This window comes from Castor canadensis, chromosome 14 (genome assembly GCF_047511655.1).
Source record: "Castor canadensis chromosome 14, mCasCan1.hap1v2, whole genome shotgun sequence".
NCBI lineage: Eukaryota > Metazoa > Chordata > Mammalia > Rodentia > Castoridae > Castor > Castor canadensis.
This window is the reverse complement of record NC_133399.1, coordinates 48,110,441-48,182,529: the sequence shown is the minus strand read 5'-3', so window position 1 is coordinate 48,182,529 and position 72,089 is coordinate 48,110,441. Positions and strand designations below refer to the sequence as shown.

The window sequence follows — 72,089 nt, the reverse complement described above, 5'->3', positions numbered from 1 at the left end:
TTTCATAAATCTACAAGTCTTTTTATGTTCCTTACTCTTCATCTTCAAAAATCTGAATGATGCTGAAATTAAGCAATCTCAATATTTATGTAAATATCACATCAAATTTTCATCTCCAGACCTTCACACTAATCTAACCTGGAGACAACACAAGTAAATAGAAGAAATCAAGTAATTCTAAAATGAGGTAAAAGAAAGTTACATTTTTCTGATGGTCCACTGTGTTCTACCTAGTTTTTGTAATGCAATATGACATTTTGAAATAGTAACTACATTTATTTTGCTTTGCTTTTAAGGTGAGGTGAGTTGGGGGGAGCTGGAAACTAAAGAACATGTAAGCACAGTTGTCATGGTGGAGGATCTATGAGGAAAAGACCTGTGTTTCACATTCCAAACTTGAGCCCCAGAAAGAAAGGGTGCATCTATTATTAACCATGTCAAAAAAAACCATGCTGAGATTGGGGAGAGTCACAGAGTAATTTGGTAACCCAAAAAGTGCACTTTGGAAATGAAGCTTCATTATTTCCTGCTTTTCTTCATAATTTCCCAGTTTTGTAGTATCCTACTCCTTGGCCCCTGGTAACATCTCAGTAAATATCTGTTAAGTAGATGACTAAGGTCTTCATTTTAGACACTATGAAAGAGATTAGATCTTGATAAGTAATATAGAAAGCAGAGGTTAATCTTGATAACTTTTTCTAGGTGTGCTGCACTTGCATGAGTATGTCATGGAGCCAGAGCAACCTGGCTTTGTAACCCTGATAGGCATGTCACATGAGAACTCTACCCCAGGGCACAGAGAAAACAGTGAGGGCAGAAGTAGAGCAGAATCATGTTACTTTAGGTTTATACCACTTCTTCAACTCCAGATACAATTAAGTGTGCATGATTGATGACTATCTCACCATCAAACAGCATATCTCAACTTGCCCACTAATTAATGGAATCATCCTGAGAGAACCCAGAGAAAAAGGAGTGACACACATACAATATGTAGCACAGTAGGAGGCACTGGCTATAAGTGGAAAATAACTTGTATTGCTGCCAAATGCCAGTGGAGAATAAATGCCTGATTATGAATAACATAAGGCAATGGGCCGTGCTTTCCATTTTGGATTTGAACTAATTTGATCCACAAAGCCCTCAAGCAGGGCATTTCTATTATCATGTCCTCATCACGTGAGTTTGGTCTATGGACATATAGGGTAAAAATGTGCCAAAACCCCCCTAATGGCTTAAATGAACCATTTGCATCAAACCAGGGCATCATGCATGGTAGGCTAGTGCTATACACTGAGCTACATCTCCAGCCCTTTATCACATTTCCACAATATCTACGTATGCCATCCTGAAATTATGTCCTCAACCCATGGTTATGGCCTCCTGAAGGGTGTGTTCACTCTGATGGTTTGAGAAACACAGTGTGGGAATATTTTTGTCTGTCTGTGATCTTGCATTTCCAATGGATTTGAAGTCTCTGGGGACTTGTTTTCTATCGGACTTATGGCAAACCAGGAAGGAAAAGCCATAGAGAAAGCCAATGGAAGTTTGAAGCAAAGCCATATTCTTTTAACAGGTAACTTATAGTGGCTTTGTCTGACATAAATTTTCCTTTTTTGATGGGGACTTATTTCTTACCTCTAATGAATATCCAGTATCCTGCAAGCAGCAACTAGAGATGAATATATGCACCTTAGCTAAGAAAAAAAAATTAAAGAACTATTCATTGTCTTGAGCCAATGGTTTAGAAACACACTTACCAACATGGATTAATCCTAAGAAAAGTCTTGCTTCAGGACTAATTAGATAAACAATGAAGCAAAGTTTACAGAGGCATCAATTAAAATATCCATACACAATAATAACTACCCTGCCAAGAGTATAGTCTAATAAAAATACATGTTAAATACACAGAAATGATTGTTTTTATATAGGGAGAGGATAATGGGGGATTGCTACAAAATCAAATTAGTGAAATGAAAAAGAGAAGAAAACTGAGCAAGGGATGAAAGGAGGGGGAAAAGGGAGGGAAGAAGAGCGATTAAAGATTAAACACATTCCTTGCTTATAGTTCAATGATTACAACACATTATGAATTTTGAAAAGTGTTTGTCTCAGTCCACACATCTGATACCTAAGGGAAAAACTCAATAGAATACAATTTGTTTTAATGAAGAGAAAGACCCAGGGTAGCAAGGAAATAATAAGTAGGTGGGGAGTGGGTATGGCCTCAAAGAGGTAGACAGTATTCTGCTCACATAGGCTGTGATAACAAATTTGAATTTTATTTTCTAATTCTAATTCTACTGTGATCCACTCATTATTTTATATGTGGAAAAATATTATTAGGCTTAGCCTAGATTGTAACACTCTGGTGCTGTGTAAAAAATAGGCTGCAGAGAACAAAGGTAAAAAATGAAAGGACAACCAAGAACCATTCATTTCCCTAAGGAGATTAACACTGACACCAGCATTGTTGGACATGGGGAGAAGTGGGTGAAAGTGATACTGTTACAAACAGACCAACACATGTCCATCACACCCCATCATTTTCTCTTTAAATTCCAAAGATCTTGTAATGACATCCTTGGCACCTCAGAGTTTTAATTATATCTACCACTCTTCCCTAGCTCTTCTGAAATATCATCCTTTCCAAATACAATCCTTGTAAATAGTATTCTTTCTGAAATATTATCTGCTTCCTCTCTTATCTTCAGGCCTTTTCCCAAGTTGCTCTTGAGATGGGGGGAAAGCCTCCCTCCTCTTTTGACTGTGATCTCTCAGATTTAGCTAAAAATGCCTTCCTCTGCAAATTCCTCATAAACTGTCCTTACACCATGAACACTTTAGTTCAATGTTAGAATGTGATTTCCATTATAATAATGCTTTTCTATTGATGTGATTTTGTTGTGTATATTACTTACTTGTGTGATAAGTAGATTATACAATAAGCAAATATAACAACTTTATATAATCACTGTATAATAGAACACTTAAATTGTGGAAGTTATTAAACAAATATTTAATTTTTGTTATAAAAATTAATAAGCAAAGATTATTTTTGCTTTAAACTTACATATCTCCTTTGGATTTTTTTCCTATAAACAGAACAATGGCAATGCATAAATATGTTTGTACATTTATGTGATGCTTTCTATAAAAATTAAGATATGTTAACATGCTAAGAGGTACAATGATATACTTAATCATTTATTTATTCATTAAGAATAATATCTCTCTACCCACAGCTATGCATGCGGTTCTGCCAAATATGCAAGGAAAATTCTATTTCATTAATTTTGGCCCACATTTTTATTATTTCTCTCCTTCTGCTTGTTTTGGGTTTCATTTGTTCTTCTTTTTCTAGGAGTTTGAGATGTAGCATTAGGTTATTTATTTGAGATCTTTCTGTCCTTTTAATATATGCACTCATGGTTATAAACTTTCCTCTGAGGAATGTCTTTGCTGTGCCCATAGGTTCTGAAAGACTGTGTTTGCATTCTCATTGAATTCCAGGAACTTTTTGACTTCCTTTCTTATTTCTTCTATGACCCACTGATCATTGATCAATGTGTTGTTCAGCCTCAAATTATTTGTGTAATTTTTTTCTGCTGCATTTGATGTTGAGTTCTAGCTTTATTTCATTGTGATCAGATACAATACAGGAGGTTATTTCAATTTTCTTATATTCATTTAGACTTGCTTTGTGCCCTAAGCCAAGGCAATACTTAGTAAAAAGGCCAAAACCACATGTTCTTCCACATATGCAGATTATAGACCTAAAACAAATACAGCAATATTTTAAACATGGGTCACACACTAAGGGTAGACTACACATAGGAGGGATAAGGAAATGGAAGGAAACCTAAAACTTTAATGTAGTTGACATGCTCACTGTATGAAAGTGAATATAATAATCTTAAACCAGCAGAAGCCACTATGGAAGGGGACTAGGAAGTAGTGAAGAGGTCTGGTAGAGATGATCCAATTTGAGTTGTAATACATATGTGCATGGAAACAATACAAGAGATCTCCCTGTATAGCTATCTTTATCTCAAACTAGCAAAAATGCTATGATTTTCTTTATATCTTTTTTTTCCAAAAAATTTGAGAACAAGAGGGCACAATAGGTTCTGCCCAGAGGTGAGAAGGGAGGGCGAAGTGGCCAAATAATGTATACACATGTAAGTAAATGTAAAAATGATAAAATAAAATTTTTAAAAGGTTAAAATTTCTATTGTAGTGGGACAGCATTTCTGAGAGTCAAGAAGACACACAAGTTCTAATAAACCTCATACTGACCTTACAATAATGATAAATCCATGTCCTAATTACCACAAAAAAAGTTACAGTCAAAAGAGAAACCATGGCTAGTGAAGTGGCTCAAGTGTTAGAGTACCTGCCTAATAACTATGAGGCCCTGAGTTCAAACGCCAGTACTGCCTACAACAACAACAAAAAATTGAGACAAGAAGGAAACCACACTAATCCTTATTCATTGACTTATCTACTACCATATACCTCATTTTATCATAAAACTTAACAAAATGAGTGCTGAGCTATTAGAGCAGCTCAAGCTGTTACAGTAGATATACATGGAGGTTGAGAATTCATTCAGGAAGTTGTTATTCCTCACTCACATAAATTCCAGCTGGTTGTGAGTGTGATCAGGATGGCATCAGGCATCCTGATGCAGACTGGACCAGAGTGAGATGCTCTGATGTTGTCCAGCCACTAGGTGGGGGATAAGAGTAGCTGAAGGATGCCATGGGAGGTTCTGTGAGTCAGACCTGGTGATTAACCTCCTGTTAACCTGGTGACAAAAAGGTTCACAGGCCTGATAGATTCTCCACTTGTTGACACAGATATTCTTTGAGAATCATGGAAATAAAAGTAACAATAGCAAAATGTAGATAAAGGATTTAGTAAATACAAAATGTTAAGATCAATTTGCACTTTTACTCAACTTGTAAAAAAAAAAGCACTTCAACAAGTTAAATATGATCAACCAAAAAAAGCAAATTCTGTTCAAATAGATGTGAAAAAAGCATAAGGGAATTGATACAATAAATTTTGTGAAGGAAATAAATTCAAAATGTTTCTCTAATTTCATATTCAAGGTATTAAAAATATGGTTTAGTAGGTTTCCATTTTGCTATTTTGTTACAATTATGACAGATCTGATAGCACTCAACCCAAAACTTAAGTAAATTGTGAGTCCTTAGCATATTTAGAATGCTAACTGCATTATATCTATATTTCCACTTCATCTATCTGATGATAGGGTAATATTATATCAAAAAAGAAACAGAAAGGGTGAGATGATAACTGCTACAATAAATCATGACAGAGTGTTACAGGGCAGACTCTTCTGGGTTAAACTATTGAGATGTCATTTGGAGATGCTCTGCTGTGTTTGTTTATTTCTGTGTTCCATTTTGAATAACATTTATTAACTTGTCTCCCACTTGACTGAGTCTTTCCTCTTCTGTATCCAGTGTGCTCTATGGGCAATGGATGCTTCATTCTGTTAGAAATTTTCACATTTCTATTTGTTTTTGTTTGTTTATTTATGTATTTTGCAGTTCTGGAGCTTGAACTCAGGGCCTTGGGCTTGCTAGGTGGGTGCTCTACCACTTGAGCCACTCAGCCAGCCCTATTTTGCATTGGGTATTTTTTGGGAAAGGGTCTCAGGAACTATTTGACTGGGGCTGGCTCAAACCATGATCTTCCTGTTCTTTGCCACTTTAGTAGCTAAGATTATAGGCATGATCCACTGGTGCCCACCTCTATTTGCTTTTAAAAATAAAGCTCTGCTAAAGTGATCTATTTATTCATGCAGAGTCTACATTCCCCACAATCCCCTTAGTTGTTTGAAGTATTGTTCATATAATTCCAAATTCTCTGTTGTCTCTGTTTTTTTAATTGACTATTTCCACTCATGCCCACAGGTGTACATCTTTTCTATATTTTGCATACATTATTTCTATTTCATATGCCAAATTGTATGTGGAAGGATTGTACAGATAGAAGTAATGAAATTTATATCAGGATGTCAGACAATGGGTACCTATAATTGGGTGAGTTTAGTCTGTCACTGAGAAGTGTCTAGGCATTGTTTCAGTTTTACATTTAAATTAATCACCTGCTTCAAATATTTGAAGGATGTGATTACTTTTCCTGCAGCAGAGCTTGAGTTCTGAGCACCTGTGAGGTTACGGAGAACTTTATAACTTACAACTCAATCACCAGCTTTCTAAACTCTTGGGATATTTATTTCTATTTTGTATTTTGTTTTCATAATTTGTGTAGCTGTGTGTTCTTGAGCTCGGCAATCGTGCCTCTGGCTCTTACCACTCACCAGATAGTCCTGACTCCAGCCTTTGGAGGTCTACTGCAGGTGAGCCAATGGATGTCCAGGATATCTTACAGGGATTCATTTCTCTGAGTAGTTCATCCCTAACTCAGCCATTGGGTTCTCACTAAAGCACATGTGTGAAGTCCTGTGGTCCTTTAGAGAGCTTACTTAACTTTTCAGCAAGCCATTGATCCACACTTGGGGAAGACTGTACAAGCTAAGAGCCTCTAGTTCAATCTTTCTACCCTGACCCAGTCTTTGATTTGCTTTCTTGTGTACTTGTCAGCCCATGCAAAAGTATTGGAGGACAAAATTGGATGCAACCTATGACTAAGGCTATACAGGACAATTTGTTATTTGGGCATGCATAATTATAAAAAAAATTCAATTTAAATAAGACATTAGTTTTGTCTGATGCTTTTTTTCCCTAGAATCATGCTAACACAGATGAAAGCAATCATGACCTCATCACAAGGAAGGCATTGTAACTATTGTGAGATCAGTGTGGAAGATCTTAGGACTCTGAGCACTTTCATGGTTTTGTAAAACTATGACTTCATAGTGCAGCTGTAGTTTTGGACTCATGGCCCAAACACCTGGGATTCACAGGCCAAGTCCAGCTCCTTGCCCGTATATGACAGATAAAGAGGCATGGTTGAAGTCAGATAAAGATTTATTACATGCCTTGGGACATGCAATGGGAAGAGGAAGAGTAAGCACTCAACCCATCTTTAGTCATTTTCAGGGTATAGACATGAGCTACAGGTTTAAGTAGAATAAAGAACTGGAGACAGTGGACAAAATGTGTGCATAGTTAAATAGTTACAGGAAAGATGTGGTCCAATTGGTCATTATCTCAATACTTGTTCTGGAAGAGGTTCCAGAGTTGTTATCTGGAGAGTGGTCCATTCTGAGAAGGCTCTACTGTTTGGGGGGAGTTTGGGTTCCTTGTCATGAAGACATTATCACTTTTGTCTTTCCTAGGATCCAAGTTGATTGCAAAATGACTGCAGAGACAATGGTTTAGAGCAAAGACGAACACAAAATGAAGGAGAAATTCCATGCTTTTCTCATGCCTTTCATTAATTTGTGGGCCTAAGTAAGGAGTCTATGCTTTTCAACAAAAGCAGTGCAAGCACCTCTTAGGATAGCTTATCCTACTTATTGTCTACCTGAATTAAAGTGGAAGTATATATAAGATTTTTAGAGTTTACTTATTCACCATTTATATTTTAAACTAGTTGAAGAATATCTATGGACACAAATAAAAGATCTCAGTAAGAAATTTGCTTAATTAAGTGAACTTGAGATAGGAATTTAGCTAAATGGGCCATAAGAATGAAAATTAGTAATTTTAGAAGTATAGATAAAACACATAAATTTATAGATATCAACAATTTACCCTTTTGCCTATAAGCTACAAAACTGAGCTTTTACATGTGTCTTCAAAGTGGCTACTAATTCTCTTATTTTTGAAATATCTGAAAATATTTCATATTTTCATTTGATAATGGAATTTGAAATTGCTAATTGTCATGCCAAATATGCTTGCATCATAAGCTGAATATTTAAAGTACAGACTACTAAAGTTTGTAAATCCAAATAAGCAACTTTCTAGTTTGAAACAACTGTACAATTTTTTTAAATTAACTTTGAAATATTATTGTCTTCATGTCTTGTGCCAAGAATCAAATCTCCTATTCCATCTTTTCCTAATACTACTGTCCAAACATGAACACACACACTGTAATTTAAAGAAGATGGTGATAATTATCCTAAGTCCTTAGGTTCAAAATCACTGAATAGCACCCTTTTAAGATTGTCATAGGAATGCCAGCCTTAAGATTATTTAAAATAATACATATACAAATTTATATTCTTACTTTCCAGCACAGACATAAAGAGGAGACTCCTCAATTTAGGGACAGTAAATGAAGCTTAAGTCACACCAAGTGGCTTCAGTATTCCCCAGGACATTTTGTTTATTCATTTGCAGAATGAGATACAGTCAATATGTCAGCATCAACTTAAAAGTGATTTAATACAGTTTTTGTGGGGAAAATGCCAAGGACATGAAGCCACTCTTGTGTCACATCCCCTTGTCATTTGAGCAGAATAAATCCTACTTAGATAGAGTTGCAATTTGCCCCAACATATTTTTTACTCCACCAAAAACCGATAGAAGACAAAGTTGCTAAAATCTTCAGCCACCAAGTTTTGTTTCAAAAAAAAAATGACCGAGGTTATCATATCCTCATTACTGCTTAGAATTAATGCATCAAAAGAAAATTCAAGGACTGGGTGCAAAGATGGCAGATGAGAATTGTGTAGGCAGATGGTGGAGTAGAGACATCCAGGACTTTCCTGAGTCTCCATGAGTGTGAAACAAAACATCAGGTGCATGACTGTGATAAGTGAGTGATATATAGTGACTTAGAAGTGCAACAGTAAAGACTAGCTAGGTAGAGATGAGGAGAAATCCAGAAATATTGAGCTTTAGACTTGTAAAGTACTCGGCCTTAAAATCAGGTGCTAGTCAAAAAGGTGTGTTTGGGGGTGCCCCTCAGTGGGGCTTTAAGCTAAAGAGAAAAGAAAACTTTAGTGATAGCCATAGACACAGAATACAGCACCCTACAAAAATATAGTTTAAGATGGAATATCTGTGACCCATGCAACAGATACCAGAGAAGGGTCCCCCTGAACTTCCTTGCTTGCACACTGGTGTGGTAGTAGGGAATCATCTTAAGAGACGTGTTGTGGTCAAACCTCCTGACAGAAACCCCTGCATATTTATATGGTCAATCCCTACAGGTCCCCCTCTCCACTGGCTAAGTGAGCAACCACACCAAGAATGAGTGTGTCCCAAGGAATTGCTTGTGACTTGGACACAGAACTGGGAACACAGGTGTACTTGGAGGGAAATTTGTGTTAAGTTGAGGCAGTAAGCAGAGAGTGCTTACACCTGGGGAACGCAGCATAGGAAAAGGAGCTGTGTGTTAATGTATGGAGTGTGGGAAGATGGAGAGTCAGGGCATTCAGGTTCACTCTGTCTATGCCTTGCTCCTCAAGCACAGATTGCTTTGGTCAGACTAATTTCTGCACTCTCAGAGGCCCAGAAACACTTGGTGGAAACATAGCCTGCTAGAGCATTTCACAAACCCATGCCTGCACTGGCTTAACACCTCTACTGTGAGAGGACATGCAACTGGGTGGACCACTGGATCAGCTGGCAGGAGCAGCTTGAGGGTGATTCCTGCACCTTGAAGGGCCTGTAAGTAGAAAATGTTGGCAGGAATTCTGCTTAGGAGGTGTCATAGTGGCATGCACCCCAGCAGGAGAGGCAGTGCAGGCTCAGCTTGAAAAAAACTTTCAAGTATAAAGTGTTTGGTCTTCAAACAGAAATGGACTCAAAACCCCTTCATCCTTATAGCAAATTAACTGAAAAAAGAAAAAGAGAAAACCATGAAGTCTGTTGATCTTGTAACTCCTCAGCACGGAATAAATTTTAATGGTCTTTTTTTCATTTTGTTTATAATCGTCTTGATTCTTCAGTATTTGTTTGTGTTTTCCCTCACTATTATTTCTTATATCTTTGTCTCATGTACTGTTCCTCTCTGTTCTCTATTGCTTCCCTCTTTTTTCCTTTTTCCACTGTACTTGTTTTTATTGCTTAGTTATTAGTACCTTTAGCTTTAATAGTATTTAAGCTCCCAGTTTATCCTATAAGTGTTCTAACTCCTTTCTTTTCTATCTTTATTTGGGGCATAGTTGATATTTCCAATTGTTTTGTATGTTTTTATTACAGTTAAATACCTGGTTTGTTTTGAATTGTTGTTAGTGTGGTCTGCTTTGTCTTCTGAATAGTAGTAGAGACTGAAATCTTAAAAGAAGCAACCCACAAAGAAGACCGCACACACAAAACAAGAAGAGATATTGAGATCAATACATACAAAAATCTTAATGTACAAACACAAGAGAATATGAAAAGTAGACAAAATTATTCCTCCCAAAGTTCATAATTCCTCAATAACTGAATCTAAAGGTATTGAGGTGGTTGAAATGCTGGATGAACAATAGAAAAATCTTCTTTAAAAAATGATCAATGATCTCAAAGATGACTGAAATAGCAGATGAGTGAAATCTGGAAATCAATTTAAGACATAGATGAGAAATTCACCAACTTGCATGAGAAATTCAAACAAGAGATAGAAATACTTGGAAAATAATGGAAATCTTGGAAATGAAAACGCTCAATGAATCTAATAAAAAATTGAGTGAAAATTATTACCAGTAGACTGGATCACAGAGAAGACAGAATGTCAGGAATTGTAGACACAGTCAAAAAATTATGACTTTCAGTTAGCAATAAAGAAAAAGAAAACACATTCATGACACAATGTTCAAGAACTCAAGGACACAATCAAAAGACCAAACCTAAGAATCCTTTTGGTACAAGAAGGAGCTAAGATACAAAGTAGAGACAAAGAAAACCTACATAGATACTGGCTTACCCACGTTTTTCACTGCAAGCTTTCACAATAGCCACATTATGGAATCAGCCTAGGTGCCCATCAACAAATGAGTGAATAAATAGATTTGGTATTATGCACAATGGAATTTTATTCAGCTGTAAAGAGAAATGAAATTATGTCATTTACAGGAAAGTGGATGGAACTGGAGAGCATCATATTAAGTGTGATATGTCATTTTCAGACAGACAATTATTTCACATCTTCTCACGTGTAGAATTTAGAATAATAAAAAGGATATGAAAGTACAAAGGGGACTATTAGATATGGAAAGGCAAATGATAATAGAGGAATTATGTATGATCAAAGTACATGATATGCATGTATGGAAATGCCAGAACAAAATCAATTACCTTGTACAAACAATATGTGCTAATAAAAACAATTTGTGGTTTCATGTATTTATTTATTTTTAAGTGAAGATGACTGACAGAAATATTAAAAATCTTAATGATGACCTTAGAAGCTAAAAACTAAAATCGCGGGAAAAAAAGATGTAGCAAAAAGCTTACTTTTCTCATAATTCTCAAAAAGGTAACATGGGATGACAAAATCAAGTTTATAGACATCATAAATAGTCATTTAAAAAAATTAGGAAAAGAAACAAAGGGATGCATTCCGGATAAAAAATTTAAAGTTCTTTATCTTCACTTCCAAAACAACATCATTTACATTGTTTAAGTGTTTGTTTGATCCATGTTATTTGTGGGAAAAACTCTTGCTGACTTTGCTGAAGAAGAGGATAGAGAATAACAAGGATGAAAAAATTGAAGAGGTATATGGGAAATACCTGACAGTCTCTTTTACAGGTGCCCAGGTCAACTATGAAAATAGATAATAAGGTACTGATTAAACTGCCATGAAAAGAAAACCCAAACTTAAACTGATTTCCATAATAAATAGACAAGGTTTTTCCATTGGTTACTCTGTTTTAACCTGTGCATAACATGATGAATTGCTCAACACAAACTCTTCTTACAGGACTACAGATAGGTGAGGGTGGTTTATTGTCTCATATGACTCTGGCCAAGAAAAGCAGATCAATCTATTGGGCCTCAAACTCTTGCTTGGTAACAACTGGGTATTAGCCTTTATGTGGCTGACAAATATTTTTGAAATCAGCTTGTCCAGGAATGGTATATTTATTGAAGTTTGAAATACATCTTCTACCAGTGCTATTCCCCTGTTCAGGAAGATCACTTTTGAAATCTTGGTCAGTAAGTAAACAAGAGGTCCTGGAAGGAATGCTTAATTTGTTTAATAACCAAGCATACATACTTTAATAGCTTGAAGTGCAGGTCACATTTACACTAAACAAAGGAAGTCTCTGTGTTCTCATAGATGAACCAAGGAGGAGCATTCAGGAAGTTCCATTCACTGTCATGGCAAATGTTAAGTGTTGCATAGAACTGAACATGGCCAGCGTCTTATTGTCGTAAGACAGGTACCTAGGCATGGATGAATGCACTCAAAATTCAGGTGCTACAATTTGATAGTATTAAGATAAGGGCACTTTAAGAGATGATTAGGACATGTTGATTCCCTTGTGAGTGAGAATAAGTGCATTAAAAATGGCTTGACAGAGGGAATTATGTCCTCCTGATACTTCTTTCTGCCATGTGAGAATGAACTCCTTGCCTCTAAAGAACCTAGAATTCATGTACCATTCTAAAAGCAGGCACTTCACCCTCACCAGTCAATGAACCTGCTAGTGCCCTAATCTTTAGATTTGACAGACTCTAAAACTGTGAAATTTTTCTATTCTTTGTAGATTACCCAGTCTGTTGTATTTGTAGTAGAAAATGAACTAATGGCAAAAGAGATCAAGAATTGGCTAACCAGGACCAGCTTCTCTTTTCCCAAACATCTTCCAATGTCTAGGAAGCTTGAATATTTTTCTCAGAGTCTAAGACACAGTCAATTGTTAATAGCCCATTTTATTAGCAAGTACCAGCTGGTAGAAAGAACAGGCATGGTTGATGAAAAAAAATGTGGCATGAGTGACAGTTCTCCCTTACTACATTTGAGGACACCTAGCATCTCAATAGACAAGCAAATGCAGTTCCTGTGTTAAGAGTTCATAAAACAAATCAAAGACAGTCTATTCTACAAAATTCTTCATGTTCCAAGGGTATATCTTTAGTGTACAGCCTATACCTTGCTTTTGGTATTTTCTGGTGTTGCCCCCCTTCCTCTTTTTCTTTTTCTGGAAAATGAGGAGCATCTTCTTCTGAAATTGTGTTTGGGACTAGTGCATGCCTTTTCTGATCACCTTGGGAAGGACATAAGCCTTATCTGGTTGTCAATATTCCCTTGAGTTCAATAAGGTCTTATAATGATTAAGTTGTACCCACATCAAAATTTGCAATTCAGAAGAGTGCTCTCATGAACAGGTGTCTAAACTCTGAAGCAAAATATCATCTATGACAGAGTAATGGTAACATATACATTTGAATTTAATTGGAAAATAAACAATAACAGCTCTTCCAGCTAGGTCAGCACTCCTCCTCTGTTTGGGCTACAAACCATGGTACCCTGTGAGTATAGATGGGACCTGGGGGAAAAACATAGGAGAGCATTTTAGGGTTGGTCTCTACAAACATCTCACTGACCCCAATTCTTAAGCCAAGAAAATTGGGAACAAATGTGCCTTGGTGAAGGACAGTTGCTTTCAGCCTACATTAAGTTTTACTCAAGGTATCTATCCAGAATTACCCTGGCTCAGACCTCTTTATAATAGGAGGAACAGGGATGATGGAGTGGCTCAAGTGGTAGAGCACCTGACTAGCAAGAGTCCCTTAGTTCAAATTCCAGTACCACCATATATATATAAAATGGGAGGAATATCAGAGAAGCAGCGTGCTTATTTGGTCCTGCTGGGATTAGTCATCCATCACTGCAGAAAGCACATGTCATTCAGGTTTACCATCCACCAATCAAGTGTCTCACATCATAATTTCATCAGTAGTGCTGGTTTAATTGTCTATTTGGTAGAATCCACTTCTTCTTGGATATCACTTTCTATAGCCTCTACTAGCAGCATGCATTTCCTTCCAGCCATCTATATTCCTTTTCAGGAGTTCCTTGAAACCTGAATTCCTTGAAACTTCAAGGAGGCAGTGTCTGCAGACATATGTTCTATCGCCATCTACAGAAAGTGAATAACTATGGAGATTTAAGATAGTGTTTGTTTTGCTCAGAGTAACTATTTACTCTTTTACCTTTTTTGTTTGTTTGCTTTACTTATAGTAATTGTCAGGTGAGATCTGTTTGTACAACAATTACTAAGAGAAAGGAGAAACAATATCCAAGTAGTCTAAAATGAGTCCTCTGGACAATAGACGTTAGGGAAAACTCATTGAAGCATAAGCAGTTGCAAGTGTGTAGGTTTTACAAATTCCCATAGAATTCTATGGCAATGCAGGAAGGTTTTGAGCTCTGAGTGCTACTTTGGTTGTTGGAGCTTTAAAACATACAAGATTGCAAAATAACCAGTTATCCCCCTTGGAGTCCAAGCTTTCTGATTGCAGCAATATGAAATGGGTGGGCTTTATTCTTTATGGATATTCTACCTCCTTGAAATTCCATTGATTGAATACTAATACTTCTCCTGGACAGAGCAAACACTGAGAGCTAAGTCTTGAAGCTGAGTGTCCAGAGTAGCCTCCGCAAATTAGAGCTGACTTTTATGAAACACAAGAGGCTACTCACTTTTTGAAGGGGAATATATGGGAATCTGTTTTGGACAATTGCAACTTACCTTTCACATTGCAATGACAATCCTCTGTTTTGAAATTGTCTTCCATTATTGATTAAATCAACACCTTTCACTTTCTCTGGGAAAACCTCCCTCTTGGAACACGCTTTTGTCAAATATCCTGAGCTAGTCTCCTTTACTTGACTCAAAGCATGGCTTTTATCAATGTTCTGCTGAGTTTTTTTCTCCTGAAATTTTGTTTAAATTCCACAATATTTTGAGTCTGAGAGGTTAAAGTCAATCTTAAACATTTCTTTCACATTATTTGAATTTGAAATAGAATCTGTGTACTCAAGTACATATGTACACACAGTCACAATTTTTACATTCAAATTACTTTTATGAAGACTAAGTCTAATAGGAGATGTTGGTACCTATAATAACTACCATGATAGAATGGTCATTAAATGTAAATAAGTGGTATTTATTATTTGAAAGAAGACACATTGTTTCTATTGCACCTGAATTACAGTTTCTCATTTCTTCATCTATACAGAGGCTGCAAAACACCATGAATTTCAATACTGTGAGAAAAAATCATGTCTAAAAGTCCTACCATTAATATTGGCTCTTCATTGAGTCAGAATCATTTTCAGCAAATCTCTTCATCTACTTCCCTGAACCTATGTTGATCTGTTTTGCTTGTAGAACAAAACACCATGACACTAATTCTTCCTCCTTTAACACGTTATTTCTTGATCAGTGCTTAGATATGATATTCTATCTACCAGAAATATTTTTTCACAACACATGACTCCTTCTCATAAAACCACAAGTATTAACAGCCTCTCCAGGAAAAAGTTTGCTACTGTCTTTCACAAAGTAGCCCTGCTTCACTATATATTTCCATTTCTTCATAATAACCAACAATTTATAAAGATAGTAGATATTTGCTTTATGGACCTTTCTAATTGTAAATGAAGAATATGACTTTTAAAGCAGAGATCAACTTTGAGTCCTAATGCACAATTTAAGTAGGGAATGACTGGGAAACCATTTTTCCATCAAGGAATAGGTAGGAAAAGGACAAAATTAAGGGTTTCCAAAAAGTAAAAAATAATTGTTGTGTTTTCTGCAAAGTTTGTCAATAAAGTAAGGCACAAATATAAGAAATGAATTCAAAGGACAATCAATGTACATGAAGATTTTTGTTTTGTAATATGGGAACATCAAGCAAATGATGGTCCAAGAGAAGAGGCTGTGAACTTGAGTGAGTTCTACTGAGTGGTTACTATGTGCAGAGTACTGAACGGTTCAATTGCTTTATCTGCATTCCAGATGTAACCTACTCATTTCTCTAGTAACTCTGTGAGGCAGCTGATGCCCAACTTCAGACAGAAAAACAGAGTATCCAAGGTCACAAAGCTAGCAGATGATACAGCTAGATAGTGAACACAGGTGCCTGTCACAATTGCTTTAACCAATCAATATTCCATGTTGCTTCTCAAAAGATATTAGGGTAATGAGCCAAGAACCTAGCTGAGATTGGAGAGAATGAGATGAAAAGAACGGTATTAAAAGAGACTAATATTCACAAATACACTTATTTCTGAAAACTGGAGGGAAGGCAGCATCTACAAAACATTTTATTTAGTTCCAACCCCATATCAATGAAGTTTTGAAAATAATGTAATAATTAAAAGAAAAAATGCCAGATCACAGAGACTCCTTTTCCTTTGTCTCAAACAAGAAGAAGTGAATTATTAATGGCATAGAGAAATGTTTCTGTGGGCCATTCTTATGTATGATGGGGCAACAGGAGCAAGCTTCAAGTATGAGTGAGAGACAAGGACACTGTGCTGAGAGAGTGTAAGGTGATCTTTAGGAGAGGTAGGACTGATGGAATTAGTTTGCAGGCTTGCTACCCGAAGAAAGTGATGTGCAACCTTCATAGTTTAACCTATTCCATTTTAATTTACACAATGAAAAGAAGTCAATTTTTTAAAAAACTTATGAGAAGATGGTTTTTATTGAGAATATCAAATGAAAAACAGAATTTGTAGCACTGTTTTATATATACTCCAAGGTATTAGGGCTGTCTAACTTGGTTGTTCCTCAGAATGGAAACCATTGGCAATAAATGAAATGGCAGTATCAAGAATAATACAATAATCAACTGTTACTGATTATAAATTTTCATTTAAACGTTTTTTTCTTGAAAAACCAAGAATGTTGATTAAGAGTTAAAACATTATGGAAAATGAGAAGAGAGGCCTCTCACCAGTACCACTTGCTTCCTTGAATACAGCTTAGATTTGCACAGTGCCCTCAGCAATTCATTGCCTCTGTATCCACTTCTATCAGTGCATGTCTGGTTAAGAGAAAAATGTAAAACTATAATATATGTGCTGGTTAAAAAATCATTACTTTTTGTTATTTAAAAACTTTGGAAACTAGAAGTTCAAAATACCTTCAATGAAAATAATTTTGCAGACTAATATTCTTAGCAGCAAAACACCTACTCCTGGTGCATTGTTGAGGTTAAACTCATAATATTTATATAAAACTTTGATTACAATGCCAATGGTTTTCTTTTTTCAAACAGTTGGTGAGTGCTGCACAGTACCATTCTTTGACAATTTCTTCCTAGAATGCTTGACACTTACTTTGACAGCCTTTTTGCAGCCAAGGTTAGATAATCACAAATAAAATGTCTGAGACTTAAATTACACAACAAATTATAAGTTGGGTTACTTTAACAGCTACATTTCTACTTTCATGTCACTAAAAATTATGCAGTACCCTAGGGAAATAATTACTATTCAGAAAGCTAAATATCATCAAGCTACCAATGGAGCTATTAGTAATGGCAGAATGGCTGACCTGAATCTCACTGGCTCTCGTTCTCACTTTGTCCTTTATTTTAGATAATCATGGCAAGAAATGAATTAGAATGAAAATAGAGAATGAAGAAGAAAAATAAGATGTCTGAATAGTTACAGAACTGAGTATAACGAAAATTTTGTTTAGGTTTTCCTGCCTCTTTGAGATATTAGGGAACCTAGAAGGATCAATCCTTATGTTTGCAACCTGCTTAGCTCAGTAACCTTCATATTAGACTTGTGAATTCTCTACCCTAATTCCTGATGTCATTGCCTGATTGTGTCCATTATTCTTCTGAGATTAATTGATTTATCTATATGTCCTATTTGTGCAGGTAGTACCACTCCTCTTTCCAGAAAAACAGTCAAATCACATTTGGTTTTGTGATGAGATATTTAAATATGGAAGACTAAATGAAAAAACAGGAGAAAGAAAGGTTTCAAAATTTGGAGTGTGGAATGATTTTCCATTTTACTTGCTGAGTCCAATTTTCTTCACCTGAGATGCTATCTCAACCCAAGAAAGCTCAGTATCCTAATGTAACACCTTAGGACTAATCTGTTATAAGTAGTAGGGAGTAGTAGAAAGAAAATATATGACTCATATTCATCTTTATCTTCCACTTACTTCAAGCCTAGAGGTCTATTCACCCTATCCACTATTTTTCCTAAAAATTAACTTTTGTTTCTAAAAATTTTATTTAAAAAACTACTTAAAATTGTTATGAGGAGTTTCTTGTGAATTGACCCCATGCCTTTGATAAATTGAGATGTGTTAGTCACTTTTCTTGAGTCTCACTTCTGTCATTTAGCTTCATGCATATGTAATATATTCCAACTTGATATAGTTTGCTTCGCATCGTAAGAAACATTCATAGATAAATGAGTAGCAGTGAAATGTGTAGGGTCAGATATATGATACTTGTTCCATTGTTTAATTTTGTGTAGCATAAATCATCAGCTGAGAGCATAAGTTCTCAGCCATTATTCCTTCTTCCTCTCAGCTATAACCATCCTGTGTCTCTGTCTCTTATGGAATGGACAGTAGGCTCTTCAGATAAAGTCTAGCTTTCACAGGGCCCCTCCCCAGAGTTTTATGGTCACATCTACTATGCAGCTTATACATTCTGCCAGATTGGTTCATGTTCATATTTTATTCTCTAGAAATCAACCAAAAGAGAGCAAACTCCATTGTGTAGACTGGAAGCCTGACTCATCCACTTGCTGTGTTACCCTATATAATGTGTTTACAGCTTTTTAAATCTCAATACCACTACCCCAAAACCAACAATATATATTTTACTGCGGCAAAGACAAATTCTAACCTCAGCAATTTCTAATAGCCCATTAATTCTTTTTTTCTGAAATCTATTCCATATGTATGTGATCTTCTTGACAATGAGGGCTAGTTACACAAGTCTTATGGTGACTTCTTTCTTATAAGGAAAAAATTATATGTATAAATATGGATATGTTTCTATATAAATATATCAATATTCATTTATATAAACATAGGCATATATTTATGTGTAAATAAATGTATATATGCATATACACATGATTATTCATTAGAATTTCAAATTTGTCTTGCACAAGATTTCTAATAAGAAGGTAGATCTGTTTATCATAATCCTTACTTACTCAGTGGTATATATGTGGACTTCAGCTCACCATGATAAGCTCATGCTTCCAGCTTCCATTATCACCTCAACCATGTGCTGTCACTGAGTGAGAGAACAGAAAATAAATCACAAATTTGGGCAAGATGGGAGAATCATGTGTCTTTATAGCTTTCCAAGAACAGTGTATATTATCTACCCCTGAAATGATTTGATCTAAGCAGGCCACTTTTGTCATTTTTGCAAATTTCGTGGATGACTGAACAATATCCACTATAATCTGCTTATATGGATATGGTTTCTTATTCATGTTAACAAAGGTGTTTAAGCTGAATAATACATTGGGTTCTATTAAAGTTTCCAAACTGAAATGCTGTTACCAGTTACTTGAGGTGTATCGTTGAAGGGTATCTTTCCTTGTCCCTTTCTTTCTCTGCTTCCCCATGGCTGTCAGGTCAGTGTCCTCCTCTGCTACATGCTCTTTCTTTCTTCCTTGCCTCAGTTCCAAAGCAATGGATCCTGCTGTCCTTGGACTGAAGCCTCTGAAACTGTGAGGTCAACATATGTCCTTCATCCTATATGTCATTATTCTCAGCTATTTTGTCACAGAAATAAGAACTGATAAAGAGAATTATTGTGTTGATCTCAAACAATGCATAATTCCTAAGGCAGAACCATTCATGAGCTCATTCAATTTGTAGTACTTTGACAAAATCTGAGATTATATAGTAACCACTACCTGAAATCTTCTCTGGTTCTTAAAAATACCATAGCTTCTTTTCCTCCAAAAATTTTTCAGTTTTGCTTGAGAGACAGCCACACATTAGCATTTTGCTCTTCATGAAATTCCATCTTGGCAGGTAAGGCACATGAATAAACCCACTCAAATGCACTTAGAATAATCAACAGTTAAAAGGACCCTCTTAAACACACTTTCTACTTCCTCCCCCACTTTTGCTTCATTGCACTTCCTTAACTAAATAACAACTTTGGAAAAAAGCAATGTTCTGTCTTTCCTACATCTGTGCCCATGAAGCTGAGTATGCCTGAAAAGAAATTTAAGACAAAAGCTGTGTTTCCTATTTAACTGTGTAACTTGAATACCAATAGAATCATTGCCACTGTTTATCTCTCAAATCCTTTCACCCTCCCACTCACCTGCTTGTCTACCACATTCTTTTACAATCTTCTAAATCCGTCAATACCCCACAATTACTCTTAATGGTTTATCTTGCTCCCTACTTGTACAAGAATAATTGAAGCAATTACAGGAACACCTCCATTAAGTACAATACCAAACTCTCCACCTACCTGCCTTTTCCTCCTTCCCTTAATTTTTTTGTGCTACTATAACAGAATACCACAGACTTTGTTATTTATAAACCATTGTGACCTATTTCTCATGGTTCTTGGACGCTGTGTAGTCCAAAATAAAATGGCAATGGCCAATTTATTCTGTTGTCCCATTACAGAGGGAAGAATCCTTGTGACCCTTGACCCTTGTGCATTGAGATAGAGAGAACAAACATACAAAGAGTGTAAGCCAAATTTGTTTTATAAAGAAATGGCTTCCATGATAAAGACATTAATTCCCTATAAGAGCAAAGCTCCCATTACCAAATCACCTCTTAAAGGTTCTGCCAGTTGATGCTGTTATAAGGTATATTAAATTTCTACCCAAGTTTCAGAGGTGACATTCAAACTGTAGCACTCACTGTATTGTGACCTGTCTTGTTCCTATGTATGTGCAACATTCTTACTTGTGTATAAGTTCCTTCCTATCTTGCCAACTCAAGACAATGCTCAACTTCTCCTTTTTCTACCTTCCTCATTTTCCCTTTTCTATTTAATCATATCAATCAGCACATAGTACTTCATATTCTCCTTGTTTATGAGAAATGATGCTTTTTTTCATTATTCCAGTTGTTTATGCCTTTATTTGCTCTCACTTTCAGCAAAACTCCTAACGAATGACCTGTCTCAAACTTTCTTCTTACTTCTTACTTAAATCTTTTTTCAATATTTTATTAAGCTTTTCTGCAGTCTTTTATACAACTATGAATGAAGAAATCTCAGATTTTATCATCTTTGAGTTATAAGTGAGTAGCATTTAATGTAGTGAACATCCTATAACCCCAGAAATGTACTTGATTTTCAGGGAATTACTGTTGGTTGGCATTCTAATCCTCTCTTCATCTCACAGTCCTATAAATTATTGAAAATAATCTGAAGGCAACCAACACCCTCTATGCTCAGTGAGCAATGCCAACTGAGTGAGCTGATAACAGAAGCCCAGAAGAATAACTTTGGTTCACACTAAATTCTTATACATCACTTTGGCTTATTTATCTTCTTCTCCTAAAGGTTTTAATGTTAGAGGGCTAGGCCTCTATACTTCTCTATCTGCAGTCACTGCTGGAGATTTCACCCAGATACTTACCTTGACAGGCTGTACTATAGGGAACTTCAGATTTGATATTCCACTTGAAGATCTAGAAGACATTTCAAACTCCGCATGTCAAACTGACATATCTCTCTCCAATCCTCACAATCTTCTATATCTAAAATAATGACAACTATATTCTTATAGACCAAATGCTTACAATCCTACTTAACTCCTCTTTCCTATAGTCTTCTTTTATCCATCAGGGAATCCATTGGTTCTATAAAGGAAATCTAGTATCTGATCCCTTCATCCTATTGAAACAAATACTCCCCTGGTCTGACTCACCCTTACCTCTGGTCTAGTTATTTCAGAGACTTCCTACTATTTCCTCTTTTTCTATCTTTGTCTCCATAGACCCTATGCTTAATAGATCATCTATTAATAACTAATTTAGATCTTATTGATAACTTAGATAATTAATAATTTAGAGTGATCCCATTACTAGCTAACCTAGATCATATGACTTTCTATCCACATTCTGCCAGTGAATCTGTATTTTTCATGGAACTGAATCCAGACGTTTCACAGTGATATAAAAGAATCTACACAATCTAGTCCCTTATGAGCTATGTCTTTTTTCATTCTAGTGCAGCCATTATGGCCTCTTTGATGTTCTTTTAATGCTCCAACCATTCTGTTGACAGATAATATTTGCATTGGATGTTCCCATAGACAAGAGCATCTCTCCTCCATATTATATACATATGACTATTTGTAATTCTTCATTTCTCAAATATTGCCTTCTCAATGTGTCTTACTCTATATAAATCTATGAAATGTCCTTCTTGCATTTTTGCCTCTATTTTATTTTCCCAAAAATATTTATCTCAATTTAATTTAATTTCTAATTTTCTTACTGAAGAATTTTGCTTATTTCCTGTCTCCTCCCAGTAGAATATAAGCTCCATGTACACAAGAATCTTTGCCAGTTTTATTCTACAATATATTCGCAACACATAAAGGAATGACTGATATTATTAAATGTTCAATACTATATCTTGAATTGTTTAGTTAATTAATTATAGCACTACCTCTTTTTCATTTTAGAGCACATTGTAATTTCTTAAAACACAAGGTTTCATAATTAGATCTGCAATGCAATTTCAAGAGACAGTTTACTTTTGAAGGATTATTCTCTCTAACAGTGACATATAACAAAGAATACAATAGACTTCCTACTGGAGCATCTAATTCCAAGCTTTTGTGCTATTGTGAGACTGAAGCTAGTGGAAATCATGGGGGAAATGGATTGTTGACTCACTGTAGGGACAATGACACTGTATGAGCATCTTATGCTAAGGGACATAAGCAACCTAACTTATAACACATGTCAATTTTATGTTCTCATATATTTAGACTAAGTTGCTACAAATAATTGACTTCCCAACCTGGATAAGATATTTACTCCTCCCAGTTTCAAAAGAGTGCCATGTTTATTATCTCATGACTCTTTTTTATGTGCTGTCTGGCAGACCCAGGCATAAAGTTCTGTCTTTCTCTTCCAGGAAGTAAAGTCATGTTGAAGATAGGACTGTGCTGAAGATGCAGGGTGTAGTTACGATTGAGAAGGTATGGTGAACATTCATGTAGCATTTCATCTCCCACATAGTCCTTCTGTTCTCCCTCACCACCAATTTTTCAAAAGCTTTTCTTCCCATCATCTCTGTCAATCCCAAGTACTACTAGGGTTTAGTTTACACCTACAGTCTACATTCATATCACGTCAGAAATCATCTTCTGAATAAGCATAATTGGATATTGACAAACCCAGCTATATTTTTCAAAACACAAAAATTCATCAATTAAGAGAAAAATATTGTTTTCATTTATGTGGTGGTTGTTCTAGCCCAGGGCCACATGTGTATTAGAAAAGCACTCTACCACTGAGCTACATCCCCCAACCATTCGGATAATATTATAGAGAAATATTTAGCTATGCATTATTTATTTCTTATGTTGAAATTCTCTACTGCAGTACTGGTGCCCCAGTCTGAGCCACAGTATGCATTCTAGTACCTCAACTAATAACTTCAAATCCACATAATAAGTTAATTGATCAATATCCCCCAATAAATAAATAGATCATTTATTCTAGACCATGAACCATATACTCAAGGATTAGAAAACATTTTATCACTTATTTATTTGTTGACTTATTTTTGAGAATGTTTCTGGCTATGTAGCCCAAGGTGGCTTTGAACTCACAGTATAGCTATGCTTTTTATCTCTTCATCTTCCTGCTTCAGCTTCCAGAGCAATCCAATCAGGGGCATGTGCCACCAAATCTGGCTCCTTTCTTCATTTTTAAGGGCAACAGTGTGAACGTCTTTCCCAGTAGAAGACTGAAATGACCCTTCGGTTTCTCATAAATGGTAAGCCACCTTTTTGGATGATGTTAGGTAACAAATTCGTACAGCACAGGACCACTTACATAATCCACGTCTATAAGCCTTGTGTAGACTAAATGCTGACTAAGTCAGTTCATCAATGACTTTCTGAATATTTTTCATTTTTATTCACATATGGTAAAACGCATTTCAGTAACAAGCTGCATCCTCTGAGGCATTTTTTATAGTTTAATTATTCATATGTGCATACAAGGCTTGGATCATTTCTCCCCCCCTGCCCCCACCCCCTCCCTTACCACCAACTCCGCCCCCTCCGTCTCCCCCCCCAATACCCGGCAGAAACTATTTTGCCCTTATCTCTAATTTTGTTGAAGAGAGAGTATAAGCAATAATAGGAAGGAACAAGGGTTTTTGCTGGTTGAGATAGGGATAGCTATACAGGGAGCTGACTCACATTAATTTCCTGTGCGTGTGCGTTACCTTCTAGGTTAATTCTTTTTGATCTAACCTTTTCTCTAGTTCCTGGTCCCCTTTTCCTGTTGGCCTCTGAGGCATTTTTAAATAATTGCTCTCTCAAGGGTTTCATGCAAAGCAAAAAAGAAAGAAAGAAAGAAAGAAGTGTGTTGATTTGACACTTTAATAATCAATAATGAGGTTTAGGACTAAAAAGAAATCAATTGGCTGTACTTTTTATCTACACTGCCATTAACTTAATAACATGTGACATTTTTATTAACCTAAGAGTCTCACTTGTTTATTATTCTCCAGAATGACTGCTTTCTGATTACTGGTGATTTGTCCTCTATATTTACATGAGTAGGCACACTGTCTCACAGCGTTTCCTCACAAGTGAACTTAAGAATTTATCCTTTATGCTCCTTGTTGGAAAAAGTAAGACAAGAACTTAAAACCTACTAAAAGCATCTGAAGATGATAAATATCTCTTTATTCCTTGGCCAGTTCCTCGAGAGATTCTGAATTATTTCGTCTTTAACTACGTAATGCACACATTTCAGGTAGCTCTTGGTCCTGCACGCTCAGCAGTGCGTCCTGCACGGGCGGAGCCGGGTGAGCCGGTGGGTGCGCAGGCTGGCACAGGCTGCAGCGGGCGCATGGGTCGGCGGGGCAGAGCGCAGGCTGCTTGGAACCGCTGACTGATCGCGCCACCTGCACCGGAAGCAGTGATGCTAGGCAGCTCAGCGCTGAGGCCTGTGTCCCGCGAGCTGGGCTTGGCACTGCTAGCTAACATTGCAGCAGACCGAGCACCAAGAACACCAGGACATCAACCTGGAGAAGGCAGCGCCCACCCAGCAGCCGCGGACCCAGGCAGCTCTGGCGGTACTGAAGACTGGGAACGCGCGGGTCCCCCGCCGCTGCAGAGGCCAAGACGCGATGGGTTGCACCTCTGAAGGATTTTCCGGTAACTGATGAGCATGCGGCTACTGTTCATCCTTGTACAGCAAACAGTAAACAGCCTCCATTCACCATTCATCTGGATGAAGCAGAAGAACAGACTCAAAAGAGGCCGGCTGAATCTAACCCAACAGAGCTTGAGGATGTCCTAGCTTTTAATGCAGCTCTTGCTTTACCAGGAACAAGAAAACCCCTGGTACCTTTTGATTATCCTATGCATGGTAGTTTAGAGCCACCACAAACTATAATACGTCAATTGTATTAGAAGATGAAAAGCCAGTGAGTGTTAATGAAGTTCCAGACTACCATGAAGATATTCACACACACCTTGGGAAATGAAGATTAAATGTAAACCTAAAGTGGGTTCTGTGAAGAAGCAGCCAGACATCACTAACAGTTTGAGGGCTATCCTTATGGACTGGATGGTTGAAATGGGAGAAGAATATAAACTACAGAATGAGACCCTGCACTTGACTGTGAATTACGTTGATGGATTCCTCTCTTCAATGTCTGTGTTGAGAGGAAAGCTTCAGCTTGTGGGCACTGCTGCTATGCTGCTAGCTTCAAGTTTGAATTAATATACCCCCCAGAAGTAGCAGAGTTTGTGTACATTACAGATGACACCTATACTAAGAAACAAGTTCTAAGGATGGAGCATCTGGTTTTGAAAGTCTTTGCTTTTGACTTAGTTTCACCAACAGTAAGCCAGTTTCTTACCCAATACTTTCTGCATCAGCAGCCTGCAAACTGCAAAGTTGAAAGTTTAGCAATGTTTATGGGAGAATTAAATTTGATAGATGCTGACCCATACCTCAAATATTTACCATCATTTATTGCTGGAGTAGCCTTTCATTTAGTACTCTACACAGTCACAGGACAAAGTTGACCTGAATCATTAGTGAGAAAGACTGGATACACCTTGGAAAATCTTAAGCCTCTTCTGGTGGACCTTCACCAGACCTACCTCAAAGCACCACACCGTGCACAACCATCAATAGAAGTACAAAAATTCAACCCACCAGAGACACTAAGTGTTTAACAGTGAAAGACTGCCTGTTTTCTAAAATGTAAGTCATTCAAGTACATGATGTACAGTTTTTATCTTAGGTTTTAATTTCACAATCATTTCTGAATATTGTCCAAGTTACCGCCAAGGACAAATTATGGTATCTATCACTTTTTAATGGTTTTAATTTATCTTTTATACATGTATCTATCTTAGATATTTGGCTAATTTTAAGTAATTTTGCTAAAGTGTTATGATGCCAGCTGTCAGGATAATAAGAATAAATTGATTTGGAAATATTTGTTAAGTCAAATACTTGATGTAAAAATGACTTCAGGATGTCAGTTAGAAAGGCTAACTTGGTTTGTATACATTAGGGCGTGGGAACCCTTCCTCTTGAGAACAGACTCCAATTGTTTTCAGAACAGTGGAAAACCTGAGCCCTACTGTTTTTCAGCTCTTTGCATACATTGTAGCCACTTATGAAAGTAGTTTATGCAACAATGATTATAGATGAGTTGAGTTTTTGTGCAAATTAACAGACCAAAAAGTTCCCCAGAAGGTTTATTTAGAAGCATAATTTTTAAAAAAGGTTTACAAAAATTTCCTGTTTTAAAAGGAATTTTGAATAAAAAAATACCCATGGTCTTTTAGCATTAAATAAATATCCTTTTAATAGTACATACACAAATAAATAACCATGTTAGCTTTAATTAGTAGTTCTCTTCTTTTTTCTCTTTTTCACTTGATTTTTACTTGGTGCTTTCTTTTGTTTTGCACTGATGGTCTCCGTTCTGTGAATAAAGTAAATAAGCGTTCAAAAAAATATGTAATACAGTGAGGACTTGAGTTCAAACCCCAGTGCTGCTAAAATAATAAAATAAGTAACAGAATTTCAGTATTTAAGTGAACATAAAATAGACAGCAGTGTAAGACATTTTCATATATACAGTGTTAACTACTTGCTTTAGGAAATAACATCTGTTGAAAATACTTTTATTATAAAAATAACTATTTGAGATAAAATGGCTAATCAATTTATGATGCTATAATATTACAGGATAGCTTATGTTATTCTAGGTTAAAAATACAATGCAATATCAAAATAAGTACATTAATTTTATTAATATACTAATTCTGCAAGACAAAAAATATTGTTGAACTTATATAGAGCAAACAAATAATTCAGATTTTTTTTCTAATTGTGTAGCAAAGAAGTCTTAGATGGCGTACATACAATAATCAGAGGAATTTTTAAACTGATTTTCCTACCATTGTGCTTGGAGTTCTGTTAACTTGATAGCTTCAGGTTTGGGTAAGTCAACACAATTTCATTTCCTTATGCTCAGCATGCTAACTGAATCTGTGTTTAGCTTACAAAGAGTAACTGAAAATTTGGCAAAGCAAAGATTCTGCAGCCATATTTGAATGTCTCATCTCACTTCATGGATCGTCCTTATCCCTGTTGACAAAGGTCAGTGTAGGTTCTGCAAGTGCATGGAAGTTACTAGTTTTCATAAGTTGTCATTTTAGTCATTGGATTCATTTCAAATCATAACACATATTTTCCACAATCAGCTTTAACGTTTCCTTATGTGAATCCTGAACTCCTATATTTTGTATAAAAAATACCTCCTAGGCAATTTGTTATTCATGGATTTGATCTTCATTTCCACCAAATTAAGTTGTTTTTAATTCCTGGGTATCTGGAACAGCTAGAATGTTCTTTTAGCCCTTTCCCTTACTCTATGTTTTCAGCTGGAAGGAGGTGGTGAATGATCTGTTCCTTCCTGGGATTCTGACTTTGGTAGCTTCTTCTTGGTAGTTCTTCTCTAAGGTACTGGGAGTGAACATGTAAAAATGGATTTTGCATTTGGCTCCAGGAAGCTTTTCAATATTCTTCATCCTCACTCACCACTGTAACCTAGTTATGCATCTGCTCACAATGTCTTTAAGCTAATGTCGAATATTGTAACATATCTTAGTTTTTCATGCTTTATGGGAAAATTCAGTATGATCTATGGGGAAGAATGTAGTAATCAGATTTATATTGTTAAAAACATTTCAGTAGCATATGTCTCACAGATCTTCAAATTCCATTCTTTTTGAGTTGCAATGGAGAAAAAGAACACCATCGGAGATGCTGGTTGAAGATGACTAACACTGTGATATTGACTATTTCAAACATTTGTTGAATAGCTGCCCTTCTAACCTTCTTCAGGGCTCATTTCAGAAAACTTACTCCCTCCAGGAACTGCCTCCTGCATATGTAAGAGAATTTGTTGGTGACAAAGAACTGTGTGCTCACTTCTGTTCCCACCTCCTCTCATTTTCTTCCCTTACACACTGTTACTTCACTGTTTCAGAAGGAGCCTTGAAACTCCTATTCATCCATTACAGAGACAGCTACACCCAAAATCATTGTTAGTCACACCATTTCATAAAGTAACTTTCATAATATGCATGTTCTGAGTCAGAAAATCTTCCCCACCTCTATTTGTCTTCATGTTGAAATCCTGGTCTGGGGTATAATGGAGTCCAGGGAAAGGTATCTTGACTGCTGTGAAATCAACTATCATGCATCCTCTCCATGCATTTGCTGCAAGAATACTGACTTTCTGGAGCAATTAGAGTATTATTATACATGATTTCTTTGTGAAATGTGCAAAAATCACCTATACAGCCTTGTTTATTTCTTCCAGTTTGTACTGTGACCAAAAGTATATTACATTATAGATGTATTAAGATATTTTAAATGTAAAAATGTATAATTTCTTGATGTGTGGAATGTACTTAAGCAGTAGATGCATAACTCAGAAAGTTCTTCTTTGACAAACTGACAAAGTCTAGATCAACTAGCAAATGTTGTATCCCAGTGAATCAAGATGAGGAAAAGGACACTGAAGTGGAAACATTTCTCCAAAGGTGTACATTTGTACTTGTTCAACTGGTGATACTCCTCATACCCCTAAAAATTTTAAAGTTCTTAGTATCAGCTCTTAAGATTTCCTTATTTATAACTGATTTTGAATGAGGATTTTTTCTTGTGGTTTTAGTTTGGGAGTAGTCATTCAGTTTAAAAATGTAGTGTGGTTTTTGAAAGCAAAGTAAGCTGGCATTGCAGTCAGCCCTCCTGGAGGTGGTGTCCAGCCTGGCACTGTGGCCAGGAAAGGCCTTATAAGTACCTTTGGGACAGAGTCACGACTTCTGCATTTCTCCACCAGAGTTTATAAACAGTGCATACAAGTACCCAATGCTACTGTTGTACATACAGACACAAGAAGGAGCTTTGTTATAATTTCCCCCAAGGGAAAACTAAGTCATGAGGATTGTTGAAAGAATGAATTTAGGTGCCCTGTATGATTACAATTAAGATAAGGAATGCAGGTTTTGATAATATCTGTTGAATCAGAACCATATTTCATGCTGCACTAGGGTCCCATTTCTACCTTGTGAAAAATCAGCTTCTAAATTGATATAGCAGGCTTTTCGCTACAGAACAATAAAAACTAGATTTTGTTATTTCAATTTTGCTGGAAAGCAGGAAAAATGTGGACTTGTCTCAGAAATTCATAAAGTTTAGGTGTATGATTTGTGTTATTGTGGTGAAGATTTGGCTTAATATTAAGGTTTTAGTTTTGTGGTTCTGTTCTTACTTTTCTTGAATTTCAATTTTATGCTGAAAATGCTTTGCATCCATATGCTATTATTTAAGTGGATCATTAAGAATAATTAAATGAAATGTTTGATATCAATGCATAGTATTTAGAGGACCTTAAATCACTAAAGTGACTTTAATGACCACAAGCTTAAATAAAATATGTAACAGCAATGTGGTTATTTATTATTACATGTAATAATAAAATGAAATAAAATAAAATGAAAATTATTTTGTTATTCCTTACAAGGAATGAACAACTTACAGATTCAAAAGGATGATATGTGATGTCATTTTTAGATCAGAAGCAAATGTAGTACAACAGGCTTGTGGTCTGAGGAGGAGGATTTAGTGAACAATACTTTAGAAGAATATGAGATCTGTGAGATGAATATAAAATAAAAAGACTTAGAACAAACCTCCTAGGTTGATGGTAAGTTAAGAAGACACACAAGGCTAAGAACATACACAGATCAGAATTAGAGAACCTTTTTAGTATGTTCTCAATCTCAGGTTCCATCTCCTGCACCACACACAAGAAAAGAAAGAAAAAAGAAAAGCAAACTGACACTAAGGCCTTAAAAGTGATAAAAGAGACTGTAGTAGCTAGAAAAGAAGAAAATAAAATCATATCAAGAGAATAGTTCTTCAATGATTTCTCATATCTGAAAATTCTATAGATAAGTTAACTGAAATGAGAGTCAAAAAGTGTCTGTTTGGTTTAGTATTCAGGAAAGAGTCAGTGTGCATGAGCAGATTAACCCTGGGTTGTGGATTGAGGCAGAAGATGATGGCTGATCTAGGGAAATCAGTGTAGAAAACAAAGTGTGTGGAGTGAATGAAAGTTCCTGTTTGTTGGATTGCTGGATTGTGTTTTTACTTGGTATAAACATAAAAGGAAAAGGTGCCTGCCTTCCAGATCAGAATGTTAATGAACTTGGAAGCCATCAGTCCAGTTTTCACAAGAATAAAAAGCCGAGCAAACTAAAAATCAGCTTTTCATCTTTTGAAAGATCCATCAGAGAATGATGCTGCTTGGCAAAAAGGCTGACCTCAGAATTGAAGACACAGTGAGACACCAACAATCATGCTTATCAGAGTTGAATGCAGAAGCAAAACCTCTGCAGGAAGTACAATCAGGTTAAGAACACTTAAACCTTGTTTTATGAAATCATGAGTCTCAGGATGGGCAAATTTGAAAGTTAAAAAGTCCAAGAGGATCTATTTTTACCTACTTGTCATATTTATGCTTTTTTTGTTTTTACTTCTAAAAGCCCCATGATGAGGTTCTTACAGTAAAGATCATGAAAAATAACAAAAAGACCCTCTTCACTCTAGCAGAGGGAAGAAACATATAGCTATTTTGGAATCCAGACACAGCATTTTCTTCATGTTCTTAACAATATCTGACTGTAAAGGAAATCATTTTACTACAGTCTAATCCACTGGAGTTTTATCACAACCTAACTAACTTAAAGCAAGGGAAGTGCTCAATTATAGCACCTCTAGACATCCTTCCTCCCAGAAGTCAGGGTGTCAAGGTTGTGTTAGCAACACTGTGGACATAACAGCTCAGACTGTGTTCTCTTTTTTTCTTGTTTATTCATATGGGCATACATTGTTTGGGTCATTTCTAGCCCCTACGCCTAGTCCCCTCCCTCTCTCCTTCACCCACCCTTGCTTTCAGGCAGAATCTGTTCTGCCCTTATTTCTAATTATGTTGAAGAGAGAGTATAAACAATAATAAGAAAGACAAAGCATTTTTACTACTTGAGATAAGGATAGCTATACAGGGAGAGTCCCAGCATTGCTTCCATGAATAAATGTGTTACAATCTAAGTTGATTCATCTCTAACTGACCTTTTCTCTAGATCTTGATCCCCTTCTCACATTGACCTCTGTAGATTTAAAGTTTCTGTATTAGATCCTCTGCAGTGAGGACCTCAAATACTATCATGTTTTTTGGGTTTCTTACCAATCCCCATATTTCCCTTGTGTGCTCTCACCTTATCATGTGACCCAAGTCCATCCACATTGCTTCATTTGCCCTAGATCTAAAGTCCACATAGGAGGGAGAACATACGATTTTTGGTCTTCTGAGCCTGGCTGACCTCGCTCAGAATGATGTTCTCCAGCTCCATCCATTTCCTTCAAAATGATAAGATTTCATTCTTCTTCATGGCTGAGTAGAATTCCATTGTATATAAATACCTCATTTTCTTAATGCATTCGTCAGTAGTGGGGTATCTTGGCTGTTTCCATAACTTGGATATTGTGAATAGCGCTGCAATAAACATGGGTGTGCAGGCACCTCTGGAGTAACCTGTGTTGCATTCCTTTGGGTATATCCCGAAGAGTGGGATTGCTGGATCATATGGCAGGTCTATGTTTAGATTTTTAAGAAGTCTCCAAATTTTTTTCCAGAGTGGTTGCACCAGCTTGCATTCCCACCAGCAATGTAAAAGGGTTCCTTTTTTCTCACATCCTCACCAACACCTGTTGTTGGTGGTGTTTTTGATGATGGCTATTCTGAAAGGGTGAGATGGAATCTTAGAGTGGTTTTGATTTGCATTTCCTTTATGGCTAGAGATGGTGAGCATTTTCCATGTGTTTTTTTGGCCATTTGAATTTCTTCATTTGAGAAAGTTCTGTTTAGTTCACTTGCCCATTTCCTTATTGGTTCATTAATTTTGGGAGAATTTAGTTTTTTAAGTTCCCTATATATTCTGGATATCAGTCCTTTCTCTGATGTGTAGCTGGTGAATATTTTCTCCCACTCTGTGGGTGTTCTCTTCAGTTTACAGACCATTTCTTTTGTTGAGCAGAAGCTTTTTAGTTTTATGAAGTCTCATTTATCTATGCTATCTCTTAGTTGCTGAGCTGCTGGGGTTCCATTGAGAAAGTCCTTGCCTATAGCTATTAGTTCCAGAGTATTTTCCACTCTTTCTTATACCAACTTTAGAGTTTGGGATTTAATATTAAGATCCTTGATCTATTTTGAGTTGATACTAGTAAAGGGTGATAAACATGGGTCTAGTTTCAGTTTTTTACAGACAGATAACTACTTTTTCCAACAACATTTGTTGAAGAGGCTGTCTTTTCTCCATCATATGTTTTTGGCACCTTTGTCAAAAATAAGGTGGGCATAGTAGTGTGGGTTCATATCCGGGTCCTCTATTCTGTTCACTCGTCTTCATGTGTGTTTTTGTACCAGTACCATGCTGTTTTTATTGCTATTGCTTTGTAATATAGTTTGAAGTCAGATATTGTGATACCACCAACATTGTTCTTTTTGCTAGTATTGCTTTGGCTATTCGTGGTCTCTTGTGTTTCCAAACAAATTGTAGGGTAGATTTTTCAGTCTTTGTGATGAATGTCATTGGGATTTTGATGGGAATTGCAATAAACATGTAGATTGCTTTTGGTAGTATAGGCATTTTTGCTATGTTGATTCTACCAATCCATGAGCATAGGAGATCTCTTCACCTTCTATAGTCTTCCTCAATCTCTTTCTTCAGGAGTGTGTAGTTCTCCTAGTAGAGGTAATTCACATTCCTTGTTAAGTTAGTCCTAGGTAATTGATTTTTTTGAGGTTATTGTAAATGGAATTTTGTTCATATATTCTTTCTCAGTTTGTTTGTTATTGGTGTATAGAAAAGCTAAAGATTTTGCAAGTTGATTTTGTATCCTGTCACCCAGCTGTAGCTGTGGATGGTGTCTAGAAGTTTTTGGGTAAGAGTTTTTTGGGTCTTTAAGGTATAGGATCCTATCATCTGCAAATAGAGATATTTTAACAATTTTTAAAACCTATTTGTATACCTTTTATTTCTTCTTCTTGCCTAATTGCTCTGGCTGGGAATTTCAGCATTGTTAGAGCCAGCAGTGGGGCCATGCCTGTGTGATTTGGCATTTGGCCTTGTGAGAAAGCTAAAAATAAAAAAGGGGAATTGTTGAAACCATCTGGGGAACCTTGAGCCCTGTTGTTTTTCTGGATATCTACTCCTGAGACCTTTGCCTCAGTTCCTTGGAGCTTTCTCACAAGGCCAAATGCCAAACCACACAGGCACGGTTCCACTGGTGGCTCCAACACAGTACTATGTTGAATAGGAGCAGGAATAGTGGGCACCATTGTCTCATTCCTGATTTTAGGGGAAATGGTTTCAGTTTTTCACGATTAAGTATGATGTGGGCTGTAGGTTTGTTATATACGGCTTTATAATGTTGAGGTACTTTCTTTCTATTCCTAGCTTTCTTAGAGCTTTTATCATGAAGTCATGTTGGATCTTGTCGAAGGTTATTTTCTGCATCTATTGAGATGATCAAGTGGTTTTTGTCTTTGCTTCTATTAATGTGCTGAATTACATTTATTGACTTGTGTATGTTGAACCACCCCTGCATCCCTGGGATGAAGCCTACTTGGTCATGGTGGATGAGCTTTCTGATGTGCTGTTGAATTCAGTTTGCCATTATTCTATTGAGTATTTTTGCATCAATATTCATTAAGGAGATTGGCCTGTAGTTCTCCTTTTTGGAGGTTTCTTTGCCTGGTTTTGGGATGAGTGTCATACTGTCTTCATAGAATGAGTTAGATAGCTTTCCTTCTAGAAGCAACCCTGTGTTTCCTTTCTTGATCCTGTCCTTTTTTATAACTGGATTTTCTCCTTTCTGAATAAAATTCACTGGTTATGATAGATCTCAATTTAGAAGATGTCATTAGAAAATAAGGAACTTGCTAATTGTATATGCTTTTGCTTCAAATATTAAATAGAATTATTTATTACACATTTAATTTTGGACACTGGGTAACATATTTAAAATTTTGGTCCAGAATACAGTAAAATGCACTTGTATTCACAATTTTGGAGTGTAATTCCAACCCAGTCTTTCTGGGCTTCACTTTTTTCATTTAAAAATGTGTAAGGGTGGCAGTTGGATAAAAACACTCATTGAAAGTTTTAATCTAATATATGCATATTTATAAAATTCTATTTAGACAGTCAACTGGAGGTACTAACTGAGAAAAACAAAGAACTTGAAATTGCTCAGGATTGCAACACTGCCATTCAGGTAAAATTTATTCCTGTAAATAAAGCTAATTGTAAATATGACACTGTCTATTCTGATTGGGTTTGGTGAATGGGAAGATGAAGAAGTCCTATTAGGAAGAACTACCAAAAGATGCATATATACAGGTTTGTATATACAGTTTTCCTGATTGGATCATTGCATGCTTTATTGATAGGTTGGACATTCTTTTTACTCAGTAGAAATTATCTGTTGATTGTCTGCTATAATTCAGGCATTAGTCCAAGTGTTTTGATGCAATCAAAGCAATGGGTGAATTCACATTGGTGACAGTTTCCTTCAAGCAGTGATGTAAGAAGGAGTGGTTGCAAGTGAACAATTGGTTAATAAAGTGGTCATGCCCACTGATTTATTAACCAGACAGACTGTTGCTACTACATTTTGTAAAGATGCATTGGATTTGGGGCAGAAACATAATTTTTTCAAATCTCTGAGATAAAAAATTCTGCCTCCAGAATCTGAAAAACACAAAAGCCCTATATGGCATAGAAATAATGTTGCAAAAAGTGTGAAATACTTAAGAAAACTCAAACATTTTGCTGAAAACTGTAAATGGAGTTACAGCATGCTGCTGGATGGGAAGGTTTTTCCAAGTTAATATACATTCATTTCATGCATTTTGACTCTTACATCTGAATGAGATATGTTGAAATGTGGTAATGTAGCTCTGAAGGTGACTGGGAAGAAAATATGTGGAAATAATTTGATTAATTCTAAAAAAGTTATATCAGTTTGAAAGTACTTGCCTAGACATAATTAAATATTTTTTAAAGTGATAGGTATCAAAACATAATATTGGTATAAGAATCAATATAGAGAACTATAGAACAGAGTCCAGAAATAAAACTCAAAGCAAGATCTTAAACTTTTAGGGAGGCGGGCTGTCACAAAATCTTCATAAATCCACTTAAAAAAAGAGAAAAATGTGGGTCTACAGCTCATAAAGCATTGTGAACATACAAAAAATTTTACAGAACAAAAAATTATGAAGGATGTAGAAAGTAATATATTTGACTGCCTTGTAATCAGCTTTCTGTTACTGTGACAAAATACCCAACACAATCAGCTTAAAAAGAAGAAAAGTTTATTTTGATTCACAGTTGGAAGCTTCAGTTGATGGCTAATTTGCTCTGTTGGTTTAGGCCTGTGGTGAGCAAAACATCATAGCAGGGAGTATATGATCTCACCTTATGGTTAGGATGCAAAAAAGAAGCACATGGACTGTGTGTGTGAAAACATTAAAAAAGCTTTTAAGGAGTAAGTTTAATCAAAGGGAGAAAATGTTTCTACACTGAAATTATATACAGCATTGATGGAAGAAATTTGAGAGAACAGAAATACATGGAAAGCTATCCCATGCTCACATATCAGAAGAATAATGTTCATCACACAAAGCAATATACAGATTCAGTACAATTCTTAACAAAATTCCTATGACATTCTTAACAGAGAAGAAATAATCCTGAAATCTGTATGCAACCACAAAAAAATCATGAATAGGCAAAGCAATATTAAGAAAGAAAGTTGGAAGTTACACACTTCCTGACTTAAAACTATATGAGAACTGAGCCTGGTGGCACACACCTGTAATCCCAGTGCTTGGGAAGTGGAGGATTGCAAGTTAGAGTCCAGCCTGGGTTGCATAACAAGACACTGTCTCAGAAAAACAAACAATAATACTACAAAGATATATAAATAGTACCTGAATGAAAACAGAAACATACACCAGTAAAATAGAATGGAGATTCCTGAAAGAAATCTAAACATATACTGTCCACTAATTTTTTACTAGGGTACTAAGAGGACACAATATGGAAAGTATTGTTCCAGGAAATGGTATTTGAGAAACTGAATTTCCACATTCAAAAGAATAAAGGTCAATTCTTATCTTACATCATACACAGTCAATCCAAAATTGATGAAAGACCTAAATGTGAGACCTGAAACCATAAAACTAGGAGACAACATAGGGAAAAGCTCTGTTATGTTGACCTCAGCAATGATCTTTCTGTAAAATCACACCAGCAGTTCAAACTCCAAAATGAAAAATAAATGGGACTACAATAAACTACAAAGCTGTGTAGAGCAAAGGGAATTAACAAAACAAAACAGCATCTACCAAGACTGAGGGAAAAAATATTTCCAAGACATGTATCTGCTAAGGGATTAATGTCCCAAATTTATAAAGAGTTTAAAGAGTTCTGTAAACTCAGTAGCAGAAAACAACCTGTTTTAAAAATGGACAAAGGACTTAAATAGCCCTTCCTCCAAAGAAGACATGAAAATGGCTACAGGTATGAAATGGTGCTCAAAACTTGTTCAAGGGGAAATAAAAATAAAAGCCACCATGAGATACTACCTCTGCTCCTCAAATCATTATGGTGGCTATTATCAAAGATAGGCATTGATAAATGGTGGCAAGGATGCCAAGGAAAGGGAACTCTGGTACACTGTTGATTAAAATCTAAATTCATGTAACCATTGATGGAAAATAATATGGAAGTTCATAAAAAGAGAACTGCCATATGACTCAGCAATCCGTTTTCTGGGTACAGTATTCAAAAGGGATGAAGTCACCTTGCAAAGAGAGCTACACTCTGCACTCCCATGTTCATTGATGCCCTTTTCAAATTAGCCAAGATATCAAAACAACGTTGTTTGAGAAATGCATAAAGAAAATTGAGTGTGGTGTGTGGGTGTGCATGTGCGTGTGAGTGTGCGTGCATGTGCGCCTGTGTGTGCATGTGTGTGTGTGGGGTGTGCGTGTGCATATGAGTGTGTGTCAGTGTGTGTGCATGTGTGTGTATGTGTGTGGTGTGCATGTGTGCGCTTGTGTGTGTGTGGTGTGCACGCACGTGCATGTGCATGTGCATATGTGGTGTGCGTGTGCGTATGAGTGTGTGCATGTGTGTTCATGCATGTGCATGTGCATTTGTATGTGTGTGCGTGTGTGTGCATGTGTGTGTACGTGTGTGGTGTGTGTATCTGTGCATGTGTGCGCTTGTGTGTGTGCATATGTGTGTGGTGTGCGTGTGCATTTGTGCGTGCATGTGTGTGCATGTGTGCATTGTGTGCGTGTGTGCATGTGTGCGTGCGTGTATGTGTGCGTTTGTGTACATGTGTATGTGTGTGCGTTTGTGTGTGCATGTGTGTGCTTGCGTGTGTGTACGTATGTGTATGTGTGCGTGCGTGTTTGGTGTCCGTGTGTGTGTGCGTGTGTGGTGGGTGCCCATGTGAAAGCATGTGGTGTGTATGTGTATGTGTGCGGTGTGCGTGTGTGCATGTGTATGTGTGCGTGTGTGTGTGTGTTTGGTGTCCGTGTGTATGTGCACATGTGTGTGTGTGGTTTGCGTGTGTGTGCATGTGTGGGTGTGGCGTGTGCATGCGCATGTTTGTGCATGCCTGTGCATGTGTGTGCGTGTGTGCATGTGTGTGTGTGCATGTGTTACAATGTAATACTCTGTTTCTGAAAAGATCTTGCATGATCCACAGCGTGGAAGGTCCTGGAAAATATTACACTGAGTGAAATAAGCCACAGACAAAGGAAAATATTACACGATTCTATCTGCAGGTGAAATTTCTAAAACAATTGAAATAAGATAGCTGAAATGTGCAGAGATATAGAATAAAACTGTTTGGTGGTACACAGGATGTAGGTTAAAGGGGATAAGAAGCAAATGTAGGATGATATCTGAAAATTAAACATACAATGTGAGGATAATAGTAAAAGTTGTATTGTGCTGAGATTTTTGTGAAATAGGTTATAGAAATGATTGAGAGGATTTATTAGTTTGCTTAACTATCATATGTGTATGTATCCCATATTATTTTGTCCACCTCAAATATACACAATAAAACATTAAGAGTTCTGAGCATAAAAATATTTTAAAAACTTACAATGGGAATGAATGTTAAACTCAATCCAATAGAAATTTAAAATGCAAATAAACCACTAAGAAGTGTTTGCATCCTTAATACTTGACTACTTTCAAATTACAAAGAAGTCATTCAGGGAGAAATACCAAAGGAAATGTGCTGTATAAATTACCAATAGTAATAAGAAATGTTTCTCTATTTGTAACAGAAAATTGCAGATTAAAACAACAGCACGTTCATTATTTTTTGCCTGTCTCCCCATGTTAGCACTTGATCCCCACCCCTGCCCCCACCCCCCAGCCCCGCACCTTCTCTTTTCCCCTTCAGTTTAAATAATCAGCTTTTTAAAAAGTGGATTGAGATCAGTACTTAAAATAGAAAAACTTAGCCACTGTCTTACTGCAAGGCAATTTGACAAAATAGCTTTAAGAAATTCCATTTCTATGGCTCTTTCTTGAAAAACATTTGAACTAAAGTACAAGTGCAAATGCAGTGGTAGTTCTTTCTTTAAGAGAATTTTGTGTATTTTTTTTTTTTTGGGTAGTACTGGGATTTGAACACAGTGCCTACCACTTGAGTCATGCCCAAACCCTTTTTGCTGTAGTTATTTTTCACCTAGGGTCTTACAGGTTTGCCAGGTGCCAGCCTCAATCCACAATCCACCTACCTCTGCCTCCCACATAGCTGTGATTACATTGTGTATCACCGCACCTGGCTAGTTCTTTGAGGAAGGTCTACCTAACTTTTTTGCCCAGGGTGGCCTTGAACCAAAGTCCTCCTATCTCCAAATAGATGGAATTACTTGCATGAGTCAACACTGCAGTGATTTTTTCTTAGAACTACTTTATGAAGGCAAACAAATTAGAAGTATATTAAATACTGTCTAAAAGCTTGTTTAAGCTGGGCACTTGTGTCTCACATCTGTAATCCTAACTACTCAGGGGGCAGAGATTAGGAGAATCACGGTTTGAAGCTAGCCTAGGCAAATTGTTTGCAAGACCCTATTTTGAAAAAAACCCTTCACAAAAATGGGCTGGTGAAGTGGCTCAACATGTAGGCCCTAAACCCCAGTACTGCCCCCCTCTCCAAAAAAGAAAGTAAAAAGCATGTTTGAAAAATTAGGACACTTCCACTTGATAAAAAGTGACATGAGGAAAGTATGAGCCTAGGAATAATGTTTTAAAATAAAAAATAAGAATACAAGGGGGGATTATGAATAATTTTGAAAAACTTTTTGACATAAGATGTAAGGGAAAGAGTACAGTTGAAATTGCAGCTGATAATAAGTGAAGTGACAATTCCAGGTTCAAGTTCCTATATTGATTGCTCAACTTTAATTTATTTCTCATTTGTATGACAGAGCCAATTGACAAGAACAAGGGAAGAATTAGAAGCTGAAAAAAGAGACTCAGAATGAATGAGAGATTGTTTCAAGTACTTGAGTATTCAACAGGTATGAAGAAATTGTTAGCCTTTAACTACAAAGTTTCTTTGCTGGCTACTAGAAGTTAACCCCCAGGCTATTTTTTTTGTTGTTTATTTATACTTTTATTCATATGTGCATACATTGTTTGGGCCATTTCTCCAGTCTATTTCTAATGCTGATCTTTCTTTGTTATGTTTTGCCAATATAGTCAGATGAGAAACCAAGCATCACTCGGAGGAGTGGAGAACTCAGATTTTATTTTTTATGCCAGTGGGCTCAGACGTGTACCTGTGTCTGAGCACTAAGCTAAGGATTTACAGGATACTTAAAAGGCAGTGCAGGGCATCAGGTTACAAGGAATGTGCTCTCCCATCAATTAGGGGCTAGTAGTGGATTAGAGACCCAAGGTTTAGATAAGAACAGCAGGGGAGTCCTACTTTGGAAAGTTTATTTACAAGTGGAGAAAAAGGAATGTGGGAATGAGTGTTTATCTCTGTATGGTGCCCTTTACCTCGATCCTGAACTTTTTGCATGACTCTAATGGGCTCTGTCTGAGGTTACAGCTTTTAATTGACAGCTTACCATGTTTTATGACCCCATTTCAAGGCTATCTTCCTCTTCAGTTATATATCAGTGTAAAAGAGTTTAGAGTAATGGTCTTGCTGTTTCTCCTTCTTTAAACTATTATCAAAGGTTTGAAGAAGTATCTAGAAAGTGCAGAAATGAAAAACATCTCAAAGTAATAGTAATATGACCATGATTTACAAGCAGAAATCTTTACTACACTGCTATTTATTATAGCCCCAGCTCCTGTTCTTCATTTTATGCAGTCATTGTTGTTATCAATAAGCATTGAATGTTAGAACCTAAAAGGAAAACCAGTATTTAAAAATAGATGGAAGAGAATATAGGGTATGTAAACATAGAAAAATCAGGGTATAAAATATAGCCACTGTACTTAAGCAAATATAACTCCTAGCAGTATTATGTTCCCTTTGGTAAAAGAATTATTTTCATTAAAACATGAATGCTAAGGAATAAAAAAATTTTTAAAATATACACTTTGATTATTTTGAGTTAGCCATTGCTTTGTACTTTAAAGAATTATTTGTCAAATTTAGCTTTTGGTATGTAGCTTGAAAGTTAAGGTTAATGTTGAATATTTACCCTAAATAATGTACTTAAAATAGGTGGTACAATTAATGCATCTGGTTAGATGTACAAATTTTGGTTCTTTGTAATCTGTTGGTTAAAATAATATTTCTAATTATGACAGAAACCTTAAGGGATTGAAAACTGCTAACTTTGTATTAAAAGTTTGTATTTCTAGAGGGTTTTTTTGATGTTTATGCTCTGAGTGTTAACTAGTCATTTTCTTTCGAATTCTCATTTGACCTCTGTTAGAGGATGTTAAACGTCTAAATGAAAACTTAAAGAAAGCACTGCAACAAAAACTTCAGCTAACATTGGATGAACTTCAAAGCTTCTGATGTTTTTGGAAAGGCAAGTAATAAGTAATTTCTAATGCAGAAAGGACTCTGTTCAAAATTCATCTAGATTAAAATTTAAATGTAAAGGAATTAAACATTTGAACAATTTGAAGTATCTTATTTGAAATTTGTTGTGGTTCTTTATGTTTTCTGCAAGCTAAGAATCTATGTAAGTATTTCTGTTCTAAAATAAAATTCTGCATGTTCCCTCAGCCATAAATGAAAGTCTTTTGACTAACTATATGTAAATGTTATTTTCTCAAATTTCTTTAGTATCGAGAAAAATGCTTGGAACAAGAAAAGGAATTGCTACATGGTCAGAATACATGGCTGAATACAGAGTTAAAAACCAAACCAGATGAACTTCTGGCTCTTGGAAGAGAAAAAGGAAATGAGATTCTAGAGCTTAGGTGTAATCTTGAAAACAAAAAAGAAGAGGTAAGATAGTATATCTTTCTTCATGTTGGATACAACTTACATTCTTGTGTCAAATTATTAAACATGTGGTGTGCATAATTAGTCATATTCTTAGACTATTGGCCAAGTGTGGAGAAAATAACTCATTAATTTTGGTCTAGAAAAATGACTAATTGGATTTAAAGGATTTATAGTATTTTTTAAAGACTCTTGATAGCTAACGTTTTACCTTATTTTCCAATGATCCATGTTTAAGAAGTGGTCCTAAGTTTTTGTGAATTAAATCCAAACATGTTCCATGAGCTGTGATTGTTACATTCATTTTTAAAGTATGCACACATTTTGTAAATCACCTTTGTAAACTCACCCTTTGTGAGTGGGGTAGGCTATTTTGCTTTTGATTGGTATTATAAACCTTCTGCCAAATTAATTTCAGTTAATATAATATTTTCCCCTCCCCCATTTACAGGCATGCATCACTACAACTGATTGATGTCATGTTATAATCAGTCTGTAATACCATAAAACAACCAGAATACTTCCAAGTGTGCATAGTCTAAAGAGAATCAGAAATCACAATATATGCTATATATAAAATATTGTATAAAAATTGAGTATAGGTTAATTTTAATATAATTTAATTATTTTAACTTAAAATCTCAATATTATCCTGCAAGTAATACATTTTTATAATGAAAATTCAATTTTGGTATTTTCATCTTTTATCTCTTACTTACTTTACAAAATAAATTGAAAAATCTATCTTTTTTTTTTAGTTTTTTGAGGGTTTTATTATAAATCGATGTTTGAGTTTATCAAATAATCTTTTTTTTTCTGTTTTCTCTTATGCTTTAAATTTCATCAAATCACTTGTTTACAGGGATTTTTACTGACTGCCTTTGTTATTGTTTTTTTTTTTTCATTTTTCTTTTATTATTCATATGTGCATACAAGGCTTGGTTCATTTCTCCCCCCTGCCCCCACCCCCTCCCTTACCACCCACTCCAACCCCTCCCTCTCTCCCCCGCCTCAATACCCAGCAGAAACTCTTTTGTCTGTACTGGGGTTTAAACTCAGGGCCTCACACTCATGGCCTCATGTGAAGCCTGTTAGGTAGATACTCAGCCACTTGTATCAGCCCTGTTTTGTATCGGGATTTTCCAAGATAAGGTCTTGTGAACTATTTGCTTCAGGCTAGCTTTGAACCATGATCCTCCCCATCTCTGCTTCTGGAGTAGCTTGGATTATAGGAGTGAGCCATCAGCACCTGGCAGATTTTTCATTTTAACATTTGATAAGCATTCTAAAGTTAGTTTGAACTAAATTTACTAGTATTTGCTAGTGTGCTAGATTTGCTAGTATGTACTGTAGTTTGTGTTGATTAGGATATTTTCTTTTTAGGCCAAAGAAGAACAGGCCAGTATGGAAGAAAAATTCCACAATGAATTAAATGCAAACATAAAGCTCTCTATTATATACAAGGTAAATATTCCACCACACATGTCAATATCTGAGTATTGGATGACTGGACAGTGGGTAACTTTTTATGATTAACTTTTAGAGTGCTGCTGCTGACTCAGAGGCAAAGAGTAGTGAACAACCCAGGCAGTGCATGATCTACACAAACTTCTGAAAGAAGCTGGAGAAGGTATGTGGCTTTAGTTATGGATAGGTGGTGCATTTTTCTTTGCTTTAGATAGATTGTTAGATTTAGAAGACAGTATTAGGGACAAAATTTAGTATAGAAGAAAGATCTTTAGATAAAGAAACTTAGAGTTATATTTTAAAGCAAATGGTGTATTGAAAAAACTTGACATCAGGTTTCTTTCCCCTTTTATAACCATTTGCGTACTGTCTTACTGAATAAGTTAGCCTCCCTTTTTAAGTTCAAGTAGCATTTGGTAAAGTTTTTTGTTGCCTTAAATTCTTGCTTTTTTAAAGTGGAAGATATTCACAGTTAGATGTCTCTAGGTATCTTCAGGAGCCCAAAGAATATCAAAATCAAGCGTGATCAAGTCCCTTATATAAAATGGCATAGAACTTACATAAAAGCTACACAAATCCTCTCAATTACTTTAAATAATCTTTAGATGATTTACAAAAGCAAATACAGTCTAAATAGTTGTTATGCTGTATGATTTAGGGAATAATGGTAAAGATAATCTGTACATGATCAGTACAGACAGAATTTTTTTCTGAGTACTGTTGATCTGGCTGATTGAAACACAACATGGAATATAAGGAAATGGAGGGCCAATAGTCTTTTGCACTCACTTCTTATATTCTAGATTCAAGATCAAAATTGAAACCAAAGGTATTCCTAGAGCCACTTTTCTATCATTTGAATTCCCTTGATTTCCTGTGGATAAGAGATATCAAAGGAGAAACAAACTCACTAGGCCAAGACATTTCAGGGATTATAAGTAAACAAAGGCTTTTGGTAAATAATAACCATTGGGTGCAGAATTTCATGTGTGTAGAGGGGGGAAAATGACTGTTCTGTTACAGTTTTATAAAATGCAAGGTTGTAATTACATGTTTGGATATTCTGCTTCTTAAAATGTTTTTAGCCAACAAAGCAAGATCATCTTTTGGAGGTGGAGGAATCTAAAGATCAAATGGAAAAAGAAATGCTTAAGAAAATAGGAAAATTGTAAAAGAAATTAGAGAACACAAATGACCTGCTTTCTGCAACAAAACATAAAGGTATGACTAGTAGGTGTTTGTTAATTCCTTGAAATACTAGAACTTGTCTACATAGTGTTCCTCTTTCAAGGTGTGATACAGAAAATTAAATTAAGTAATATCATTTGAATTTATTGTTATTTTACAATTAATGCCATATCTGTATCTTTACTGAACCATAGTATGTAAGTACCATTTGATCACACATAATTGTGTGTCAGCTCCCAAGAAGTGTTAACTGTAATTATTGTGTGCTTTTTAGAATTAGGTCTTATGACATGAGTTTGTGTTGCAATACCTTAAATTATTTTCATAAGAATATGTAATATACAGTTCGTGTCACTTATCCTTTACTTGTCACTGAAAAATTTTCAGTGGCTTTTAGGCTTGAAATTTTAAAAAAATATGCTAAATTTGTGTATGTTGCCCCAGGGGCTATATTGTTTGAGGAGGAACTTGCAGCTATGTCTCCACTGTGGCAGCCATAGCTAAGATAGTGAAACCGGGCATGATATTAACTGAGGTAAGAATGGCATTAAATCTTGTTAAATTACCTTTTTCTTCTTAGAAAATGTTCAGATCTCTCTGAAACTCAATTCTTCCCCCCCCCAAAAAAACCTTCTTTTAGATCATCTGAAGATTAGTCTAAGAAAGTTCTAGTTCTGGGAGTCATACAGCAAACTTTTCCTTTTCGTGTAAGTGCTGAGGAATATTTTTTGTGAAACCAGATACACTACAAACTTCTGTTGTTATACTTCAATTTGAAATGCCCCTTCTTGTACTTCTAGCTGTATAATGCTTATGTGGAAACTCAGGATCAGTTGTTCTTGGAAAAACTAGAGAACAAAAGAATTAAGAGGTATCTAGATGAAATAGTGAAAGAAGTTGAAACAAAAGCACTGATTTTTGAAATGCCAGCGTGAAGAGTGTGAACGTGCACAGAAGGTTGTGGCAAGTTTCTCTGTTAAGCTTGAACAAGCCATGAGGGTTGGTTCCATTCCTCAATTTTCGCTTTGGGGGAGGAAAAAACAAATGAAAAAGAAAGCTAAATATCTTTTCCAATGATGTGACAGTTACACTTTTTGAAGATTTACAGCATGTTAAAACACCCCAATCACAAACTGTTGTGCTTTTATTCAGCACAATTATGAGAGCCTTTCATACTCTTTAAGGCATTTGATAATGTTTTCTTCATGATTTTCTTGTGGAGGATAATTGCCAAATATCTTTGGACCACTCTTCAAATCTCTTTGTAATCGAATTTTCCTAAATTTAGCATAATCCTTCTTTCTCAGATGGTTGTGATAGCCTCTCTAGAAATGATAATATTTTTTGACCATAAGTCAGAACTATTTTGATGCCATCTCACAACTTGGCATATCTTAATATACATTGTGTCACTGTTCCTTTGCATTATTAAAAATATCAAGGAAGTTGATCACGAGCCTTTACTTGAAGATTAAACTGTAAATGTTTTGATCTTAGGGTTCAATTATTAATATGAGGGAAGTTTCTGCAATTTATTTATTTTTTTACCCTTTATAATAACCTTTAAAAAATTTTTTTTTTTATTATTCATATGTGCATACAAGGCTTGGGTCATTTCTCCCCCCTGCCCCCACCCCCTCCCTTACCACCCATTCCACCCCCTCCCTCTCCCCCACACCCCCTCAATACCCAGCAGAAACTATTTTGCCCTTATCTCTAATTTTGTTGAAGAGAGAGTATAGGCAATAATAGGAAGAAACAAGGGTTTTTGCTGGTTGAGATAAGGATAGCTATACAGGGCATTGACTCACATTGATTTCCTGTGCGTGTGTGTTACCTTCTAGGTTAATTCTTTTTGATCTAACCTTTTCTCTAGTTCCTGGTCCCCTTTTCCTATTGGCCTCAGTTGCTTTTAAGGTGTCTGCTTTAGTTTCTCTGCGTTAAGGGAAACAAATGCTAGCTAGTTTTTTAGGTGTCTTTCCTATCCTCACCCCTCCCTTGTGTGCTCTGTAATTGAGGACATTAATCTAAATTAATGCATATCTGCTATTCTAAACTGATACACTCAGATTTTTAAGTATCTTTCTGTTAAGAATGAGGATTTTGCCTGGAGCTTATTATTGAGCAGGGTGGGTAGTGAGGTAGAAAGACTTAAGAATTAAAATAACAACTGTTTATTACAGAAAAAAACCTATTTATGTTCCTTCTTTCGTAATGTACAATGTGGTTACAGAAATTCTTTTAGTATTTTTTCAAAACTGCTGGAGAATTTAAAGATAATTCCTGTATGTTTTTTATAGCTGAATTTTCTGTCCATAACATGTACCATGTACCCTTTAGTCTAAATCCTATTATGTTCATTTATAAGGTTTTAATGTTTCTGTTACCAAATTGTTTCAACTTCATCATTTTAATTAGTGCTGTTTTGGACTTAATAGAGTTGCATCATTTCTAATTTCATGGAGGCCTGTCTACTTCATTTTGTCACATACTTGTTCCTTCTGAAACTGGTTTATGCATAACTTTAAGGAAGTATGCTCAGAGGTACTTGAAACACCAGGATAAATAGGAATCATAGCTTGAATGGTAGCTAAAACAGTAGTATTTGAAAATAATGCATTAAGAAGCAGAATTTCCATCAATATGAAATAAAACTAAGATTCCAAAGCTGTCCAATTTTGATGCTTTTACCAAAACTATTCCCTAAACTTCTAATGATACTGTGCTGTGAAGCACTGCATTTATCTTCGTTTTTAGTAGCCTTGTGATTTGTAGCCAGCTGCTTTGTTAGAATTACTGATACACTTTTTAGTAAATCAAGTCTTCTTTGTATCTTGCCCAATATATTTTACTTTGGGTATTTATTTCAAAATGACTGGTATATGAAAGGTTATCCCTGTAATGCAGTCCTGTGTGTTTGTTCTAGTCGCAGAGGCTTCAAGAACATTTTTGTGATATTTTGGCAATAGACTACAAATTTGATACATTTTGTAAGATTATAGTTGACAATAAATTTGATGAAGAATTAGAAAATTCCCTATCATTTTTATACAGTGACAAGCATTTTAATAATAAGCATTATTTACAATATTAAGAAATGTCTTCGTATCTTTCAGTATTTTTTTGGTTGCTACTTCTTTGTCGAATGTTTCTTTATAAGTTTATGGCTACATTACTTGAGCAGATGGAGATGGGAAAATTACAAAATTATTCGCATACCAGCTTTATTTTTATAAATCATAGAACGAAGTACAGAATTTTCAATTGAGTTTACATTTTAAAGGAGATTCAGCAACTGCAGGAAGACACTGATGAAGCCAATGAACATTCATCTGTACTTGAAAGAGAAAATCAGAGAATGGACATACAAATAAAGATCTTTCAGAACAGGTTAGAATATTTTGATTCTTTTCCAGATTTTTTTTAATATTGGTTGCCGAGTAATATATAAGTCTATTTGAAGATAGCTTAAGTAGAATTACCACATAGGAAATTCTAATCAATTAGGGGCACCACTTTAGCAAAGTTATATCCTAGGCATTGTTTTTCAAAGCCTTCTCTCTTTTTTCCACGTGTTTGATAAATTTTCAAATTGTAGGTACTGTTTGCAATAAGGGCAGAAACAATTCAGAAATAGTTTTTCTCCAGCTTCTGTACCCTATTGTTTTATGTCTCAGAATGTATGCTAGCAGACTGGTATGTATTCCTTCATATCTGTCTTAAATCTGTACACACATGAGTGTGTGTAAACATATGTAAAATTTGTTTTTAATGAAATAAAATTACACTATGGTTTTGGTTTGGGCTTCTTTTTTTTGAGGCAGGGTCTTGACTAACCTACAAGCTCACTATGTAGTCAAGACTCGGGTTGAACTCTACCCTCCTGTGTCAGCCTCTCACATACTGACATGACAGACAGGCACCACCATGTCTGGCCTATTTTTTGTTGTTGTTGTTGTTTTTAAGAAACATAGTCTCAGGCTAGACATGGTGGCACATGCCTGTGATCTTAGTTATGCTGCAGATGGAGATGGGAAATTTACAATGTGAGGCCAGTGCAGGCAAAAGTTAGTAAGGCCAGGGGTGCAGGTCTATAATCCTAGCTGCACTGGGGATGAGGGCAGGATTGCAGTCCCGGGCAAAAGTGTTAAGATGATATCAAAAAGTAAACTAAAAAGTGAAAAAGGCAGGAGACATAGCTCAAAGTGGTACAGCATTTGCTTAGCAAGCACAAGGCCAGAGTTCAAATCTTAGTACTGCAAAAAAAAGAAAGAGAGGTCTTTGCTTCCAGCTTCTTTGTTGGGCCATTGATTCCCAAAATTATGCAAAATGTCTCTGACTAGGAACCTGCACTAGGGTTTGTGGTTAGACCAGTGACCCCATAGACATTTAAATATTCAAATTAAAATATGCTGTGCATCAGATGACTGCCATGTGACTGATGACCCCAAAATAATGCTGTTATCAAAAGTCTCTCTGTCCTCAACTGTGAACCCAACACCACACACTAGTTTTGCTTGCTTTTGATACAAATAGAATCACTCAGTATGCTTTGTTTTGGAAAAAGAAAAAAGAAAGAGAGAGACATATACACATTTTGCTAATGTAGTCTGGCCCTGAGCTCTTGGGCTCAAGGCATCCTCCTTCCTAGTCCACTGAGTAGTTAGAACTGTAGGTGCCTAACCACCATGACCATTTGCTTTGAGTTTGGTTTTATTTTGTTGTTTTTCTAATGAACAAGTCAGTTGATGTAGTTCTATCTCATTCATGTTTTACTCTAATTTTGTTTGTTTATACACAACACACATCTACTGAAAGTATCATATGAGTGGCATTGTATGTGTGCTTTTTATCTAAAAATCTGTTGTCCATACTCTTCCCTCTGCCCTACCATATAATACATATGTATAAACACAAACACACAAACACACAATAGATGTGCATCTTTGTGTGGTCTCTATACTATTGAATCTTGTTTTAGAAAAGTGGAGCCATATATTTGGAATAAGAGTTTACTACTTTTTAATAAATAACAACTTATATTAAACTTAAAATAATTTTATTCCATTAAAATTTTCTTTACTTAGATTTTAGTATCTCAAATGATAATAGATAATACTGCTTTATTTTTTCAGGTAATATAAGTTAGGCTAACTTGAAGGTTTTTATAAGTTATATTTTCATTTGAAATTTTTCTTCTAACATTCCCAGAATCAAAGATAATACTATTATATAATACTAAAATTTTGTTCTTAGATTAGAGTGCTTTTGATGGAACTTGAAGAAGCCAGGGGTAATCATGTAATTCATGATGAGGAAGTGAGCTCTGCTGACATAAGCAGCTCATGTGAAGTAATATCACAGCATCTAATATCTTACAGAAATATTGAAGAGCTTCAGCAGCAAAATCAGCATCTCTTGTTTGCTCTGAGAGAACTGGCAGAAATCAGAGAAAGAGAAGAGCAAGAAACAACTTCATCTAAGTAAGCAGTTCACTACTTCACTTTGTTCAGCAAACACTGAAATTTCTTTTTTTGTTGTTGCTGTTGGTGGTACAGCAGTTTGAACACAGAGCTTCACACTTATAAGGCAGAAGCCTTGTTACTTGAGCCACTCCACCAAAAACTTCTTAATATGCCTCTAATAGTGCTGGATACTGGGGATATAGTGATAGAAAAAAGAAAATCAATCACAAATACCCCCAAAAAACAGTTTAAATAAGTAAATCTAGTTCAGTGTGACAAGTACTCCCACTAGGTGTGGAAGCATATAGCTGGAGGTCCTAGCCTGAATTACAAGAAACAGGCCAGATTTCATGGGGAAGATTTGAATAATTACTCAAGTTGAACAAAGAGTTTTTTTCGAAAGACAGTCTCTGATGCTCTAGAGGAGGAGAAATGGTTATAAAAGCATGAAGATGAGTTTAATCTGAGTAAAACTGGTTTAATTTTTGCAAACAGATTTTTCAGATGGTGTTGATGAGTACATTTCCTGAGTATTGTATAGTGAGGATTTTTAAGAGGTGGTTCTAAAACAGCAGAAAGGGGCAAAAAAGATAAAAGAAATGAAAACAGTATGCTTAGAGGTATATGAAGGTACTTCATAATTTATAGAAGAAATTAAATTTTCTTTTTAAAAGAAAACTCTTAATTAGAGCCCATGAAATAGAGTTATTTTTTTCCTGCAAAATCGCAGAGCTTCAGGTTAAACTTGAAAGCTCCCTTACTGAGCTGGAACAACTTCATGAGTCATGACAACATCAAATGCAGCTTGTTGATTCCATCCTTCATCAGCATTGATATGTACCATATCTTATTGTCACAAACAACAGGGTTTGATATTACACTACAAGGTAAGTTTTTATGTTATTTTAATGGAGTATTTTGAAATGTTAAGTTAAGGAATAGATTTTGTGACCTAAGCAATAGGCACTCAATATGGTAGCCTCAAATTTGACTACTATGTACAGTTGATTATATAACATGTCATCAGTTCTGAGACATTGTTTTATGTATTACTAAGAAGAAATATTGAGTATTGTTGACATCTCTACATTTTAGAATCAATGAATTATAAAACTTATTTTGGTTATATTTAAAAAAATTAAATCTGTAAGTAATAAACTTCATTTAATAAAATAAAAACACTATTAATGTGTTAATAGATTCCTTATTTCAGGACTCTTGTATTCTCATTTTTCATTTAAATAAATTTGGCTTCTTGAATTGGTAATATATTTACAGGTAAACATAAAATGAAGCTGACTTATGAAAGCCAACAAAACATTTCATCAGTCTTTCTCCTTATTTTTGAAGCTTCAAGCTTGGGTGATATTTCTCTTGTGTCTGACACTCCAAAACGATCAAGAACCTCACAGACTGTTTCCACTCCTGCTACAGTGTCTGTTATTGAATCAACAGAGGCTGTAGAAGCTAAAGCTGCCCTTAAAGCGGTAAGGATCATGCTTTTTTAAGATCATAGATTATCTAGGGTTTGGGTTTTAGAGAACATAGTGTCATCTTCTAAAGATCTTCAATATTTAGTTACAGGAAAAATTTGAGAACTACAAAAAAGAAAAGGCAGACCATGAAAAAATACAAAATGAGCAGCTTGAGATGCTTCAAGAGCAAGTCACAGATTTGCTGTCACAAAGCACAAAAAATTTCTACCCAGCTAGATTTTGCTTCTAAATCATAAATTTCCTTTTATTAAAAAATTAGTAAAGTCAAAATGTTACAGTCCAGTGTTCAGATAGGTCAAGTTCAAGGGTTAATTGGCAATAGTATTGCTGTTTGTGGACTGTGTTCTAGGATGATGAACTTTTGTGGTTCATGTTTAACATTGGTTAAGAACCAACTAGTAAGGTGATTAACTGGTTCTTTCTGTGAACATTTTATGTGAAAGTGGTGATTTAGGAGCCTTTGTTGGAGTGAATTTTAGCTAAAATTCTACTAAGCAGAGAGAATTGACAAGAGTAAAATCTTTGGTGCCATTTAACAGACTCTTGGGTGAAGTAGAAACAGAAATCAATGTATTGCTTTTTCTTTTTAGGTCCCAGAACAGCAGTGACAGATCACATTGATTACTACTTCAGCTTTTGGTGAAAGAGGAATGTGAGTTCAGTTGTTTCATAATGTTTTTCTTAATTAAAGTTCCGGGAAGATGAACTATCTGTGAGGCAAATAACAAATCAATAATACTATACCATAAAAATATTTACTAAAGAGCTGTTTATCTGCAAAATGTGTCATATAGTTGTCTACTTTTGTTTTTAGCATACTTTCAGTCTTATCAGTAGAGATTAGTGACAGAGAAAACATCTCTCATCTTTTAGCTTGTGACTAGCTTCTAAGATAGGCTATTATTCATTTCCCCTGTGAAGTTATATGACAAGCGTGAAATTCTGAGCTGAGACATGGATTCAGCAATTCAACAGTTGGATGTGTTTTTACATTGTCAGGATACACCATTCTAAAACATTACCTGCAGTTTTTAGTGCTTACATTTCAAAGCCTTTTCAGTAAGAATTTTGAAACATTCAGTGACTAAAAAAACTTAAAATTGCTCTCAGTGTCTTTTTAAAAATTCATGTTTTAAATCTTCCAAACCTGCCCAAAACAGTGATAGGAGCAATAATAAATAAGGTCTGGATCATATTAAGCCATACATGCTGAACACTCACTTGAAGAAATATGTATCTTATTTTTCATAGAGTATATGTACCTTACAAGGAATATTTAAAATTATGGATACAGTTTTCTTGCATTTTTACCTCTGTAAGTTCCAGCACAACAGATCCAGCAACAGCCAATATCAAGCCAACTCCTGTTGTTTCTACTCCAAGTAAAGTGACAGCTGGAGCTATGGCTGGGAATAAGTCAACACCGAGGGCTAGTATCTGCCCAGTGGTTACACCTGCAACAGTTACAAATCCAACTACCACCCCAACAGTGACAGTGATACCCAAGACACAAGTAGAATCACAGGAAGGTTTGTAACATAAGTGTGATGGGACCGACAGCTTACTTAGTTATTTTGAGAAGATGACAGTAACTTCAAAGGATAAATAAGGCATCTGAGTGGATATTAACATTTTGAAGCATATGCCTTTTAAGATACTTGTGCTTAAGTTTTTATTTTATTTTTTAAATTTTGTTTATCTTTTTGCTATAATAGGGATTACTGGGCCTCAAGCATGATAGTCCACTACTCAAAGTACTCTACCACTGAGCTATATTCCCACCCATCCCACCTTTTTATAAATTTCATTTTTTGTGACAGGGTCTTGCTAAATTGCCTGGGCTGGCCTCAAACTCTCAATGCTTCTGCCTCAGCCTCTGAAAAAGCTAGGCTTACAGACATGTACACCACACCAGCCAGGATACTTGTTAATGCAACAGATTTCCTCCTTCTCTCTCTTCTTTTCTGCTTTGCTTTGTTTATAAGGTAATGAAGAGGGAAAATCTATCCCTGTACACATATGGCATGGAGTTTTAGAACCAAAGTGTTTGCTTCTGATGGCTAACAAAGATGATAAGAAATCTTCTTTGAAAAGCATAGTAAATGGCTAGTTTGGTTCAATCCAAATAACACTTTTCCCTAAAATTATCTGAGCCTCTCCTTTCTTTCTCCACTTTGTTCCCATGTTACTTTATTACTCATTACAGCAATTAAACTTTGTATTTTATTTGATTTTATAAATGACTTTTTACTTTACAGATTGAACTTTAAGTTATGAGTCTCATTTGAACCCTTTACCTAATTCCAAAGTAGATGTTAAGTAAAACTCTGCACAAAATATATTTCCTTAAAGTTGTATCTTCATAAATGTTAGACTTCAGTAAATGCTAGCATTCTGTCTTGTTTTGTCTGTTTGTGGGGGGAGTCTGTTTATTTTGTTTTTTGTGTAGTCCTGGGAATCAAACCCAGCCTCTCACATACGCTAGGCAAGCACTCTACCACTGAGCTATGCCCCTGGCTCCAAACTTGATGCTTGTGTTGTGATATTAATTAAAAACAAAATAACGCCTGATGAAAATTTCTAATTTGACTTTGAGCTCCTTAATTTTCATTAATTTTACTTGGTTTTAATTTAAATGGAAAAATAAATGCAAGAACTGTTTTGATACTTATTGAATTTAGCCAACAGATTATTGCATGCTATCATATTAATAACATAAATAATATAAACGTATATAGTCATCACTTTTACCCAGTGTTTTTACATAGTAAGTGGTAAGAAATATGTACACAAAAACTGCAAAATGTGGGCCCGTGGAGTGGTTCAAGCTGTAGAGTGCCTGCCTAGCAAGTGTAAGGCCCTGAGTCCAAATCCCAGTCCCACCAAAAAAAAACAATTTCAAAAACCACAGAAATGTGACATATACCAAAGAATGGAGAAATATAAGTCCAGTTTTGGTAAAGGTAGATGACTTACATTAAATACTATAATTATTTTTCAGCTATGCAGTCAGAGAGGGCTGTGGAACATGTTCTAGTTTTTGGAAGAACAAGTGGGTCTCTTTGTTCAACTAGTCCTAATGTCCAGCCTTCCACTTCTCAACCCATTTTAACTGTTCATCAGCAAACACAGGCTACAGCTTTTGTGTAGCCCACTCCACAGACTCATCCTCAGATCGAGCCTGCAAATCAAGAGTTATCCTCAAACATAGTCGAGGCTGTTCAGAGTTCACCAGTTGAGCAGCCTTCTACTTCCACAGCAGTGCTTGGCACTGGTGAGATATATTTTACAATGAAGTTAGAGTGCATTTAGAATTGCTTAGATATAACACATATCAAATAGAATGCATATATTCCTAATGTTTCATGTTTACTATTGAATTGGTTTTGATCCATTGTTTTTACCATTAAGTAAAAGTCTTTCTTACTCTCTAGTTCTAAACTTTTTGACTGGTTTTAGAAGCAAAACAACCACAAGCATTATATCTAATTTAATGCAGATACTGACCATAGCCTCTTTATATACAGTTTAAATGTTTTCACTTAAACTTTGTAAATTGCAATTATATATCAGTGTAATTGTAGTGAGTCAGATGTATTATAAAAGTTTTATTAGTGAAAGGTTAGATTAGCATGAAACCATTGAATCAGAGCTTAAGTTGCCCTTTGTTTAATCATAGATAACCAAGAAAACTTATGTCTATGAGCATTAATCTAAGACTTGGTTAATTATATTTGAATCTATATAATTAAATGCCTAATATGTCCTTTAGTTAAGTGACTGAATTAGCTATTTTTAAAAATGTTCTAAAATTATCTTTGTCCAAATGGAGTTAGTATCATGCTCTAATTCAAGATTTAAGTTGCATGATTTTAAAGTTTCAGCTACACCAAGTTCCTCTTTGCCAAAGCATACACGTGAAGAAGAAGATAGCACCATAGAAGCTTCAGACCAAGTCTCTGATGATACAGTGGAAATGCCTCTTTCAAAGAAGCTGAAAACTGTTACACCCATAGGTACTTATGTGTGTAAAGTCCTTTCTGTTTATTTTTATCAGTAGCAATAAGATGCTCTTTTCAGTGATAGCCGAAGACAAGTTAACCTTTTGGGGTCATAACACATTATCTGAAAAATTCTCTTATTAAACTTAACTAAAAAGTTTTCACCGATCACCCATACATTGTTGCTGTCTCCAATGGTGCTTTGTATCTTCACATATCTATGATTGGATTTGTCCCCATTTCAGTAAAAAACACAGAAAAAATAAGTTGAATCCCATTTCAAAGTTGTTTTTTGTTTAATTTGAGGAATAAGGAAGTTTTTAGTCTCATGGACACTTTGCACTCTTATCTACCATTTTTTCCTAAGATTAGTCAGGGGTTGGGCATGGTGGCTCATGCCTATAATTTGGGAGGCAGTTTGGGAGGCAGAGATAGGATGATTGTAGTTTGTGGCCAGCCCTGGCAATAAAGTAGCCAGGCATAAAGTAGCCAGCCATCTATAATCCTAACTACCTGTGAGTGAAGATAGGAAGACTGAGGCAAAAACTTGAGACCGTATCTGAAAAATAACTAAAGCAAAAAGCTCTGCGGGTGTGGATCTTGTGGTAGAGTACTTGCCCAGCAAGTATGAGTGCTTGAGTTCAAACCCTAGTACTGCCAAAAAAAGAAAAAGATTAACCAAAATTATGTTCCTTTTGCTAAAGCAAAACTAATGAGTTTGAGTTAGGTTTTGTCTGACACATTAAATCTACTAAATTAATTTTACTTTCATGAATTAGTAACATTCCTGAGTGACAGATCCTGAAAAGAATTTTGTCTTAATGTCTTATTACACTGTTGTGATTAATAAATTGTACGATACAATTTAGGAAGAAGCTATGACAGAGGAAAGTACTGATGGAGAGGTAGAGACTCAAGTGTACAACCAGGATTCTCAAAATTCCTTTGGAGAAGTAAGCAAAAACAGACTTAAAATATGCACTGTTGAGATAAATGGAAGCATTTGTCCTTTTGAAAACTTGTCTTTACATTTAATGAAACATTACTGGAATTGACCAGTGCCATTTCTGCTTTGTTTTACTTCTGTAAGTGTACTGTTCTCTAGGCTTACATGAAAGAATGTTTTCATTCATAGGTGACAAAGCTTATTCCAAGTCATGAGTTGTCTGAGTAAAGATTGATCCACCATTTTAATATTTGAAAGGACAAGAGTGCTGGTTGAGTCTTATTACTCCTAGTGCCTCACCTAGTACTTCCGTGTTGATTCCCTTTCAGAATTAAAATAATCCATGAAATGAAAAGTACTAGTGCACTTTCTCATGTTTAGAACTCTTATTGAAGCTCCTCCAGAGCAACCTTACTAGTGGAAATAGCATAGACTCTGAAGTCGCAAAGCTCTAGGGTCCATTCCTAGCTTCCCCGCTTAGAAGCTGCATGACTGACTATAAGTCTCATTAACCCTCTCACTTGCTTTGCTTGCTGGAACACTGTAACATATTAAGGTCACTAAAGCACCTAAAATAATACCTACCACATGTACTTATGGTGTTACTACTTTCCTTCCCTCCCCATAAGATGAGAATTCACAGTAATCCTTGACTCTGAAATTTATTGGCCAATTTAATTGTCGTAACGTTACTCTGTGGGTGAAGAAACTAATGCCCAGATAAGTAATGAGCCCAGGTTGACACGTTACTGGAGCTGGGATTTGAACCCAGGCTGTGCGGTTTCCAGCTATAACCTCAAGCTTGAAATAATTCTTCCTGTCTGTATAAACTTTCAGGATAATTTTATTGTGATTTTTATCTGTATAAAATTAAGGAATTTTTTCACATTAGCCCTAAGTAATTATAGACTGCAAGTGAATTTTAGTTTCTTTGATGAATTAATTTTACCACTTTCTTTTTACTTAAAAACACAAAGCTAAGCCTTTGGATACATAGTACTGTAAATGACATCTGTTTTATGTATCTATTGGAGTGTCTGATGTAAAGAACAGAAAAGTAATTTGAAAAAAATTAGAACTTTGACTTATGCTAGCTTTTTCTATACTTACACTGAAGGATACTATTTCCTATTTATAATTTGTTTGTTTCATTCTGAGCATCACAATGGCACTTAAGTTTCAGATTGCAGAGCATTTTGGATTTTCAGATTAGGATGCTCAGTATAGGTCCCTATTGTGGAGTTAGAAGGTTTAAAGTACTCAGCTTCAGGGGGGAAAGTTTATTTTAAAAAGACAATAAAATAGCTTACTTTATCAGTGTGTTTCTACTTTATCTCTAGTTTGGGAAAAACAGCATTTTAATAAAATGTTGCAGGCTCATGGACCTTTTGTCTGACTGGTCTGCAAGTGTATTGTGCATTTACCACACTGGCAATGGAGCACTTGAAATACAGCTAGTCCAATTGAAATAAATATAAAATATTCACTGCATTTTGAAGGCTTAGTGATAATTTAAAATTGTAAAATATTTGATTTTTACATCAGTTACATTGAAATAACATTTTGGTTTTTTATTGTTGTACTGCAGGTACATTGTGACATTTACAAAAGTTCTTACAATATATCATAGTTGAATTCACTCTTTCCATCATTCTCCTTTATCTCCTCTTCCCTCATTCCTGGAATAGTTCAGCAGGTCTCATTTTTCCATTTACATATATATGTACAGAATATTTCCACCACATTCAACCTCCTACTCCCTTTCTTTATATACTCCCCCTCCTACTGGTATCAACCACCAGAAAGGACCTGTTACCTTCCTATTTTCTGTTTTTGAAAAAAATGTATTTTTGTTTGCTTAAGCTAGCTCCATAAAATATACTACTAAAACTCATTTTACCACTTATCTCTTTTATTAAGTTTCTGGTAAAAAGTCTACAATTCTCTTGGATATCACACATCTACAATATCAGACTAGTAGTTTTGAATAGCCACATAATCTCCATATACGTTTATTCTTATTGAACTGTTTCTCTATAAGGTTTATGTAATATATTCTACTGGAAGACAGTAAAGAAAGTCAAGTTTGCCATATATTTTAAATAAATTCTCCTTTTAAACAATATATTTTTTAAAAATAAAATGTTGCTAATCCATAAATATCCTTTAGTCTTTACTTCAATCTGTAATATCTCACACTTTTAGGTGTATTTGACTTTTCTAATTTAGTTTGTAAATTTTGGACTTTTTCATTTTTAACATGAGTCACCCAGGGAGATTATTATCCCTATGGAAGACAGTGAAGAAACTTTCAATCTCTACAAATAAATCTTGGACCACTTCAGTCTGATCAGCATATGACTTTATCCCAGGCAAAGGAGATGATGTTATTGTAATTGACAGTGATGATGAAAAAGATGATGATAATAAAAACGATGGAGAACATGATGTGAGGAGAATTTGGTTTTGAAAGGATCCAGTATTTTTAAACTTCTTATTTATTTGTTTGTTTTGCAGAGAGCTAGGGCTCTCTACCACTGAGCTACATCCCAGCCCTTGGTTTTTTGAGACATGATCTCATTGTGTAGCCTAAACTGGCTTCAAACTCACAGTCCTCCTGTGCGCCTGAGTGCTGGGATTATGGGAATATGTGCCACCATGCTTGACTCAGTATTTTTAAACTACAAGATGAAAATGCATTTTAAATCTTAGATACTACCAATGTATTAGTGAATTCTGATTACCAGGTTCAGTAGATTACATTATTTTTCTCTTATCTTGATTATTTCAGAAAAGAGCAATTTATAATGAAAACAAACATAGAATACCAATAACAGAAAGTCCCAGTTTTTAAAATTTTGGGTTTTTTTTTTTAGTGTTTGCTGAGCCATTTATAATTTATTTTTGGTCTTAATCTTCTTGACAAATGTCTGAATGTGCCAAATCTCATCTGAATTTAATTATAAACACTATAGTTTCTGGAGATGAAAAGAAACAAAATTTTTTCTCCTCTTGGAGCCCTGTACTTATTTCAGAAGTTTTTGAGGTATCATCATTATTAAGTGACATTTCAGTGGAATTTCATACTTCATTTTGGGATTTATTCCTGCATGGATAGTTTCTTCATTTAGATTCTTTTGTTAATAAAGCAACATGTTTTTTAAGCTCCTGATATGGTATAATATTATTAATTTTCAACTTTATTCAAATTGAATAGAGTTAAAGTGGACCACTCGACACTTTGTGACCTACAATGTTTGCACAGTGCCATGGGAATAGAGATCAGAATTGATCATTACTGTACTAATTCCCTGAAGGGTCATAGCTGTGCTTTTGGTATCACTGAACTAATCCTATACAACTCTGAGGTTAACCCCTCTGTCCTGATCAATGATGAGTAACTTTAAGTCCTTAAGTGTGGTATTAAGATGTGCATACCATGTGGGCCATATCCTCGATCTTAATTCACATACGGGGATTCTTCCTTCTACTAGGATTGTGAAGAAGATGAAGAAGACAACAATGATAACAAAGATGACACTGGGATGGGAGATGAGGGTGAAGATAGCAATTAAGGAACTGGTAGTGCAGATGGTAATGACGGCTATGAAGCTGATGATGCTGAGGTAACTGGTTAAAATTTTGACCATTTTCTTTAAGAGTTTGCTTAGAAAATTTGCTGCTTTCCTATAATACAGAAAGGCCTACTTTATGCCTTTCCTTTGTTTGTTTGGTTTCATGGATTATTTTGGTTTTCTATGGTTTAGTTAATCATTTGGTCTGGTTTTTAAAGGTAATTATTTGATTTATTTGAGCTTAAGTAATCATGTTTTTTTCTTAGGAGGGTGATGGGACTGATCCAGGTACAGAAACAGAAGAAAATATGGGTGGAGGTAAAAATAATCAGAGAGCTGCTGATTCTCAACACAGTGGTGAGACATTACTAATCTTTTCTAAATTGAATATTTCTGAAAATATTTTCTAAACTAGAATAGTACTTTATCATTCAGGTAATAAAACTGTATTTAATATGTTGGGAACAAAGGACTCTTATTAAGTACTATATTATACTATGGCCTACATCCTTGAACTGCTGTAAAATTCAAACATACTGAAATTTCCAAGGTACTTGGAACAAAGCTACTTTCTGTTCTCATTAACTGGAAAAATTAAAACGGGAATGTGTAATAGATGCTCACGACCAGAAGAGGCCAGTATAATCAAGCTGCGTGTTTTAAGATTTGTGTATATTGGAGACTTGCGATGTTGTCGTGCAATAACTAATGGGGGGGAAAAGACTTTCTAAAATAAATATAGCATAACTTCTTCTAAATCTCTAAAAGAATGAGTCCTGAAGATCCATTGAAAACTTGTAAGCATTAAAGGCTTATGGAAATTACAGAAATAATTTTGTTTTAGTATTATTGCTTTAAAATGTGTTTTAAAGAATTAGTGATCATGTGGTGTAATTTTCATAGATTTACAGATAATAATATAAAGTCAAAACCAGTGGGGTAATGGGAAAAATGCACCTGGATTATTGTATATGTGTGGATATTTAAAAGGAAAAGGTATATTTTTATTTAATATAAGGCAAATGCAAGCAACTTCTTTTAAATTTTAAGAGAAAAAAACCAATGAATATTGAGCTATATAATAAACAAGTGTCTCTGTAAACATTTCATAGATTAAATGTTAACTCTGCCACTTTTTGCAGATTCAAGACACATACTGAATGCTCACTGAATATTCATGCAAGACCTTCTTTTTATTTTTTTCATTGTTGTTGCTGTTTTGTTTTGTTGGTTTTGCAGCCAAGCAAAAATAGGCCTAGATGTCTGGGTAATAGATGGATTATGGTACATTGCCAGAAGTTACTTAGGGCTTTTCTGAGCACCTTTACTTGTCCTAAATTCTTACCTAAACTTCCTAACTGTAGGTACATAAAGAATCTGAATCCTTGAGAAGTAAAGTGACTTAAGTATAGTCACAAAGATGTTAGAGCAAAGATAAGACTCTAGACCTCAGACTTACAAACTACTAAGTCTGTGACATCTTACCTACTTTTTATAGTAGAAGAGAGCTCTTTTGCTTTACAAGGTATGTAGAAAGCCTAGACAGAAGAGGGTCAATTGAACTTGAAATGTAGAAAAAGCAAAATAAAAAGTTGCCACTGTATAAGGCTTTCTCCATCCCCCTCCCTCACTGCCAATGTTATTTGTTACACTGGTACTCTGAGAGCTGACCTTTAAGTAATTTTCCCACCAAAGAGCAAAATAAAAAGTTGCCACTATGTTAGGCTTTCTCCACCCCTCCCCCCACAAATCTTATTTGTTACACTTGTACTCTGAGGTCTGACCTTAAGTAATTTTCACACCTTATTTCATGTGTTGCCATGATAACTAAGCTAAGTACTTTTTTACCATTATTAACAGTCTTGAGAATAACCTTACTTTTACTTGTATATTAAATTTGCTCCATTCACCAACAAAAAACAGACTGAAAGAGGTTAAGGGACTTACCCAAAGCCACACAACTCATAAGGGTTGTTATCTGTGGGTCCATAGCTTACAGTTGTTGACACACCATCTCACTAATTTACTTCTGGATATAGACGTGAAATGACTATTCTTCCTGGCAAGATGAGTATATTTGGGGATTGTCTATGTTATTTTGTGGCAAAATTTTAGTTCAAAATAACCTTCTTTTCCTATAGGTGAAGGAAATACAGGTGCAGCACAGTGACCTTTTCCCCAGGAGACAACTAGAGAACAGCAGCCATCACCAGCATTTGAAAGACAGACTCCTTGTGCACCCAAGTCACCAAGACGTCTACCCCATCCACTTCCCCCATGCCTGACCATTCATGCTCCACCTCAAGAGTTGGAACCACCAGTTCAGGTAGAAAAAAAACTGGCTGTTCAGAGAAATGAACTTTTAAAATATTGGCTTTTCTATCTTTCTATTAGGGATTATTCTTTTTTTCAGGAATTAAATTAAGTTTTTCAATGTTTTGGGTTACTTTTATAAGACTTTTTTAAACTAAAACTAATCTGATTTCCTTTCCTTGAATTATGGCAGTAGTTTACTTTTATAAATTGATTGAAATTTGGAAAGATAAGGCTTACTAGAAATTGTATATAAATTGAAATATATAGAAACTGAAATGATTGTAGTCATAGCAGATAAAATTGTGGTTGCTGTTTCTTCAGGTTACAAAAGATGATTTCCTTGAATTTTAAAGTAAAATGCTTTTTGGCAGCTCAGTAACATTGTTTTTTAATGTTCTGTCTTTGGAATTTCTGTTGTAGTTTTTTCCATCTTGCTTGCAATCACATATTTCTACTTTTAAAGTTGATGAAAGAGTGTATGACCCTTCATGTGTTTAGGAAGTAGCAGATTTGCATATATATTAACCATAGGCTCTTGCAGAACACAGTAGGAAAAGTATAATGCTTCTATTAATCCACTGTGAGTTTTGCCCTGGAATATACTATGTTCAAGACTAATTAAGTACCAATAGTGAAAATCACTTCATTATTTCAAATACAAAGTCTAAAGGATCATGTATGGATGCCATGACATATATTCAACTTACCAGTTTAAAAGTAGAATTGTCTTAACTGGGAAACAATTGATAAGAAAGCAGTATTGCTACTTGAATTACAAAGACCACTTAAGCCTTAAAATCCAAAAGTAACATTTTCAGTTAAGGAGATAGGAATAAAATTAATTTATTATACAAATAAAATAATAACATAAGTTGGTTTTAATTTAAATATTGGGTAATATTTTGTGTGTTGGTTAATTTTACTATAAATTTGGGGTCGGGGACAAGTACTAAGGTTTGAATTCAGGGCTTTGTGTGTTCTTGGCAGGTGCTCTCCCACTTGAGTCATGCCCTATAGCCCTTTTTGCTCTGGTTATTTTGGAGATAGGGTCTCAATTCCTGTCATCGCTGGAAGAACAGGTATAAACCACCATGCTTTTTTCCATTGAGATGGGAATCTCACAAGTGTTTTTGACTGGACAACACTGGAGCCATAATCTCCTTGATCTCAGCTTTCCACAGAGCTTGGGTGGCAGGCATGCTCCACCATGCCAGGTGATTATTTGAAATGGGGTCAATGGTGATCTTCCCAATCTCAGCCTCCCAAGAGGCTAGAATTACAGGCATGAGCCACTGGCACCTGGCTTGGTTAATAAAAATTTTTTATTCATTACTGTAACTTAAAATTTGTGTGTTAGGCATACTGATATATTCTTGCAGCCCAGTTACTCAGGAGATAGAAACAGGAGGATCATGGTTTGAGACCAGCTTAGGCAAAAGTTAGCAAGACCCTGTCTCAAATACAAACCAGGAATGGTGGCACACGCCTGCGGTCCCAGCTACTTGGGGGTTTGAGGTAGAAGGATTGTGATCTGAGGCAAGCCCAGGCAGTTAGCAGGAGACCTATCTGAAAAACAAACTAAAAGCAAAAAAACTGGGGGCATGACTAAAGTGATAGAGCACTTGCTTCCCAAGTGCATGGCCCTGAGTTCAATCCCCAGTACCATCACAAAAAAGTCACTGATTTTTTTAAATACAAGAATCTATCAGTTTTTGAGAAAATATCTTGATAACTACAAAACTGCTAACATAAGCAGTTTTATTGCCAGATTGAAAAGCTGTATTTATTGCTTTTGGGTGTTTGGTTTTTTGCCTAATTCCTCAAAACAAATACAATCACTCTTTTTAAACATAGATGATTCGGATGACTAGGAGGCAATCTGTAGGACATGAGCTTCAGTTGTCTCCAGCAATAGATGGCATGGTAAGTATCTTCCCATCGTGTAAACTGTGTGAATAGCTCATCTGCTTGCTGTTGTGCCTGCTGACTATGTTTTCTGCAGCAACATCTTTTTAATGACGAAGATAGAACAGTTCCACGTACTCCAACTCTTGTCATGCCGCATCAACTGATGGATTTCCTGAAGCTTTTCAGTAAGTTAATGAAGGAGAAACATATTTCATGATTAATCAATTTCTTTCTGTTTCCCCATTAATTTGCTTATTATTTGATTTGTTATGTGCTGAGTCCTTTACTGTGTACTCATCAGCACTTGGAGTAGGAGGGTCGAGAATGTCATGTTGGGGAAAATTACACAAATGCAAATGAAATACATGTGCTTCTATTAAGAATTTTAAATTGAAAGAAAGTTTAGCAATTGCTAAAAGGATGGTGTTTGTGGTTAGAATACTTATGTTTAAAACTAGCTTTACTGCTTTTTCTCCTGAGTAACCTTATTCTATTTATTTATTTATTTTTATTTTATTTATATTCATTTATTTACAGATGCATACATTGTTTGGGTCGTTGCTTCCCCCTACACCCCACCCCCTCTTCCCCCCCCTCAACCCCCCTCGCTTCCAGGCAGAATCTGTTCTGACCTTATCTCTAATATTGTTGGAGAGAAAACAAAGGCAATAATAAGAGAGACAAAGCATTTTTGCTAGTTGAGATAAGGATAGCTCTGTAGAGAGATTCCTAGCTTTGCTTCCATGTACCAATGTGTTACATCCCACGCTAATTCATCTCTTACTGACCTTTTCACTAGTTCCTGACCCCCGTCTCATATTGAGCTCTGTCACTTTAAGGTTCCTGTATTAGTTCCTCTATAGTAGGGACATCAAATACTTTCATGTTTTGGATTTCTTACCTATCCCCATGTGATCCAAGTCCAACTATATTGCTGCACTTGCTCTAGATCTAAAGTCTGCATATCAGGGAGAACATATGATTTTTGGTCTTCTGAGTGTGGCTAACCTTGCTTGGGATGATGTTCTCCAGTTCCATCCATTTACTTGCGAATGATAAGATTTCATTCTTTTTCATGGCTGAGTAAAATTCCATTGTGTATAAATACCACATTTTCTTAATCCATTTGTCAGTAGTGGGGCATCTTGGCTGTTTCCATAATTTGGCTGTTGTGAATAGCGCTGCAATAAACATGGGTATACAGGTGCCTCTGGACTAAAGTGCTTTACATTCCTTTGGGTATATCCCCAAGAGTGAGTGGGATTGCTGGATCATATGGCAGATTTATGTTTAGATTTTTAAGAAGCCTCCAAAATTTTTTCCTGAGTGGTTGCAATTGCTGGCATTCCCACCAGCAGTATACTCTGTTTCCTTTTCTCCCACATCCTTGCCAACACCAGTTGTTAGTTGTGTTTTGGATGATGGCTATTCTAACAGTGGTGAGGTGGAATCTTAGTGTGGTTTTTTATTTGCATTTCCTTTGTGACTAGAGATTGTGAGCATTTTTGCATGTGTTTTTTGACCATTTGAATTTCTTCTTTTGAGAAGGTTCTGTTTAGTTAAATTGCAGATTTCTTTATTGGTTCATTGATTTTGGAAGAGTTCAGTTTTTTGAGTTCCTTGTATATTCTGCTTATCAGTCCTCTGTCTGATGTATAGCTGCCAAATATTTTCTCCCCTTCTGTGCATGGTGACTTCAGTTAAGAGACCAAATCTGTTGTTGTGCAGAACCTTTTTAGTTTTATGAAGTCCCATTCGTCTATGCAATCTCTTAGTTGCTGAGCTGCTGAGGTTCCATTGAGAAAGTCCTTGCCTATATCTATTAGTTCCAAAGTATTTCCTACTCTTTCCTGTACCAACATTAGAGTTTGGGATCTGATATTATGGTTCTTGATCCATTTTGAGTTAATACTGGTATAGGGTGATAAACATGGATCTAGTTTCAGTTTTTTTCAGAATGCTAACCAGTTTTCCCAGCAGTTTTTGTTGAAGAGGTTGTCTTTTCTCCATCATACATTTTTAGCACCTTTATCAAAGACAAGTTGGTTATAGTTGTGTGGCTTCATAGCCGGATCCTCTATTTTATTCCACTGATTTTCATGTCTGGTTTTGTGCCAGTACCATGCTGTTTTTATTGCTATTGCTTCATAATATAGTTTGAAGGTGGATATTGTGATACTTCCAGCATTGTTCTTTTTGCTGAGTATTGCCTTGGTTATTCATGGCCTCTTGTGTTTCCAGATGAACTTTAGAGTAGATTTTTCAATCTCTGTAATGAAGGTCATTGAGATTTTGATGGGAATTGCATTAAACATGTAGATTGATTTTGGTAGAATAGCCATTTTTATTATGTTGTTTCTACTAGTCCATAAGTACAGGAGATCTCTCCACCTTCTGTAGTCTTCCTCAATCTCTTTCCTCAGGGATTTGTAATTTTCCTTGTAGAGGTCATTCACATCCTTTATTAAGTTTACTCCTAGGTACTTGATTTTCTTTGAGGCTATTGTAAATGGAATTGTTTCCATATATTCTTTCCCAGTTTGTTCATTATTGTTGTATAGAAAAGCTAAAGATTTTTGTAAGTTGATTTTGTATCCTGTAACCCTACTGTAGCTGTTGATGGTGTCTAGGAGTTTTTGGGTAGAGCCTTTTGGGTATATAAGGTACAGGATCATATCATCTGCAAATAGGGATATTTTGACAGTTTTTTTTAACCTATTTATATTCCTTTTATTTCTTCTTCTGGCTAGGAATTCCAGTACTATGTTGAATAGGAGTGGGGATAGTGGGCACCCACATCTTGTTCCTGATTTTAGGGGAAATGGTTTCAGTTTTTCACCATTAAGTATGATGTTGCCTGTAGGTTTGTCATATATGGCCTTTATGATATTGAGGTACATTCCTTCTATTCCTAGTTTTCTCAGAGCTTTTATCATGAAGTGGTGTTGGATCTTGTCAAAGGCTTTTTCTGCATCTATTGAAATGATCAAGTGGTTTTTGTCTTTACTTCTATTGATATCCTGTATTACATTTATTTATTTGCATATGTTGAACCAGTCCAAAGAGATACATCTGATTTATTGCCACAGAGTATCTGTTCAGTATACACATGTACTTGGTGACATGTTTCTGTAACATCTTTTTGTGTGGAAACACATGCTGTCTTTGGATCAAGTGCTCTGAGGATTCTGGGTATTTTATTTATAGTTTGATTCCAACACCATCAAACACTTTCTCCCTTAAGATACACCAAGCACTAGACTGTTCACAACTTGAATGCTGTCACAGTATCGTACATACTTTCTAGGTCAGCTCCTACCATGTCTTTGATCTGTTTGACCTGTTTATTTGGTCTTCTCTAAGCACTCTCACTTTTCCTCGGACATGTCATCATCTTGTCTCAGAAACTGTACTCTTGTGTGTCCAACCCTCCTTCAAACGTTTTAATACTATTAAAGACCAATTTCTAATGGTCATACAGTTATATAATTCAGAAAGATGTTTAATGGATATTTAATGGGCAGAGAAAGTCAATTCATTTGCTCAACCAAATGCCTTAGCCAAAGTCAAGGTCAGTACAAATAGTTAATTTTTCCATCCAAAAGTGATATTGATATTTACATAATGGTGTTGTGTGTGCTTGTTCAGATAGGGCCTGTTACAATTTACTGAAAGCTATCATCTTTACTGTGCTAATATACTTCATTTTTGTTTTCTTATTCTGTCCTTAAAATAACCTTAACATATAGGGTGCATGTCAAAGAATATACCGATAGCTGTAACAAAACAACTGAAAATAAATATTCAAATAAAATAGAAATGTGTTTCTTATTCCTGTAAAGAGATGAACATGTTTCAATTCTGTGGAGAGGGAAGCTGCACAAGGTAAACTCTGGAACAAAAGTGCATGGGGAGTGTGTGACCATTAGATTTTATAATGAGTGGGTTTCCAGTGTACTGTGGGTTGTGATTGTCAGTTGTAGAAGAGAGTGTGAGAGGTTGGTGATAGGATTCCTGTTTGTGTTAATGATAGGTCTTTTCACTATTGGTCTTTTCTCTTTGGTTTACTTTCCACTGACTAGAACTTGGATCGGTACAATATGTAATTGCAATGCTGAGAAGTAGTGCATTTGTGTCCACAGGAAGAAGTGCAGCTGATGAACAACTGGCTTTCTCTGCCTCAGACAGAGTATTCCTTCAGTACTGGAGCAGAAGCTTTGTAACTTTAACAACCAAGATTATTCTCATGTACTCACTAAATTGTTAAAATTAGGATGTGATGACTGTCCTGACTTCCAAAGGAAGGGCTATTGAGCATTCTTCAGTGAATGCTTCAATATTTAGCTTAAACAATTTCCTGTGAGTAAGTTTCTGAACTTAGTCATAGAAGACACTAAATATGTCCTACTTTGGGAGAAGCTGTAAGGACTCTTGCTGGAATGAAATGGGAGTCCTGAATATCTTTTGTCTTTTTCACTGTTTAGTTCAATGTATTACCTGATGTGAGTCCCACTTTTATCTACTGTTATAAATTGGAAGATCTTTAATAATTTTCCCTAAGAAGAAAGTTAATGCCAAATAGTCACCACTACGTATTTATTTACACATCACAAACACAGTGAAGACATAGGATAGATATTTAAAATATGCCTTCAAATTTATGTCATGGAGTATTTCATGCATCCAAGATTCACCTCCATGGATATCTACATTTTCTGAAATATAAGTTTCAAAACTAGAAGAGTTTATGAAGAGGTTTTAACTTGGCACTGAGCTTAGTGGTGACTTATAAATAGTGCCTCCCTAGCTTTGAGCGAGTCAACCTGTCAGTGAAAGAATCTTTTTCTTGGATAAAACCATGATTTTTCTTCAAGATCATGAAAAATATACATTTAAATTTTGACAAAAGCTTTAAGTCAGAGATCTCAAGAGTGTGATTTTCTGCAGCACCCAAACTACCACATTACTTTAAAAACTGACACATAAAATTGTACTTTGTGACATTTCAGTTATATGTATTATGTGTCATATCTGTCTCCTCAAACACTTACCGTATTTGTATAAAAACCTTCAAAACCCTTTCTTTTTGCTCTTGACAGAAATAATTTATACTTACTTTTATAGCAATTGGTTACAGTTAGCAACCAAACTATTTTATCATGGAAAAATGTAAAAAAACTGACCCTTTTATGTGACTTAAACAAGTATTAGCACAGCCTTTTGGGAATAAATTTTAAGTTTTGTAAATGCACAAAACACACATGTACTTACATGAGCTGGTGAATGCTTTGCTGTCATTTTCTTTTAAAATGGGTTTATCCTGTGTGTACATGCATGTGTGTGCATATGTACACATACATCTACATAGACATATATTTGTATGTACCTATATGCATATACATACTACTTAATTTTCATTCCACTCTCTAAAACACTGCCTGCAATGAAACAATATTATGTGTGTTATAAAATCACATACATTTTAAAGAAAAATAAATTAGTGCTTTCATGCTGTTATTCTAACCAGATAAATAAAATAAAGTGATAGCTGAGTGACAGGAAATCCTCCTTGTATCTAGGTTGTAATGAAAGATATCCACAGATGAGTCACGTTTTAATGTAAATAGCCCTTGTTTGACTTTCCCATGACATTGAAAACAATGAAATTTTATACATCTTTGTAAATTTACCATCTTGCTTCCAGATATAATCTTAGAAGGAAGTTGAAAATTCCAGCTTTTAGCAAAAATGGCAGTTATATTGTCATTGGCTTATAAGATATGTTGGGATCAAAGTACCAATCATGAAATCAGTGCATATTAAATATCCTTCAGGAGATAGGAAACAGATGGTGTGTAACAACGTGTAATGGAAGTGATATAGAACCTGCTTAGCAAGAGTGAGGCCCTGAGCTCAAACTTCAGTACTGCCAAGTAAATAAATAAATATATAAATAAACAAATAAAATTGTGTTGGTTATAATTTAATGCTATTGGAGTTTGTTTATGGAAACTTCAAATTTTAGCCATGGGAATGTTATCATGAAGCCCCTGTACCTTTGTGACACACCCTCACCACTGTTGACTTTTTTTCTATCTTCTTGCTTTTGCTGTTGCCTCGTCAATTCCTTGCTTTCTGATACTAAATGACATAGCAGGATCATGTTGTACACTTCTTCCCCCAGTCATGCAGTCATCCATTTCTTCATTGCACTGATTATTTTATGGAAGCATAGTAGTAGAAAGCAAGATTCAGGCATTGCCTTCCTGCTGTACTGCAGATCCTTACTTCCAGGTTGTGCCTTGTGAAGACAAGGACATGCATGTGTGTATACTAAGCAATGTGTGCACACATCCATAACATGCAGACATATGTGCGTGTATCTCTATCTGAGTCAGGTAATAAGCGGCATTATCCAGCCTTCCTTCCTTTGCTTATCTATGAACTCTCATTTCAATAGTGAAGAATCTGTCTCCCATCACCCACTTACCAATTTGTTTTATGAATGCAAATGTAGCATTATCAGACTTTTTAGCCTGTTCCTCTGTAGGAAGCAGCTTTATTAAGGGGAATACAGTGCTTGTGTATATTTTATTTTACCTTTAGATATACTTCTGAAGAAATTAGGCTAGCACTTTTCCTCCACACCCACCAATGAGGTGATTGCATACATTTATAATGTTATTATAGTTTTGTCATTTTCTGTATTAAATTCTTCCAAATACACACACACACACACACACATATATATATAAGTATGTGTGTATGTATATATTATATGTATATTACATGTTTGTATTGAGGTTCATATTGTGAAGTTTTACACTTATTGATAAATCCACAATGTTATGAACCCAGAGGTACATAATTAAAAGGAATAGTTTTAGTGTTTTATATGTTCAATCCTCTCCCAAGATGAAACACCTGAAAACCACTGAAGATTTTATCATTCTATAGCACTGCCTACTAGGAGCTGTTTTTCAAAACAAAGTGCTACTATGATATTCTGTTCCTGTAAGTCATCTATTTCATTAGAAACATATGCCAGTTTTGAAGTCATATGTTTGTCTGTGTATGTGTACATATACATTGTAGCAGTAATGAATAAAAAGCCAACTGGATATACATGGCAAACAAATGCACAACATTTATGTCCAAGTGGCTCAGTGGTATGCTCAGAGAGTAGGGTAAGTTCTACCTTGTTGTAGAGCTAAGACAATTAAAAATTATATATATGTGCATATATACATATCCAAATATAATTAGATTTTTCCATATGTATTTACATCACAAAATAAAATGCATCATACTAACAGTGTAAGAAATGTAGTTTTTCTTTCTCTCTACTGTAGAGGTTAGAATATCATTCAATGTATATTAAAAATTGATTTGCTTTCAAAGAAGAAAAGGTAAAAATACATTTTATGTTTTACTCAGCCATGAAGAAAAATGAAGTCTT

General features: G+C 35.5%; 2 pseudogenes; both read left to right on the top strand.

The window, feature by feature from the left end:
• The first annotated feature begins 25,063 nt into the window (after window positions 1-25,063).
• LOC141416263 (cyclin-A2 pseudogene) lies at window positions 25,064-26,331 on the top strand (annotated as a pseudogene).
• Window positions 26,332-30,981: 4,650 nt separating this feature from the next.
• On the top strand, window positions 30,982-64,819 carry LOC141416262 (nucleoprotein TPR-like; annotated as a pseudogene).
• The last annotated feature ends 7,270 nt before the right edge of the window (window positions 64,820-72,089 follow it).